At 42.5% G+C, this 59,341-nt stretch overlaps 5 protein-coding genes across 21 annotated transcripts; 3 read left to right on the forward strand and 2 right to left on the reverse strand.

Moving 5' to 3' along the window:
• The first annotated feature begins 1,264 nt into the window (after positions 1 to 1,264).
• LOC109635320 (leucine-rich repeat-containing G-protein coupled receptor 6) lies at positions 1,265 to 37,184 on the forward strand. The gene is made up of 18 exons (XM_020096455.2): positions 1,265 to 1,804; positions 15,885 to 15,956; positions 22,052 to 22,123; positions 24,070 to 24,141; positions 27,217 to 27,432; positions 27,602 to 27,673; positions 29,554 to 29,622; positions 30,095 to 30,166; positions 30,302 to 30,373; positions 30,760 to 30,828; positions 31,250 to 31,321; positions 31,627 to 31,692; positions 31,802 to 31,873; positions 32,153 to 32,224; positions 32,720 to 32,845; positions 33,950 to 34,104; positions 34,717 to 34,797; positions 34,883 to 37,184. The coding sequence occupies exons 1-18, from the start codon at positions 1,560 to 1,562 to the stop codon at positions 36,136 to 36,138; spliced, it is 2,931 nt and encodes a 976-aa protein (XP_019952014.2). The 5' UTR covers positions 1,265 to 1,559; the 3' UTR covers positions 36,139 to 37,184.
• Positions 37,185 to 37,288: 104 nt separating this feature from the next.
• On the reverse strand, positions 37,289 to 40,552 carry ube2t (ubiquitin-conjugating enzyme E2T (putative)). Its single transcript, XM_020096456.2, has 7 exons — positions 40,095 to 40,552; positions 39,276 to 39,385; positions 38,875 to 38,944; positions 38,684 to 38,789; positions 38,460 to 38,558; positions 37,968 to 38,051; positions 37,289 to 37,583 (listed from the first exon to the last, which is right to left on the reverse strand). The coding sequence occupies exons 2-7, from the start codon at positions 39,382 to 39,384 to the stop codon at positions 37,467 to 37,469; spliced, it is 585 nt and encodes a 194-aa protein (XP_019952015.2). The 5' UTR covers position 39,385; positions 40,095 to 40,552; the 3' UTR covers positions 37,289 to 37,466.
• A 221-nt stretch (positions 40,553 to 40,773) lies between these two features.
• On the reverse strand, positions 40,774 to 43,200 carry LOC109635097 (uncharacterized methyltransferase YdaC). Of its 3 annotated transcripts, none has more exons than XM_020096023.2 (4): positions 43,058 to 43,200; positions 41,858 to 42,114; positions 41,357 to 41,537; positions 40,774 to 41,245 (listed from the first exon to the last, which is right to left on the reverse strand). In XM_020096023.2, exons 2-4 carry the CDS (start codon positions 42,110 to 42,112, stop codon positions 41,049 to 41,051), a joined length of 633 nt encoding a protein of 210 aa, XP_019951582.2. In that variant the 5' UTR covers positions 42,113 to 42,114; positions 43,058 to 43,200; the 3' UTR covers positions 40,774 to 41,048. The 3 variants fall into 3 exon arrangements, with proteins under 3 accessions (XP_019951582.2, XP_069382659.1, XP_069382660.1); XM_069526558.1 differs by having other exon boundaries at positions 43,018 to 43,102; XM_069526559.1 differs by having other exon boundaries at positions 43,047 to 43,085.
• Positions 43,201 to 43,359: 159 nt separating this feature from the next.
• etv7 (ETS variant transcription factor 7) lies at positions 43,360 to 48,210 on the forward strand. 15 transcript variants are annotated; one of them, XM_069526552.1, is made up of 9 exons: positions 43,360 to 43,664; positions 43,853 to 44,030; positions 44,150 to 44,314; positions 44,411 to 44,593; positions 45,779 to 45,907; positions 45,997 to 46,122; positions 46,976 to 47,118; positions 47,214 to 47,314; positions 47,412 to 48,210. In XM_069526552.1, the coding sequence occupies exons 2-9, from the start codon at positions 43,937 to 43,939 to the stop codon at positions 47,599 to 47,601; spliced, it is 1,131 nt and encodes a 376-aa protein (XP_069382653.1). In that variant the 5' UTR covers positions 43,360 to 43,664; positions 43,853 to 43,936; the 3' UTR covers positions 47,602 to 48,210. The 15 variants fall into 15 exon arrangements, with proteins under 15 accessions (XP_069382653.1, XP_069382654.1, XP_069382650.1 ...); XM_069526553.1 differs by having other exon boundaries at positions 46,000 to 46,122; XM_020096028.2 differs by having other exon boundaries at positions 43,416 to 43,664; positions 43,904 to 44,030.
• A 1,887-nt stretch (positions 48,211 to 50,097) lies between these two features.
• pnpla1 (patatin-like phospholipase domain containing 1) lies at positions 50,098 to 53,538 on the forward strand. Its single transcript, XM_069527244.1, has 8 exons — positions 50,098 to 50,420; positions 50,502 to 50,734; positions 50,811 to 50,876; positions 50,968 to 51,180; positions 51,312 to 51,372; positions 51,487 to 51,661; positions 52,227 to 52,349; positions 52,438 to 53,538. The coding sequence occupies exons 1-8, from the start codon at positions 50,234 to 50,236 to the stop codon at positions 52,616 to 52,618; spliced, it is 1,239 nt and encodes a 412-aa protein (XP_069383345.1). The 5' UTR covers positions 50,098 to 50,233; the 3' UTR covers positions 52,619 to 53,538.
• Positions 53,539 to 59,341: the final 5,803 nt, after the last annotated feature.

Here is a 59,341-nt window from a genome sequence, read left to right on the forward strand (position 1 = left end):
TCAAATTCGTGGAGGACCATGTAATCCCTCTTATAAAACATGAAAGTCACCAAATCTGGATTTATTAGGTGTGATTGTTGCACTGTTGCTCAAATGCATTGGAATCATTGGTTGGGATCGCGTTTTATAATGTTTAGTGGAAAAAACACATTATCACTCCTTCCAACTGCAACATCCATGAATGCGTTATTGCTTTCTGAATGGAAATCCAGTTTGTCTTGCTTTGATTTGTTATAATTACAAAATGCATCATTAGTATCTTATGTAACATCCTGCACTTACAGGTGCACATGTAAAGTTTTTAAGTTGTGTAACACATGAATTGCATCCTGTCATTTATGGGCTACATATGGAAAAGCTCAGTTTTAATTTTTAATATTAGGTCTACGCCAGCATGACTTATGCACCGTCATTATGAAAAGGGCAGTTTGATGAAAACATATTAACTGTGAAATATAACGACTTTATCCCAGGCACGTTTTCACAAATCCACAATCTTCTCTCTGTATACTGGAGTGTGTGCATGTGAAATAGATATGAGGACTACTTTGCGCTGGTCACTCATAATCTTTTCTTTTCTATGGGTGTCCGTGCGTGTGTGTGTGTGCAATCGTGACATTCCAGCAGCAGAAACCTGAGAAGGTGGGACTCACAAGACACTGGATTCTGCTCTTTCTGGGGACCAAGGGGTGCTGAAGTGTCAGAATTCCAATTTCCTAAAAACACTCACTCCCAGTCACACACTCTGACCCTCTGCATCTCTCTCACACAGCCAAACACACTCTGCTGCTTTCATTCTTATCCTCTGGAGCTTGATTTTTTTTTCCTCTTTCCTCTCTTTCAGCTGTAAACACTGTCTCATTTTCTCTCAGTTCCATTCATAAGGTCCCACAAGGAGAAATCATGTCCCACACCACTGTACTGCATTGCCACCCCCTCCTCTCTCCTTCACCTCTTTCCCTTGCCTTCAAACTAAACACTCACTCGCTCCCTTCACAGAGAGGCAAAGTAAAACAGGCAAAGGGAAGAAAGGGAGAAAGAGAGGGAAGAGTTTGAGAATCATGGGCCCCTCCTCCTTTCCGGAGATGCTCCAGCCCATCCCTAAATTGTGGGCCAATGAGGGTGGCTCATTCACAACTCATGCAGTCCTTCTACAATAGGTAAGGAGAGAGAGACAGAGAGAGGAAGAGACATTTACAAGGAGAGAGTGAAAGAGAGAGAGAGAAAGGGAGGGAGAAAGAGTGACTGTGTTTAGGGGAGAAGGACAGTGAGAAAGGAGAGGGCAGGGTGAGAGGGAAGACAGGAAAGAAGGGAAGGAAGTTCCAGCAGAGTTAACCCCTGGGAATGAAGCGGTAAAGAGAATGAAGAGATGAAGAGGTAGAGTTGACAGGGATAGATTTTCAGTGAGGACAACCTGCACAGGAGGAAAATATAAGTGAGGGGCTTCCAAAGGGAGACAGCAGATTTAGGACAGAGAAGAATCAGTGGAACCTCCTCGTCTATCACATCTATCTCTTAGGACATTAGAGAGGACAAGACAGGAGACCCTGCTGGTGTAGATGCAGACAGGTGGACAGTCAGACATGTTGCCTGTGCTTCTGCTTCTCTGCGTGGCTGGAGGAGTTTGGGGTTCCTCCCCCGGAGTGTGGGGGTACGGACGGGTCCAGGACAGACAGGGGCCGCAGGCATCATTGTGCCCGTCTCCGTGTCAGTGTGAGGAAGATGGGATATTCGTCATGGCGGACTGCTCAGAGTTGGGACTATCATCTGTGCCAGCCAACCTCAGCCCCCTCACCACTTACCTGTGAGTAACACATGCTACTGTTGAGTTAAGGTGCTGGATCTCATCCTGTTTCATCTTCACCTTTCCACATGCAGGCCTCTGACTGTGTCCTGCATTTCCTTGACCTTTTGCCATTATTTTCTTGTGCTTCCACTTTGTGTGTCATGCTGAACCCTTCCCCTCGATCCCTACACCACCTATCATGCATTGTGGTGCCAACTCATCTAATCTGAAAAAAGGAAAACTTGACAGCCAATAGTGAGTCCCAATTAAAACATTAATTTGTAAATGAACATACTTTTACAAATAAGATTAAAACTACTATACATTGGAACTGGGATTTTAAAAATAGAGCAGTGGGCAACAGTCAGTTGGATGTGTTACCAGGAAACAGTGGCACAACCCGCATACATGATAAAAACGGACAGGGGCCAAGTGGGAACATGTGTGTGTGAGAATGTGTGTGTGCGGACCACTATAGCAAAATTACTTGACCACTTTCAGTGTCAGGTTTCCAAGTGCCAACTGGAGACCCAGCATGAGAGTGTGTATGTGAGCATGTGTGTGCCTTTGTGTACATCTATGTATGACTGCTTGTGAGTCTGTGTGTACGTCTTCTTCTAGATAATTTTCAACATACTGAATATACAGTAAACATACTTATATAAATATATAACAGACTGAATTTACATATTCAGTATATTTTATGAGTGTGCCTAAGTTGCAAGCACAAGACAAGCGTGCGTGCGTGAGGAAGAGTTTGTGCAAAGATGTCTAAATGACCCCCCCCCATCAGGATATATAGAGCAAATAACAAGACAAGGAAACAGTTGTCACAATTGCTGCTACAAGGTTAGCATGCACAGAGCACACAATATGTGACAGAGCATGACGATACAGATAGCACTACTCACAAATCTCCTGGTAACATAACATCATACCAACAACTTGGCAAAATAGAAATGCCCTTGGGCAAGTACATTAATGTTACCTGGTACACAAATTCGGCTCCTATGCCTGCTTGCTAGGTAACCAATTAATTAGCTAACCCATTGGTGAGTAAGCTATCGCATTAGCAAGTGGTAAACTACCTATTAAGCAGAAAGAGAGCAACCTCTGCATATGTCTTCATGCCTTTCTACTCACTGAGGTCTCTCCACCATAGTCAGACAATCCATTAAAGCCGTTTTTCTGACATGACCTGTGGATAAAATCCGGAGAATCGGCTGCTGACTTTAACTGTAGTTTGCCTTCATGCGCGAGGGTGGACCAGCCGGGTGCAGCAGAGAGAGGCAGGAAGTGATGAATTAACTCTGCGTAGATCATGTGATCACATTTAAAGGATCCAGACACTGTCGTCGACTCTTATCACCACAAACTATCTTGACATCTTCTTCTGTGTCTTCTACGTGTATGGCACGGGAGATATTTGTTATCTTTTTTTTAAATGTATTTTTGTCTGTTGCGTCACCAACCCCCCGCTCACTCGCAGTGAATCCAGCGGGGATCCCCTGATGTGTTAACCATATCGACTTCTCCAGGATATGTACAGACATTATACTGGGAGGGCAGGCAGATGAAGTCGGCTGAAATTGCGGAGCGTCTCACTTGGACATTTGTTTTCACACATGCACCTCCAGGAACTCAGAGCATGTCTGAGAGCAGCTTGAGACTCATGGGAGAAATATCTGTGGTCTTTCACATCAGCTGCCATATCTCCCATTTACAGAGCCAAGGTTGTGTAGGAACACCAGACTTTTATTAGAATACACACAATCAATATTGAATTACAATCATTTACTCCACCTTTAATGATTTGAGTCTAGATAAAAGTAACTCACTGTTTCGTAATAAAACAACTCAATAATTAAAAAGATGAGAATTGTTGGCATTTAACTTAGGAAACTATTAAGTCTTTATTTTGTTTGATCAATTGACAAAATGGTTCATTTGTGGGACTTAATTTGCAAAGGCTGACAGCATAATTTTTAAACATGATTGGTAAGGAATGCTTGAAAGCTCAATTGGAGCACCTTGCAGATTACTCAACATATGTAAATACCATTAAAAACATGATTATTAACATTATTCATCAATAGTATTTTTATTTTACAATAAAAAGTTGGGGAAATCAAGCCCACTTCACCACCAGGACAGAGTGCACCAGTGCAGCAAAAGAGCCGTTATTCTAATATGATGTGGGGTCTGAGGAGTTACTTACACTGCCCCGCTGTGGCTTACAGACAGACCTTTTAAATTGCTTCACTGCGTAAGCCTCTGAGGACAGTTTAGAGACACTTTGTGATAACTGATATTGAAGTGATAGAAGTGAAAACCAGGAAACAGGGTGTGATAGAGCAGTTGCTCACTAGGGGCTCTGCAAGTATTACAGGAGTGGAGGGATACAAGTCAGAGGGAGTAAGGGGAGATCAACAGTTTATGTTGCTAACGACTTTTAAAGAGGGACATAAAGGAAAGACAACTTGACTTGAGTGATGCCCAACTCTGCAGCTGTCATGTGAGCCTGCGACGCCAGATATCACTGTGTCCATTTGAACATTAAAACACATGTAGAGTTTATGGTGTTGCTAACCTCATCCAGGAATCAGTTACCTATGAGAACAGCAGGCTGTTGGGCCCACAAAGGGGCATGCCACACAGGCCAGCACATACACATGCACACACACACACACGAAGTGACTCAAAGAGGAAGAGTGTTGAGCCTCTTAGTCCTCCTCTAATATAAAAACAGGGATGACCTGAAACTCCCTCCCCCCTCCCACACACACAAACATACAGACACACACACACACACAAACACACACACACTTTCTCTCTTTCTTCCTCTCACACACACAAACACAAGAGTAATTGTTCATTTCCCGTCGTTACCTAACGGTGGAACTGGACCAATTAGTGAGTTTGAGGGCTGATTTAGAATAAGATAAATAAACTCAGCGACCAACCGCACATGCCCACACACATGCAAACACACATTACTGCAGAGGAGAGAAGGAGGGAATGTGGGGCAGCAGGAGAGATACCGCAACAAATTAAGATACCGCACACAAGAGTCACAGATTTCTCGTTTGCCTTGCTGATAGAAATCATCAAACGCAAACAAAACAACATCCCCTCCCTAACCCTGCCCACATGCGTGTGCGCACGCAAACAGGCACACACACACACACGCACACAACGCAGAACATTGCACAGTAGGCCAGTTTCTCATTTCATCCTTGAGTATAAAAGATTACAACAGCGGAGAGCTGGTCCAGTCCCCACCAGGATCTGTCAAACCTACCAGCACGCCCCAGTGTGCATTGGAGGCTGGATTAGCCTTCCGGCACATACTGTAGGCTGCCGAGGTCACAGAGATTTGCTTGGGAACAGTGCACATTACAAACCACATCCACATAACGCTGAGAAAGTATATGACATCATTCACCCATGTCATTGGAGAGCTCTTCAAAGTGAGCACAACTGTACGTGCTATAGAAACCAAGAGGGCAATCCAGGCTATGAATGCTTCATTCCATTTTCTTGGATGACTCCAATCCATAAAGGTAGAAACATAATTAAATTATCATCAGCGGAGAAAAAGCTATTATAACACAACAGTGAGGTGAATGCAGGTTTACTCTGCAAAGGAATTCAACTCTTCGAAGGCAAAGATGCTTCAAGCAACTCATAACAAAGTGGGTAGAGATTTATGGCAATAATCGTTTCCGTGGGCAACGCATAAAATGAGCTGTCATATGAAACGCTTTGAAACGGTTCTCTTTGATATCAGATTAGAGAGGAAAAACACTGCCCGAGGGTGTGTGTCTGTTCGGGGGGTGTTCGTGCATGTGTGTTGATGTGTGATGAGTTGGAGAACACTATGTGCATCAGGGTTACGGGCTGTTTTATGTGTAGCTGCAAGCAAAGTAACATGTCATAAGAGATGGCTCCACAGTGACACAATAAGTAGGCTGTCTATCACAAATGTGAGCTGAGAGCAAGAGAATTAGTCAGCTGTGTCCCTGATAGACTTACAACTATTCAAGGAAAACATTTAATCGTGTTGAAAGTAAGTAATAAGTTCATGATCTGGCTGCTGTGATATCCTGAATATAGACAGTCAGTTTTTGGAAGGCTGTCAGGTGCTTATGTTTACACATCTCACGTTTCTCTCAGCAGCGTTCACTGCGCGCACACAGGTGTGTGAGAGGGATGGGAGTGCATGTGCACTCGCATCTGAGGCTGGAGTTGAGCACCGATTAGGTGATGCTTTGTGGTAGTGGTGAGTGCAAAGAACGTCTAACGGGGTTTTAGCCAAGGCCAGGAAACCACAACGAACGCATTACCGGACAGAAGAAACCCATGGAGTGTGTGCAAGCGCATTAATATGTGTGTGTGTGAGGACCACCCAGAGTGCTGAGGTTTTTTTAGTCAGTGGAGGTGAAGCATGAAAAATTGAAGGAGGGATGATGAAGAAAAAGGGGTAGAAACTGACAAGGAGACAAGGATTCAAAATTTTGTGAAAAACATGAATTGGAAGATTTTGAATACTCAGGTCAAGTTTAAGCAGGAGAGCGTGCTCACACACACACAAGCATGCAAAAACACATGCACATACTGTACGTAGACATGCATGACACAACATCCTGCCTCTTTGTGGTGGCCGTGACTGTAACAGTCGTGTGCGTGTCATTTAGCCATTATGTTGATGGAATGATTCCTATCATGAGCAACCGGGGGTCATACTGTAAACAACATGTCTGAGAGAGTGAGACAGACACACACACACACACACACACACACACACACGAAAAGAGGAAGACGTTGTGAGGGATGGAGAGGGGAGGAAGAGTTGAAGGTACAGACTGAACAAAAATAAGAGAATGGCAGAAGAAAATAGAACTCTGTGTGTGTGTGTGTGTGTGTGTGTGTTTGTGTGTGTGTGTGGTCAGCAGAGGGTCCTCTGTACAGCAGCTATCAGCTCCAGCATCAGTGTCCTGGCTCCAGGCGTCTATGGTAGCCCCCCACCTCAACTACACTTCCCTCTCTCCCTCTCTCTGTCTATCCGTCTCCCCCACCTATTCTGCTTTCTTCACCTGTTTTCTCTGCCCCCCTCTTAGTTAGAAGAAGAATCCATACATTAAGTGCTTGTGTGTGTGTGTGTGTGTGTGTGTGTGTGTGTGTGTGTGTGTGTGTGTGTGTGAGTGTGTGTGTGTATTTCTTCAGAGCAGGTATTGAGGCTGCTCAGCACCAAGTGCAAATGTATGATCATTGATGTGCAATGTGCATATGGCTAAAGATAAAGATGCACAAATGTTTTCCTTTCTCATTTCCTTCAATCATTTCTTTTCAGCCCTTCATTCACTCTTTTGTTTCCTACTTCCTCCCTGCATGGTTGAAGTGTTTGCCTCAACGTGTCTCTCCTAAACTCCCTGGAGGCTTCGCTGTGAACAACAGAAGAAAAAGCCACTTCCACCTGCAACAAAAGTGATATTTATGCCAGAAGGGTGTTTGGGAGAAGGGATAGGCAGTTAGCGTCGGATAGTGCAGTGGTTTGTGGTTTCCCGAGACCAACCTGGGAGGCTTTAAATGTCGCTCAGGGACAGACGGCAGGTAGGCAGGTAGGCGACAACAATGGAAACAATGACATTCCCTTAGGAGCGGCAGGCAGAGGCCATAGTGTGCTCCACCGCTCCATATCCTGTCCTTTAGAAAAACGTAGAAAGCAATCAAGACATGAGATCTCGAAGGGAACCAGGGTGGAGGAGGCAGGGATCAGGGAAGTGAAGTGGAGTATGTCTTTGGACTGTGTGTGTGTGTGTGTGTGTGTGTGTGTGTGTGTGTGCACATGAGCCTGCATGGAGCCGACGTGGACTCCACAGATCAGTGGTTGGTATTTGTTGGGGTCAGAGCCGTCCTCGTTGACTGAATGTTTGAATCTGTATGTTTCGTGTGATCGCAGCATGACGACACAGGGGCTTTGGAATGTGCTCCCTCTGACGTGTGTTTGAAGGGTGAAGGGCTGTTCTGACTGAGAGGATTCAGAACGCCTGCATGGCCCAGATTCCTACTCAGCCCCTTTCCAACCCTGGAAATCCATGGGAATGGGAATGTGAGTGTGTGTGTGTGTGTGTGTGTGTGTGTGTGTGTGCATGATTTGCACTAGCCCTCTATTTTCCACTACAGAGAAGGCATTGTCCTATCCTGGACCAGGCCATGACAAATGTCCCTAACTGTCCTGGTGCATATACATGCATATGTGTGCATCTATACGCATGCGCACCCATGACCCGTTCAAGCTGTCATTTGTTTCCGTATGCTGGGATAACACATGGGTTAGATGAGCTGTTTCGTGTTTCTATTGATTTTCCACATACTACCCCATTGTCTTAATAGTAGAAGATTGATTTAAACCAAATTTATAATTTTATGTCCCCACATTAAAAAGTTACCTTGTCAGTCTCTTTGATTTCTTCTTCTCTTCTCTCCCTCGTGTAAAGCAAGTCAACAACATCTCAGCTACTGATTACATCCTTATTTTTTATTTTAAACATATTTTTATGATTCAAATTAACAAAACAGTTTTTACTTGTCAGACTTATTACAAAGCAAAAGTAATGTGCCACAGGAATACATGAGAATGCATGTACATGAGTGTTGATAGCAGTGTGTGTAAGACATAGCAAGTTCCCTCTGTACCTCAACATGAGTCTGTCTCTGCCTATCTGTGTGATCGCTGGCCAGGCCTGCCGACTAAAGTGGCTCATGTGGGGTTGGCAGTGTGCAGGTGATGACTAGCAAGAGCTAATGATACTTAATGCTGTTTCCAGCAGTGCACACACACACACACGCACTGCAAGACCTGCACAAGCATTGAATTATGAACACATATCCGTTCTTCCACACACACACATGCACATGCTAACGTAATGATGGGTAATGGCCTTTCCAATCCCTGTGTAGCATCAATGCATCCCATGGAGCAGGGCTGATACAGTGAAGCAGGGATTAGGTTGGGAGAATGGACCACTGGTCCGGGTGTTAGCTAAGGGGAACAAATAAGCTATTGCAGACACACTTAAATGTCACACACACCTCAGGGGACACGCACACAGCACATCGCCAAACGTGGGTATAACTGCTCAGGAATGTCCAGAGAGTGGAAGACGGGATGCAGAAAACAGAAGGTGAAGAGGTGAACGAGGAGGGAAAAGTAATGATTTTTTCAGAGGTCTTAATTATGGAGTTTTAGGTTAACTGACCTGAATGCAGAAACAGCAGTCAGGTCACTGTGATGATATAAGGCAATAATATTACTTGTTGCTACGACTGGACACAGGTGTATTTTCCATCTGTTTTAAAGGGAGGCTGGAGGCAGCTCTGCCACTGCAGCACTTCTGCAAATGAAACCAGGCTCACTCACGTCTCTATAACATGTCTGAGAAGGAGCAAAAGAGGAAATCTGGACTTTTTACATGCATGGCAAGGGGCCAAGCTAAATCTCTTTAAACCAACAGCAGCCACATGTCCTCATTGGTATGGTGTAAGATTTCATCGAGTGCTGATCTAAGTTCAGTTCTAGATGTTATCCGCGGATGCTGTTAAATATATGGAGCAGATGAGCTGATCATAGATCTGTGAGTGCAGCAGTTAAGGAGAGAGCGAGAGCCAGGAGCGGATTTGAGCAGTTTTCTAACTAGATCCAGTGTCCTCCTGTTTCTGCCATTCAACCAAATGAAGTCATAATAGAGCCTGACACTAATACTCATCGGGTTTCATTTACTGTTGTATCCAATGCTGAGAATCTGCCTTGAATCAGTGTGCAGGGAAAAAAAAACACCTCTGTAAGAGATACCTTTTCAGCATTTTTGGAAAAGTGAAATTTGTAACCCTGTTATGCACATCAGTGGCATGTGTTTGTCCTGTGTTCTCGAGGTTTACTTTGATTTAGAAAGAAGCAAAAACAATGTTCTTCGGTGTGTGTCATGTGACAAAAACATATGAAAGTCAGATAAAACATACATACCAGGCAACAGATTGGTGACAATGGGCAGGGCTAGGAATGCCTCGCTGCCTTCCAAAGCTATGCACTACCCTCAACAGCTGCCTGTCAGTCCTGTCCACATGTTGGAGTTAGTTGTATGTTGTGTAGGGCCGACTGTTCGAACACTTCCTGTTCCATTACTTAAGTGCTTGACCTTTCACCCCCCCCCCCCCCCCCATCTCATGACAGGGTGTGTGTGTGTGTGGGAGGACAAGGAACGGACAGAGTGCGTCCATGTATGTGTGGTTGTGTGTGTGCAGTATACCAGCGTATGAATAAGTCCCAGGGGGCATGAATATGTTTCCCATGACATGGCCTCAGACTAAACAGCCGCCTTCTCTACCCAGACATCCGCCTGTCATTCTCGGGCGAAAACCACAACGAGCGGGAAAGGACACAAAACATGGGAACACAAAAACATAAACGCATCTCCCTTTTTCTGCCTTGTTATCTCTTCTTTTCTCTTCCTCCCTCCCTCCCTCCCTCTCTGTGGCCCTGCTCTTTTGTGGCCCGGTGCTCTCCGTGGCCCTCCTTGTCCAGGTGAAAGACTTCTCCTCACCCTCTCCCTCGCTCTTTGTGCCCCGTGAATGAGAAAAAAAAGGGAGAATAAGAGAGGCAAAGATAAAGAGAGAGTGCCTTCGGACACAAAGGGCAGTGTACCCCTCCCAGGAAGTCTGAGAGAGAGGGAGGAAAAAAAAGCCCCACATCTTTAGAGGAAGGAGGAGGGCAGGACAGCATTGTACCCTCCTTCCTGACTCTTTGTGTGTGTATGTGTATGTGTGCGTGTCTGTGTGTGTGTATGTGTATGTGTGCGTGTCTGTGTGTATGTGCAAGCTCATGTGTGACTGCGAGAGAAACTGAAGTCAGTCTATTCAGATTGAAAAAAAGCAAACACACTTAGTCTTCACCCTCACTCACTGTACACACACGCTTTTTCTCTCTCTGTCGCTCTGACACACACAAACACACACAACCATTTAGGCCCTCTTTAAGGCGGCGCCCGAGCATTGACTACCAGTTGCATTGTGCGGCATAAAAGATCCCCTTTCATCGTGGCCTTAACTGTTTCAAAGAGCTAAGCGGAGAGGATCTATCTGGATCCAACTGAAGACATTACTGTCATAGTTACTGTAAAAGACAGCCAAGGTGTGGCTCAGCCGCTGCTAATGCAGAACTCCTGCCCTCTGGGCAAGACTCGAGTTGTTGATTTCCACTAAAGATCTATTACTCTAATGTTCCTTACAGATAAGCTGTCTTCAAAGGCTCAGAGCTTACTGCCATTATTGGCTGTTTGTTTGGTAAGAGACTCCACCTGAGTGAGGGAGAAAGGAATTGGCAGGAGGGAGCAGAAGAAAGAGAGAGAGCAGAGGAGGAAGTGAAAGGGAAGGCCTCGGGGTACATGGCTCTTGTGCAGTGATTTTGTGTGTGTGTGTGTGTGTTTTTGTGTGTGTGTACTGTATATGTAAGAGAGACAGTTATGAAAAACATTGCTCTCAAAGGCAACAATGTAAGCCTGTTTGTTTACATGCTTTCACCTGCATTGTTATGTACGGTACCTGCATGCAATTTCATGCTTGAACAACATGCCAGAAACTTTTCCATACTTTTTTTTTTTTTTTAACTTCAAGACAGCAGAATACTCCAAAGTGAAATGTATCAAACCATCTCTTCTCCTGCTGCTCCTGTCTCAGCTTTGTCTCGCTGACACATTTCCGTGCCGATGTTAGAAACACACCTGACTGATCATCACATCGGTCTGAGGGCATATTCACTCACCAGGGTGGTCTATATCATCCACCTCACAAAAGCCACCCGGAGGCCTGGAGCGTGTATGGGTGCCGGTGGATGTTGCGTAGGTGTGTGTGTCTGCGAAAATAAACAGGGGTGTTTTTCATATGATGTGGCCATTTGTTTTGCTGCGCTAAATCACCAGCTCTTGTCAGAAACGCTTCCAGTTTGAAATCGGCTACAATGGAGCTGAGGGCACATTCACACCCACCCACGCACACTGGCTTTGATCACAGGAGCGATAACATACTTCAGTAGTTCTGTACAAGGTGAAGAGGAAATATGATGAATCACATTATTGTAACTACCGAACTGTGTAACCGCACGCTCCAGTTGAAATTTGAAACACAGATGGAGAGAACGCGTGAGTGTCGGCGATAGAGTGGCATAAGCGAGAGGGAGAGGAAAGGGCCACGGCTGATGAATGGACTTGTACCTCTGCTTCTTCATGCTTCTGTTCCCCCCTTAAGACAACTCCTTTCCATACTTACTCTATTCACTACGGCATAAAGCAGTCAAATATCCAGTGTGTTACCTTTCTTCCCATGCCAAACCCTCCTCTCTTACATTCAAACGCACACAAGCGTGCACACACTTTGGGGAGGAAGGACGAAGATCTATCAGACCACGTTGTGTATCTGCAACAGAAATGGAAAAATGTCTCCTACTCTTTTTTTCCTCCTGCGTTTGCATAAATATTGGCATCAATTTCACCCAAGCTTCTGTGCTCAAATGCACAAATTGCATGCAAGCACATGAAAATCTAATTCCTCTCCAGGGAAACAGAGAGAGATCACTGGGGGCTTTGACAGTCATTGTGCAGAGTCAGAGCAAAGGGGGATAAAAAGATCAGTTGAGAGGCACATTTGTGAGTGTGTTTGTTGAGGGATGAACATGGGTCTCCGTGTCTGCATCTCATGCTCCTATTGCAGCTCAGGAGTCTTTAGTTCGTCATTCAACAGGAGATGGAGATCTGAGGGGAGGAGAAGGCCTGTGTGCCTCTGTCGGTTGAGAGACGTGTTGTTCTGCGAACAATATCAGGCTCCTTTCTTGATGCCACAATAGCCAAGATAGGGCAGGACAGTTCCCCTCCGAATACTCTCATGAAAAATAAAGAGAAGAAACCACGTGACCTTTGCTTCTGTCCCTCACACACACGTGCACGCACACTGGCACACACAGAACCACAGAGCAATCGGTTTCCATGCACCCGGCAGCGTCTGTGTGTGATGTGGTGAAAGCGCAACCAGGGACTGTGCCCACCACATCTGCAGGCTCACTGGAAAACAATAGGAGTGTGAAAATGAGCGACAGACATCTTACCACACACACCGCAGTAACCTATAAATGGAAAGAAATATTGCACTGCACACACGAACACAGATACTGACACACACACACACACACTTGCACTCAGTCTCCCTCTCGCTCACAGGACACACACTCAGACATTAGAGATGCCCATAAAACGGGTGATTGTGAAACTCCCATGCGCCGAGCAGCCTGCAAAACCTTTAAACGCTCCCTTTCTCATTTCTTTTGTGGCCGTTTATTTGCGTTGAAAATATCTGCACGTCACAGCGCCAGCCGACACAATGCACATGTGGTAGTCATCAATCATAATTATCATGGTTTAAAAAAGCCACAGCTGTTATTTGATTTTAAAAACAAGCCATAGTGCAGCGCCTTCCAACGATACGTCAAGTTGTCAGCGGAGGCCTTGGCCTGCACAGCAGATACGTCTCTCACTCTCCTCGGCTTCCCAACGAGCTGGTTGGAGAGCACAGCCGAGCTGAGCTGCATTCAACCTTTCCCCATGACTCACCACTGTGTGTCTTTATTTTTAAACATTTTCTCTCTCCATTGCTGCGTGTTTATTCTGTCTGAGTGAGGCCGCTGTTATGGACTTCACACAACGTTTGTTTATGGCTTCTTTAATCAGGACCAGATAATGGAGTGTTGTCTCCATCCATGGGCGCATCCCGACAAGATTTGGGTTTGTGTGTGTGTGTGTGTGTGTGTGTGTGTTCCCGCGCGTGTGTGGGAGTGCGTGCGTGCGTTACTATGCTTTAATGATCCAGTCTTGAATGTTCCAATAAATGTTTTTCTCAGTAGCAAACTCGCACAATGAGCAGGATTAAGGTTTGCATGTGTATTGTTCACAAGGACCCAGGAAATGGTCGTGTATTTCCTGTGCCATACGTGATGTCACCCAGTCTTGATTATGTCAACTTGTTTGCTGTTACTGCTCGCGATGTCATTTCCATGGCAACTCTGATATCACTTATATTTACCTCTGACTTTAATCAAGCAGTAGTGCATTACACTTGTATTTATTCCCAAATCACGGCCTGGAGCCTGAGCAGACTGTGCCAAAATTGGGACAGACATGAAGCGTATAATTTACATGACATCACCACAGTGCTTTAGTGGAGAGCTTGACATGAGGTCCCATGATAGCATCCTACATCAGCAAAAGTGTTTGGGTTCGTCTCAAAAGGAAAGTAATACATTCTATGTTATTTGTTGATTTGCTTAAATTTTCTGTAATATTTTATTCTGTAGTAGTTTTTAAGAAAAACAAGACATTGGTTATATAACTCAATGAGAAAAAGTTTATACTTAAGAACGACCATCTACCACCGCGATTGTTTACTTTGAGTGTGTGTAATGTCGGCCCTGTGCCCATGGTGCCCCAGCAGAACAAACAGTACAGGGACCAGTCAGTCAAAGTTTAGGTCAGTAATGGTGATTGGAGTAATGGAATTTGAAGATTAATTCCCCTCTCTTGCTCTGTTAAATAATTTTGCTTCATAACTGATTGAAACATCCGCCCTCCACGTATATATGTGTCCTTGAGTAACACCTTGAACCACTTCCTCCGAAGTCAGACCTCCCAGGAGGGGGGCATCCATAACAGGAAATTCCCATGCAAGGAAACTAACATGCCATTATTATGCTTTCATAAGGAAAATATTCAAAGTCAGCAGAGGCTGTAAAAAGACTGCATCATTATCTAAAACCTCATGGGAAAAGGGCACGGTGAAGACTGCAGGCTCATCACATGTGGAGAACACACCTCCTCTCACCACATCCCTGAGCCTGATGTCAAACGTCACCTCTGACAAGGCAGCACAGTGTTGCTGCACCAGTTTTGTCACAATTGCTAAACTCAATTACGAACATTTCTGAACAGAGTGTTGCTGCGGTTTTTTCCACATCCTCCCCTGAAGCTGAATATAGATCACGCCTGAAGATAGATCCATCCAGCCCCCCGTCAGTTTGGCTGCCTTGACAAACAAACAGCCAGTGTGTCAAAACTCCCAACTGAGAAGGGCTTCTGAGAGCACAGTTTACACTTGCTAGCCCGGTGGTCTGGCTTTATGAGCAATGGTTAGTGTCATACACACACACACGCACACACACACACACACACACACACACACACGCAGACACTCATGCACATACAAGCCTCACTCCTGAAAACTCCTGCGAGACCCCAAGGGCCGTGAAAGCAAAGAAGGGGTGACGTAACACCTCCTTGCTTTCATTGTGTTTATCAAAGCAATGACCTTACATGACTGGGGCCATAAGGTTATATATGTTTTCTACCAGAGGCTGACACATAAGATGTCCTTGTAGTTTATGCGTGTGTTGAATGTGTGCATGTGTGCATGTGTGCGTGCGTGTGCATGCACGCATGTATGCGAGCATCCTGCACCTCACCCTCTTTGACCGCAACACAGCTGCGTCAACACTCACCCCCAACACACCCTCTCACGTCAAGAGTGTGTGTCAGAGAAATGGAGAGAAATGGAGTGTGTCTACGTTACAGCTCGGAACAAAGGGGAAAGGAGGTGGTCTCCTGAGGAACCTGGGGGAGAAAAAAACGAAGGAGAGAGAGACACGGAGAGGGAGAGAGATATGGAGGGAGACTGAGGGGTCAGATCTAAGAGTAGGTAGAATGAGACATCTGGAAAAGAGAAAGAGTCACTGGGATGAGGAGGAAATTACAGCTGCCCAACAATGATTCATTGGGGAAAATTCTCCTCTACATCTCCTTCTCCTCCCTTTTCGTACTCCAACCTCTCTACCTAACCCTCTAACCTCTCTCTGTGTACTACTCCCACTCTCGATGATTGATCGCCACGTGAAAAGCATTTAAACATCTGCAATTTTACATGTTCGGAGCACCCTAAAGGAACATTGATAAGTAACACACTGATTGATACGTTGACACTGATGCTCCCTGATTTCTCTCTCCAGGGATCTGAGCATGAATAACATCAGCGAGATCCAGCCCAGAGCCTTCCACCGACTGCACCTGTTATCAGAACTGTAAGTACAAAATCAATCTGCTTGCATTCGGTAAATAAACCTCCATCACTACAACTCACTAATGACAAGAAAAAGTGGTTCCCGGAGCCGCTGACATGTGCAGACGTCAGTGATGGAATTGAGGCGCCGGCCTGGTTCTGATCTCTCCTAACAAGAAGCTGCCTGCAGCAATGTGATAGTATATCTTGGGATGTCTGCATACAAGAGGGAGGCAAAGGGAACCTGATATTCTCCCAGAGAGTAAATATATATGGTCCTTAAAGTTTTTAGAGAGCGGAATCTGTGCAAAGCATCCAAGCTGCTGATTTCTTGCCCTCCTCGACTTGTTTCTGCTGGACAGCTCCGCGGGAGCAATATACACACGTAGACACAAGTGCTTGCCAAGACAAACACACTATAGGAGAACTTCAGGACAAGGTTGGGGAAAATGAAAAAAGCAAAGATATATGTTTTCCTTGCTTATAACATTAACACAAATCACATATATAGCCCATATATGTGATCATTATTAATGTTTTGATTCAAAGGCCAAGACACTAAATGCTAAAACAGTCACAATTCTTTTCTTTTAATTAAACAAAATAATCAATATGTTGCCAGAAGACTGTAAAAATATGATATGAATTCGAACATATTTGATCTCAAAATAAGCAAACAAGACATTTTGATTCTGCCACATGTGCCAAATCTCTTGACATATTCTCTGTGCTACAGAACGCAGTTTGGTCAGCACTTGACCAAGCACGAGGTATTGGTTTCATGCTCGTAGCTCTGATGAAAGAAAACACGAGGTAGAAAAATAACAAAAAAAGTTTTAGTACACGTTTTTTGGTCAACCTCACCGATATCTGATCCGACCACTCAGCAGAATTCGGCTAAGTCTCGGTTTGACAAAGGCTGCCCACAGATTTACCCTAAGGGTGTGAATGTGTGTGTAAGTGTGTGGAAATTCACGGGGGCTTACAGATTGTGTGTGTCAGCCTTCACCTGATTCTTTTAAGTCTGAGCCCTGCAGTGTGTGTGAGAGAGTCTGCATGGGGTGTTTGAACAGTCCAGTTTTCTCTGCTAATTCTCGCAGCTGCAGCCTGTGAGGCATGAGCTGATGATGAATGTAAAAGGTTTGCTGTTTAACCATTCAGCTGTCTCTGAATCCCAGTAAAAAACTGGATCTAGTAGAGCAAAGCTGAATGAAGTTTTGTGACTCATCGAAGTTACAGAAATATTGATCATTATCACCAATTGAATTGCTGATCTGAAACGGTAAATATTAAATAAAGTTGATGGCATATTTATCAAATCCACTGTGCAGAGCGATGCCAAACATCAAGGTTGATATTTGCATTCGTTTGGGGAAAAGGGAATTGGCCGTCTTGGATGCAGCTTCACCTGCAGTGTTTGACCGGACACAAAAACTCTCAGGGTTTTACAACCCTGTCAATCTCGCTTCCTCTGCATCTCTCTCATGTTCGGATATTTTATGGATATGCTCTGTTGCTTTGTACCTCTTCCAAGGAGGATGTTCCTGCCCCACAGCCAATTTTTATAGCCCTGCTGACCATTTCTGGAGACATGCTGGGATGGCGATGATGATGTTCCAAGAACAGGGAGAAGCACATTTCTTGACGTTCACCCCTGTCTAGAATGTTGAGAAAGATCATGCATGGCGAGTTATGATAAACAAAATATAATTACAGCAACTTATGGCTTTTAAAAAAATGGGCTCTCAACGCAAACACAGTTGGTTTGAGATGGAGCGTTTGATGTGGGTCTGCAGCACTTGTTGGTAGCACAGAGAGGCAAAGGGCTGAGCATGTTGTGACTGGTTGAGTGATAAATTGTTTGATGTTGGGATCTACCTCCCTGCCTGCCCTCCCTCACACTATCTCTCTCCTTTCAAATTCATTTCTATATCCCACCATCTCCATTTTACTGCAGGCTATTCCAGGCTTCAGTCGCTGCCTTTGAAAGTTTTCAACTTTTTTTTGCCCTTTTTTAGATAATCTCCGCTTTTTTACAAACCAAAAGAAATGTGCTTATGGCAAGACGTCCAGCTTTTATCCAGTTTTACAAAATATGAGACGAAATAAAATCTTACGAGCAACATACATGAGCACATTTCTGGAGCGCGATGTAAATTGTAGCATATGTCTCTCATATCTTCACTCCGTTCTCACCTCTTTAGTATCAAAGTGCAAACACAATAATCCTTTTGAAACTCAAATGAGGTGATTAAATTTATTCACAAAGCTGTTCGCAAATCTCGCCGGGCTAAACCTCCCTTTGATTCACTGCGGCATTAATATTGATAAATTTGATGCAAGTTTAATCGTCCCACCCTCAAGCCCTTTCTAACTCTGAGTAAATCTTATTCTATTGATATCAGATCCTTCTCATTAAGCCTTCACTCAGCACTTTGATTAGTGAATCGGCTCTTAATTCAAATACACAAAGCAGCACGCAAGTTTCAGTCAAGCGGAGCACAGACTGACTGCGTGCCCATGGATTAATGAGAAGGCAGCAGGCGCAGAGACTGGTTACTCATCTACCTGATGTATCAAAGGCAACGCTCTCGTCAAATGTTCAGCTCTAATATCAAAGATGTGCTATCTATTTCTGATCTGATTGTATTTTGGAGCGACCAAGCCCGCCCACCCAGAAGTCCTTCCTGATAAATACTTAAGAAGTTGACTGTTTTCCGCCCATCATCAGTATCAAAGTCTGTGCTGTTTGAACCTCTGGAGGTCACATTTCACTCTGCCTTTTCCCTCTAACTCTCCTCATAATCAAACGTATAGGATGAATCTGTCATGTGCAACTTATCATTATCTGCAGCCACTACTCACATCCTCAATTCGGACCATTCAAAGTGGCCTCACAGGAAAATAATCCCTAGTGTGTGCAGAATACGGTGCTAGCTCCTTTTATCAGTTCAAGTCTGAAATTGTGATAAATCCTTCTCGTTCGCCACCTCTGGAATAATCATACTGCCTGGCCTTTTCCAGCCATGTGCGAGTGCACTTAGGTGCTATCCAACTATCACACAAATGAAATCCAAATGTAAGAGGAGAGAAGTGGTGAGTGGAGGCCAGTGCTGCCCTGCTTGCCTTCCCCTTGGTGATAAGATTGTCTGCTGATAGGCCAGGAGAATGACGTAGGTGAGGGTTAAGGGCTTACAATATTGGCTGTTTTGATACTCCAGGTGCACAACACATCTGGGACTATCTAGGCCAATTAAAACTTTCCCTTTTAGTGTTGCCAACATTGGGTTTTGTCTGCTTGTCTCTTACTCTCCCACAAACATGCACCCACACCCACCCACACACACACACACACGTGCTGTTTCAACAAGTCTATATTTTACTCCAGTAATTTCGGAGGTTAACGCCAGGTTAAGTGGTTGACCTGCTGGCTGGACCTCAGAACAGAAGGAGGGATACAATTTCTATTGATGGACTGAGGGTGCAAAGGTCAAACACGCATATGTACTTATAGATGCACCGACGCATGAACTGCCACCGCTCTGATAAAACCTGTTTATTCTCTTCATCTTCTTTGATTCATCATCAACTGCTATCAACCATCCTGGTCCTGCTGCCACTATGATGTCCTATCACTACCTGAGATAGCATGACAAGCATGTTTATTATTTTGAGGCAATAGGACATGGCGATACATAAGATAATCAACAGTCGGTATGCTTCAGTAAAACCCTGACTGATCAGCTCTGGATAGCAGGGTGGTCTGCACCTTCATTACCAGCGGCACCCGTCCCACTGTTCTGCCATATACGTTTGAATTGCACTGGCTTCTATTATTTTATCTGTGAATCACTTCAATAAAGCTGAATATTGCTGAGGAGGAATTTTTATCTGCGAAGTCCAGGGGCCAAGATAAATTCTATCCATCTCCAAATCAATTCAAAAGAAAAACCAGTCGGAGCCACGGTTTGACAAGAGCAAGGCGCCTTTCATTAGAATGAGATTGATGTGGAACAACTAGGAGGCTAAGTGTGGAACATTCACTCATACATACGATCATTTACACACAAGTACACACATAAATACACACACTGATATCATGGAAACACTTAGTCAATGGCAACTGCCGGTGTTCTGTTGATGTCTATCAAGAACGTCTGAACATTTCTTTCCTTTTTCAATATCCATCTTCACTTTCGACATAATTATCCATTTGACAAATGAAGTCTGCAAAAGGAGCATGATTCCACTCTAATGCTCTTTTGGCTCCAATGGTGCAGCTAATAGAGAAAGGCTGGGCTGGCAGTACGACGTGCACATCAAACCATGGCCTTAACTACAATGTTTGTTTTCTAAAACTCTAAATTACTGGCGCTCCTTGTCCCCCCATAGAAAAAGACATTTATTTTTCTTTGGTGCTACCTATATCTTTTTTCCGTGTGTCTGAAAGCAATCACTGCATTTGAGCAGGGACCAAAAGAAGGCACTTATGGTCTCTGCAGAAAGAGGCTTAGATACATTTTACTGGTGTCAGGACCTCAGCAAGACCTTTTGAAACTGTTACCTCTGGAAAAGTAGCTATTGAAATGCTCCCTGGGATCCTTGTGCAATAGCGGAAACAGAAATGGTATTGAAGTAGCAGACCTATTGTTCTCAGTGGGACAACGGATGGAAAATATACAGGTTTCTTTACGAGTAAAAAGTCTGATCTAAGAGCAAAATGAACTGCTTTATATTGAACCATGAATGACTATTAGAATTTGTGAGGTCAACGTGCTGCAGTAATGACAAATCAACTCTCTGTCAACTGCATCTTTTATTTCCAAGGATATATTGAGACATCATGTGGAGCAGTCGAAGTCTGTTTGACTGTGGTTCAAGCAGCATAACTAAAAGCCACTATAATAGCTTGGATAACAATCAGTCCATTTGTATTCTAGCATGCCGATGTGGGTCTACATCCATGTGTATGTGTGTGTGTTTTTATGTTTTGTGTTATGAGCTCTATAAGAGTTCTAAACTGGGCTGAGTGTGAGATTTGGCAGGCGCAGGTGGGGTTATGTGGTCTGCCACTGCACAGTAATAAGGCTGAGACATGTTGACATGAGTATCACATGTCAGAGGGAGTTTGCTGGGAGCCCTCGTCTATTACCATCTGGATGATAGTGGTTTGGAAAAGGCAGACCGCGCTCTCAATCAATATTTCAGTATCCTGGCTCTAATGGAAAAACTCAGCCGGAGGCAGGCTGCTTAGCATAAGGCTGAAATGTCAGGCAAATGTCACCTGTACAGCAACGGCGCAAGGAGGAGGATTCCAGTGAGCACAATTAACTGTGTGTGTGTGTGTGTGTGTGTGTGTGTGTGTGTGTGTGTGTGTGTGTGTGTGTGTGTGTGTGTTTAATAAAAGTGGGTGGTCTCGAGCTGTGAAGACCAAATCTGTGTTTAAACTGCACTTCCAGCTCGTGACCTTGAGAGTTACTCCACTGGACTGCATGTTATTTATTTGGACATCTTATACACACTCACAAATGACCATTAGGTGCTGTGTTTGATAAACAGACTGATTGGATTGCTTGTGTGAACGTGTGTGGTTTTTCTCCCTCGCTGTCCTCAAGGCCCCTTCAGAACGAGCCCAATTTACCTCAAGGACATGGAAAATAGCACACGCGTTTTGCAACTGCGCACACATGAGCCCGTGCGCACATACACAGCGAACACCTTACTCCACACGCACACATAAACACGGTCACGTACGCACAAGCAAACATACTTTCATTGCTGCACTTGTTGACCCAGTCTCGGTCTCATTCAATTGAGTCTTTACTCACTCATCAGAGCTCCCAGCATTGGTTAATGTTTCAGGGTGTGCTCTGGGCCAATAGCAACCACACTGAATGGAATAGAATATTGTTATTTGCATACTGCCCCTACAGTAACCCCGCAGCAAGAACTGAAGGATGAAGTCATATCACAGCTCAATCCAAAAACAGAATAAAGCAAAAGGCAAAAGTTCTCTTGTGAGACTTGTAAATTTTTTCTGTGTGCATGTGCTTATATTTCATTTTTCACTTTTATATTTCGCTCTCTCTCATTTTGATCTACGTGTTTCTCTCCTAGGCGTATCTCAGGGAACCAGCTGAGGTATATCTCAGGCCACGCTCTCCAGGGTCTCCACAACCTCAAAGTTCTGTAAGTAACCTCTTCCTCCTCTCTCTCTCTCCCTCTCCCACTCTGGTGGTTCAATCCTCATCATCCCAGGTGGGTTGTTCCACTCCAGCATTTTAGGGGAGGAGAGGGGGGTAAAGCTGTGCTCCTGCCTTGAATAAAACACACAGGCCACGCATCATTAACTGCAGTTAAAGTTTATGGGCTGGGAGAGACCTGCCCTGCTTGCAGCTCCTTCATTCCCAAACAAGCCCTGTTTCAGTTGCAATTATACACACTCACAGGTGTAATGCAGGGACCCCCCAGTCACACCACCCACTGAGATTACAGTAAGTGACACAGAAATTAACCAAAAAAAAAAGAAGCCACACAAGCCTGTTCGCTTAACACCCCATTTCTCATATTGTGTTCATGGCCTTATAATCCACAACCACCAGCTGTTAGCGCCGCTGTGAAGTATTAAATCACAAAGAAATGCGAGGCAACCATAAAAACCGTCGCACCTTCTGACCTGTGAGTGCAGCATCTAATGACTTGTGGCCGTACTTCCAGTTGGTGCACGACAAGAGCATTAAGGAGGTTTTCACGAGCCTTGGCAGTTCACGTCAATCCCTTTTGGAGCATGGCTGAGAACAGTTTGAGGAGCCCTGCCGCAGAATATAAGCCCAGTTAGAGAACTGCGGTTTGTAATTTGAGGGAATCAGCGGGGATTACCAGGCACACAAGTCGATCCTCTTTCACCTCGTGTTGTGAAACTCACCGCAGCAGAATGAGCGAAGCAGCCGTGAATCCAGGGCTATTAAGTCATTATTGCGGATGGACACACATATTCCTGAAATCATAATACATGTCTGCGGTCATTCGTGCTTCACACAGAAACACCCAGGAAAGCTTTGGACAGTCCATTTGTCTTTAGAGCAGCTGAGCTATTGGTTTCCTTTCTCAATATATTTCTAAAGTCAGAACAAATGGACTGCTGACCTTGTGTAGGGTAACCGCAAGGTCCCCGCCCATACACACACACACACACACAAACGCACAGAGTAAAAGGTTATGAACCCAGAGTGCATTACAGCGAAGCTCCCCATGGGCAATTTCTTTAGAACAGGAAAAGCCTCAATTTGGTGTATTTATCATGGCATCATGATCCCACTGGAAACATTCCCCTGATCCTCTCGAACCTGAGCAGCATTTTTTTTCTACACTGAAGCAATCATCGTATCTTACGCAGAGGGCTGTTGTGAAACACACTATGTGACACAGTGAGTTATGTGAATAAATATTAAAAAGATATGGTCTTTATACCTCGAGACATCCAGACTGCACTGTATTGCCAACTTTTCAACCATCTCTTCTTGCCAAATAAATAAACGCATAATAGAAATCGTAGAAATTAAAAATCTGACTTGTTCATGGCAGAGGAGGGCTCAAGATTGTGTCACAAAGAAAAAAGATGCAGAGCTCTTTTTGTTTATATTGTAATCACAGCTGTTTAACTGTTGCTGTGACAAAAGGTTTTACAATGTAAGACTGACTGTGACATCACGATGCCACAATAAAGATGATCTGGGCGCCGCTGACAGTGACACACTGGAACACTATACGCGCTTATGTCAGATGACTGGTTGCCATAAATACATAAAAGAAAAGAAAGAGAAAGACAGAGAAAGAGAGGGAGGGAGGGGAAAGAGAGGGCTATTGTTTGCACCCCACTTCCTCCTTGCTTTTTGCTCCATTCTTCTAAGAATGACATCAGCAGCCCACCCAAGGAGCGTCTCTCTTTCTTTTCCTCTATCCTTCATTCTCTGCTTCTCTTCAAGCTATCACTGGCCCTTTCCTTCTTGTGTCAGATTACCCTCACTATGGAATTATTTGCTCTGCCTGACGAGCCCTCGTGCACACATGTACACTCTATCGCCTACAGACATGCAGTTTTACCTGCAACTCAATTATCTGCATGTGCCTTTCAGAATGCTGCAAAACAACCAGCTGGAGAGACTTCCAGATGATGCTCCATGGGACCTGCCCAACCTACTGTCCTTGTAAGTCTCTTTCTCTCTCTCACACACAAATACACACACATACACACTATAATCATGCTACTCTACCGCATCCAGCAGGGAAGGAAATATCCCCTGGCCACCCACCCACACACATCTGAGTTCTAACCGCAGTGCAGGTATAGAGTACCACTGACATATTACAGAACGTTTCCCGACGCTGGCTGCAACAGCTCTGCATTCAGCGCAGTGCTGCCTGGCAGTGGGAGTCACAGCCTGAGTGTGTCAGCACAGTTCATGGTAGCATCTGGAAGCCATGAGGGAAACAGCAGACACTACAGGCCGGGGAGAGCATCTCCAATGAGCTGTGAAACAACCCCATTTTCCATCAATTCCCCCTCTCTTCCTCCTCCGCTCCTCTCCTCCGTTCTTCTCCCACCACCCACACTGCTATCCCCCTGGCTAATGAGAATGTTTGGTGGCTTAATTGTTTCATCTGCGGGGTCAGTGTACATTTGTGTGTGTGTGTGTCAGTGTGCATGTGGACTACCTCATCTGTAAATCCTCACCCCCCCACCCGTCTCTTCACAACTATGTACCGCACACGTACTCCAAATCCCCACTTTCCAAATTAATAATTGTCTGTAAATGTCCATCAAGCCATTTCCTTAATCACACAGACACACTCAAATTGTCGGCGGTGCAACATGAAGTGTGCGCATGTAACTTCACTACCACCTACAACGTTTCTTTGTCTGGTATTAAGCAGGCCGGCTCTCCCTCAACACACACACACACACACACACACACACACACACACACACACACACACACACACACACACACAGGCATTGTATTTCCAGCTGTACTTATCTGTGTGTCTGAATTAAAAAAATTCTGTTATGATTATGTGTCTGTCTGTCTTTAGGCTGTGTGTATGTGTATGTGCGCCATCATGTGTGTGGTCTTGTCTTAATTTCTTCAGCTAGAGATGCTCTCAAGTAATGAAACACACAAACACACACACACACAGCCTGTGAACAGAGACGCACCTTGTCATTACAGTAATGATAAGCCCAGCACAGAAAGATTACTGGAAAGGCTTTGGAGAGTGAAGCTTGTCGGCGCCTCTCAGTGACATAAAACACACCAGGTAAAAAGAAGGAGAGACAGCATCTGAGTCAGCACAGGGGTTTTAGATTGGTATAAATGTATAAAGAAGGCTTTCATCCCTAATAAATAATGACTTAATCTTGGACAAGAATCTTTCTGTCGGCAGAGAACTGAAACCGAGTCAAGACATTTGTCTCATATTTGGAACAGGCTAATTACAACAACGATGCAGAGCGAGTACTGTTGTTTAGTTCTGTGCCATCATAAGCAGACAGATGTGTTTTGGGTCCCAACCCACAAGTTAAGTAGTATAATAACGACTGATGAGTTCCACAAGCCACATTAAATCAACATAACCCGGTGTTTTTTATAGATTTGAATCAATGTTGTGAAACACTTCTCCAAGTTCCCCCCGTTGTGTAAAACTTTAGCCATCTGGAGAATTAAATCAGTGGAAGCGGGTCCACAGATCTCCTGGATCGTTCAAGAGAACTTTCTCTTTCAGCCTCTATTTCTCTCTCCTGTAATTGTACCTCAGACTTTGATGTGATGGACAGGAAATAGTTGCTGCTTTATTGGCTTCTGTGGAACATTCCTTGTTCTGTCTGGACCTTCTACAGACCTGGCAGGTCCACCCAAAGGAGCAATTATTATTTTGCCCTGGAGAACAAACCAGAAAGTTGAAGGGTCTTCCGTAGCTTTCATCCTGTGATTTGGGTCAGGGACAAACAATGTCCACAGTTGCAGCGCACAGGATGCACAAGGATGAAATCTGTGCTCAGGAAGTGGAGAAAATGAAAATTTCTTGAAGCTATTTGTGCGTGCGCATACAAACGCTCATGTGAATCTATACGTATGCGGGAGGGTGTTTCTCTGTGTGCTTGTGTGTGAGCATCTGCCAGTGTATACAGTTGCCTCCTCTGATGGAAAATTTCCCTGGGGAGAAAAGCCCAGAGTTCAGAGTTCAAGTTCAGATTTCACTTTGATGATGCTGTTTGTTTGGCGAAGCCTCCGAGGGGTGAGGAGGCTGAGGAGGAGCTGTACGCTGTAGTGCGGGAATCAAAGAACCACAAGGGAAGATTGATAAGGGGGGGGGTGTTTGAAAAACGAACAAGAGTTAAGGAGTGAGACGCAGAGGGGTTTGTAGCGCCAGGGAGTGCATCAATGAAGATGTAAGAAACAAAATGTGAGTGTGAGAGGGGGCCGGAGGGAGGAAAGGGAGATTAATGAATAAGTGTGAAGGGCCAAAGAAAGAAGAATAGCAGGAGGAAGTGGTCTCAGCTTGTCAACTCTGCCCTGAGGGGATCATTCATCACTTTGGACCATGTGTTTGCATGTGTGCATTTACGTGTGGTGTGTGTGTCACACACACGCATTGCCTGTGGGGTGAAGACACAGTGAGACGGGGGGGGGGGGGGGGGGGGGGGGACAAAGGTTTGTTAGGTTTTCTATGGTTGAAGAGATAAAAGTGCATGTGTGTCATCAGCTATGTGTCTCTGTGTGAGACATGGAGACATCAGGGACTGACAGCGACAGTGAAAGAAAGAGCAAAAGAGGGAGGAACAGCTGAAGACGCATCTTTAACTGTTCCTCCCTTCTTCTGTCTTCTCTTTTTCCCAGACGCTGAGGGAAGACGGCTTTGCACAAGATAAATAAGGCAAAGCAGAATAAAACAGCCCAACCCAAATGTTTCTACACGTTTGTGTCTGTGTTTTTCTCATCTTACATTTCATACATGTCTGTGCTAGTGACGCTAGACATGGCTTAATTAGCATGGGAATAAATCATAATGAGATGCTTCTAAGAAGCTGCAGCGGGGATGAAAGCAGGAGTATAAAGGATGTGTAATTCTCATAATAACCTTCCTGTAAGCCAAAGTGTTTCAATGCCACAACACACAACCACTAACGCACGCACAAGCACAGATACACACACACATAAGCAAACATACTGTACTTAGGCTTGGTTATTACCTCGCTAATCTCAGTTCCTCTCGCCCCGCAGGCGTCTCGATGCTAACCTGTTGTCTGAGGTTCCGGCCGGGACCTTTCGAGGGGTTCGCTCCCTGAGACATCTGTGGTTAGACGACAACTCCCTCACAGAGATCCCCGTCACGGCCCTGGACTCCCTGCCCGCCCTGCAGGCCATGACGCTGGCCCTCAACCAGATCACACATATCCCAGATTATGCATTCACCAATCTCTCTGCCCTTGTTGTGCTGTAAGTGGCATCTTGAGTTGTTTACATGAAACTCTCCTGAGCGTTGGTTTCTCAGCTTACCAGATAAATTATTTGTTTTGTGGACTTTGAAAAACGGGGCGGTGATGATTGCAGTGTGGGAATGTACTGTGATTTCATAAAAATAAATAAAATTGTATGCGTTTTCTAGGCATCTCCATAACAACCAGATCCAGAGCATGGGCGCAAGGTGTTTTGAAGGTCTACACAGTCTAGAGACACTGTGAGTATCTCACACACAAAGACACACAAGATACACATGATACACAAATGTGTGCTTTTAGAAACTGTGGTTCCTATTACACATAGAAACACACAATCCAACAAACACACACATACACCTATATGCATGCACCTCGAAATTTCATTTCATAAGCCTAAATGAGTACCACTGTTTCCCCAAAACAGCAACGCAGGCTTTGAAATGACAAAGTATCAACATTCATTATGTTCAGTAGTGTTTGCAATAATCACATAACCTCAGTCTAACCCCATGGATATAAAGAACTCCCTGAATAAAGGCTCACAAAGATAACCAAGTCACCCTGATTCTTAGTGTGTGTTAAAGTGTTTGTTGTGTGAGTGTAATGAATAATGAAGTGTAGTGCTAATTTCAGCAGGTGCTTGAATGTTTCTCCAAAACACAGCCATCAAATCAACAGGAATGTGAAAATGAAAAGTTCCTCTTAGATTACCTCGAACAAAGATAAATAGATTCCTCTGTGTTTCTGCGAAAAATAATTTTTAAGTGGCTCTGAGGTCAAACATGGCTCAGTGTGGCTACGAGAGAGTTGTTTGAGCGTATGTGCCGCAGCTTCGATAACTAGATCCTAACCACACACCGAAGTGGAAACCACAGAAAACCGACACGGCTTTATGAAGGAGGTGGCGAAAAGAAAGCCAGAGAAATTCAGGCAGTGCAACTGTGTCTTCGTGGTGGTCCGATGGAAACACCGTAACTGGCATGCCGCTTAACAACCTGTTGAAGTGCAAGAAAAACTGTGTTCCTTTTCATAAGCATTAGTGTGGGCACATGCCTGTGTGTGCAGATAAGAAAGTAAGAAAGTACTTCTGCCTGTGCGCTCAGAAGCATATGGCCAGATTAACACTTAACTTTAAGCAATTATTCTTGCAGGGCACTGTGAGGGACTGGGGTGTAAGTCAGAGGGAGCCATGGTAAAGGGATGAAGGGAAACTGGAGAATGAGAAAAAGAGGGATGGAGACCAAAATAGTGTGTGTTAAAGTGTTTGGGTCGTCAGCGGTGGGGAGAGACAGATGATTCAGCGGGATAAGATGACAGGTGTCATTGACGTGGGGATTGTGCTGGTATGAGGGGTTAATCTCTCACAGCGGCCTCGCTTATGAGAAATACGAGAGACCATCTGCATCACCAGCACTCTCCCCCAACCCCTAGTGTGTATTATAAAATCATTACTACGAAAAGCCATCCAGAGGACTGCTGGAAAACGCAGCAGCATACGCAAACAGGACGGAGAAGCAGAACCAGACAGACTAACATTTCACAACATCCACAGAAAAACACATGAACCTATTGTCAAAGGAATTTTTGCTCTTTTAAAAGAATAAAAACAAATCCAGTTGAGTATAACTTTGTCCGTTTAGGTATCCTTTGTTCTGGATGGCTGAGGATCTTAAAAGACAGCACACATGCCTGCTGGGCATATGTTTCAAAAACTTAAATACAACTAAAAGGTAATTAAGCACAAATGTGCACACGAGCAGATTAACAGTTAAATACAGGCAAGAAAAACAGTAAAGAAAGTCATTCATTCTGCCACCTGAACACGAGCAGTCAGTTTATAGCAATGGTTGTTTTGATACAGTGTTTCCTGAGCGACTAATCAGAGACAGACCTAAATAATCGGGTCAGAGCAGCAGAGGTCAAGGGTCACATCCAAACTTCACACTCTACAGCTGCCTCTCACAGTGCAGAGGAAATGGCATACATGTGCAATCACACACACTTTCTCACACACTGACTATCACATATTGATGCGTTATGATTGGTGCTGCAGTGATAGCAATCCTTCATCATGCTTTGGATGATCATCATGGTTTGTTTATCTCTGTTTCTTTCTCAGAGATTTAAACTACAACGATCTGCAGGAGTTCCCTGTGGCCATCAGGACACTCAGTAAGCTTCAGGAACTGTGAGTGTACACACACGCGCACGCACACATTCACAAAAACACACCTGCCCGGCATGACTATCATGGTTTGCGTTATCCCAAGTAATCCCGTTAAGTGATTTTAATGTGGCACTCGGATACAATCTCTCTCGCCCTGAGCAGGTGCTGGCTACACACCCACGCTCCGGCTGGCCTGCACATACACACAGACGCACACGCACGCACACACACACGAACCATGTTTTCCCTCGGCTTCAGCAGATGTTCAGCAGTGTGCATATGTGTCACAGATACAGGCGTATGTGTGCGTGTTTACATCTCATATGTCCAAAAATGTTTTTCAGCTGTGCAATGGCAGGTGCAACACGAGGAGATATGACTATGCCTCTCGCTCACAAACACACTGTTGCTGCAACCAACACAAAAACACACACATGTTATCAGAAACATATTGATAGACTGTCTGACGAATGATATGTTCTTATGTTTGCAGGGGCTTCCATAACAACAATATCAAAGCCATCCCTGAGAGGGCCTTCGTGGGAAACCCTCAGCTCCAAACCATGTGAGCTCAATGCTTATTCTCAATGCTACAGTGTGCACATGCTAGATAAACTCAAATTTGACATTCAGTGACATTATTCACAACATGTCTCATTCACAAAAGCAAATTAATCTAAGGAATGTCCTTTTCTTGCAGTCACTTCTACGAAAACCCCATCCAGTTTGTAGGAAAATCCGCTTTCCAGTTCTTACCCAAGCTGCACACACTGTGAGTATGCGGTCAGTAGGAACCATTGCAGCGAGTTAGCCCAGACACTGTTTAAATCATCCTCTGTCCCTTGCAGAGAGAGTTGAGTGGACATGTGTAATGCCCTACTGAATGATGTTGTGTTAGCGTATCGCTGTGCTCAGTGCTGATGTGGTAAGAGAGAGTGTGTTGTAAGGACATGTTGAATGGTGTGACTTATGATGTCTGGTGAGACAGCCAAAACAGCCTGTGTTGATATTGGAGCAAAAGTCAGATGGCTAAAATGAGCTGTTAGACAAGGTCTGTGTGCACGAGTATGTGTCTGCGTGGGTGATTGAGTGAGGGAGAGAGAGAGAAAGGAAAGAAAAAGTGTTTCTCTGACAGGTTTTCTCCTTGTTTGACTGCAGTTCACTTAACGGAGCAACGCAGATTCGTGAGTTTCCCGATCTGAAAGGAACCACCAGCCTGGAAATTTTGTGAGTTTCTCCTTTATCCCCCTGCACACACCACCCAGCAACAACACACATGCATGGTATTATTTCATCGACTGAACCTTCTCCGCATGCAACAACAAAGAATGTGAGATGACACAGAGGTCGAGGGTTGAGGGCAGGGATGCAATCCCCAGTGTCTACATATATGAGAGAAAACGCCTGGAGAGAGATAAGAAGATGGGGAAAAAAAGAAAATTACAGTGTTTTAGAATCCTGGGAAACAGGGAAATAGCAGAAGTCTCAGAGAAGAGATAGGGAGGGGCAGGCTAGTTATGCCAGCCAGTGACAGGTTTGGCGAACCTTTACAGCTCCCTGTCTGACCAAGTTAGACTCACAGAACTGGGGAATCCTTTCGCTTGCTTGCACTTCAACAATGATCAGAGGATTCTCTCTTTCTCTATAGGACGCTGACCCGGGCTGGTCTCTCAGCTCTCCCTCTGGATCTATGTGAGCAGCTGCCTCGCCTCAGAGTGCTGTGAGTACATATGCACACAATCAGGAGGGGGGGAGTGTGGGAGAGGGTGAGAGGTGCAAAACTGATACACAAAACCCCACTGTGGAGGGCCGTGCCCCCAAGCAATCACTCGTACAGTCACTTCACTATGAAATCCAATCACCACCCCCCACAAAATCATTGTCCTGCTATATCGCCTTGCTCGTAGGGCCGAGTGTTCACCCAAATAATCCTGTCACCCCCATAATTTCCCACGCTATAAATCCACAGCTGGTCACTGTGTTTATGTGTGTGTGTGTGTGTGTGTGCTTTGTGTGTTGTTGTAGGGAGCTGTCTTACAACCAGATAGAGGATCTGCCCAGTTTTTACCACTGCTCTGCCCTGCAAGAGATGTGAGCAATTCAACTCCAATACGTACACATATGCATCACTATCAATGTTGGTGTGTGTCTCCCCCTCACATTTTATATTTCATTCATGTTTGTCTGTACATTTCAACAGAGGGCTACAATATAACCTCATCAGGAGGATTGAGTCGAACACCTTCCAGCAGCTCACCTCTCTCAGAGCACTGTAAGTCAACTTTTCAACATGGCATGAATCATTTTCACGAAAATGCATCGTCCATACCAGTGGTTCCCAACATGGGGGTCAAAACCTCAAGTGAGAGGGTCAGACGATTTTTGCGTATTCGTATGAAATGCTACAATTACCTCTTTCAGTCATTATTGTGTGATCAGGGGTCTCAAGTAGATGTTGATTGCTTTAACTGTCATCTGGTAATAATCCAGAAACAACATTTTAAGTGTAATTTCACCTCCTTTCAGTTCACTTTATGATTTGTTTTGTCAGTGATCTGAGCTGGAACATGATTGAGTGGATTCACCCAGATGCCTTTGCCTCTCTTCACTCTTTGATCAAACTGTGAGTAAACACAGACACATCAAAGTCACTTCTGGTCTTTCAGCGGAGACACTTCCAGATTTATTGTATTTTTAATTAAAGATAGAAAATGTGTCAGAACCTCGATCTTACATAAACACTCCATATTCTGTGTACCACAAAAAAATAAAAACAGTTGTCTTTGGCTCAGTCTACAGAGAACACTCATGTGAATTTATTGTTTGGAAAACTGCTCAGCGTGGCCAGGAGACGCATCCCGGGTCATGCCAAAAAAAACTGCTTTACTATGTGAGGACTGATTGAAGTATGTCTTGCTAAACAAACACATATACTACATCTGACAGGAAGTGTTATTTGAAGGGAAACTGATGAAGCCTTGTCTGTTTTTTTATTGCTTCTTTGTTACCCAGGATGACCCTTGCTATAGCTGAAACTAAAACAGGATCGTAAACACCACCTTTCAGCCTGATCTGACGCTTCTGTTTCTTTCTCAATTTCTTTCTATATTTATCTCAGGGACTTGACTGAGAACCGTCTGAGTTCAGTCCCCGTTGCAGGATTGGCGGGGCTCACCCATCTCAAGCTGAGGGGCAACCCAGATTTATATGACGCTTTCAGCCCTGATCATTTTCCCCGTATGAGGTAACACAAACACACGCCATCATGCATGCCTTATTCTTTCTTACTGGGTGTATTACTCGACATGAACTTGAAATGTTGTACAGAAAGTTTATTAACCTGCCCAGGTGTGTATCCTGTGGCTGTAAGGAAAAATGCGTCCTGTCCCATCACCTCAATTATGTTTCCCCTCACACGTTTCTATTAATATCTAAAAAATTCAACAATTAAATAATCACAATGTTTCCCTGCAAGCCATTGCTGGTGTGAACTTTTACAATGAGGAAGTGTGCATGGGTCGCAAGTTAATTCTTGTTACAATGATCCCTGAAGGCCTGGAGAGGTGCAGTGAAGTGAAACGGGAGATTGAGTTTCAAAGAAGATGGCAGGTGATCAAGTGGCAATGTCAGCATTACTGTTCAACATGGTCCAAAACAGAACTCCTGGCAGAGAGCTATTCGAAAAAAAACTGCACATGCACAGCAAACGTTTGTGTACAAGCATCCACACCAAAGACAGTCGAGCCAGACCTCAGAAAAATAGATGTTTTTCCAACAAATGATGGGTAATTTAGTTTGATTTGCGATATGTACTCAAAAAGACGTCCACATTTTCTGAGTCCGTCTTAAAACAATATTCCCAGGCACATGAGTATATGTCTTGCTGTAATGATAACTTCTGTTTGCAAGGTCCATTGGAAATAAATCTATTTCTAATGTGTTTCCAATGCAAGGGATGGGGGGGTTAAATCAGTGTTTACTCTGTACAGTTTATCTGAGGCTATTGAGGTTTCAGCAATATGTTGTAATCAAATCAAGAGGGTAGTTTACCATTGTAAAGTACAAAGTCCCCTCATTACACACAGAACAGGGGCTGTGGAGTTTGTCCACTATCACTTTCGTGTTGAGATATTATATATATTAATGAACGGCATGAACAAGAGGAATGATTACAGGAGGGAAAAGCTGTTTCAATATTGGCACCAACTGTTTTAGCTCCAGTCTGTTTTAGTGCTACAGAAACAGATTTATTAACTGGGTCTAAAACCTGCACAAGCTCACAATAATAGGAATAAAAAGTGTGTTTCATACATCTGGTCTAAATACTGTGTTCACCTGTTTGTTCCAGGGTGATAGAGATGCCTTACGCCTACCAGTGCTGTTTATATGGTTCCTGTGACACCTACAAGCCAGTCAGTCAGTGGGACACAGAGCAAAGCAGCACAGATGAGGACCTACACAAGAGGACTGTGGCCATGTACCCTATCCACGCTGACACACACTGTAAGAAAGCACATCCTTACAACATCTCCGTGGACGCATATACAGAATAAAACACACATGGAGCACACCGAGGGGTAAAGTCGTACATGGAAATCTGAGCCCCATATGTCTGGGCGTGCCGCCGAATTATTGACACAAGCCGTCTTGAAACATGTCAGAGCCCTGCAGAAACCACAGCTACCTGGCAGCCGACACACTCTTACACTCGAGTGTTGACCCTTCAAACGCGTTCCTGTGGCAGCCGTAAAATATAAACACTAATAAACCGAAATTAAGTTGAAATTAAAACTATTAAACCCTACACCATTAAAAGCTGAAAATAAACTATTTCTTGGTGAACCAAAAAGTAACAATAACAAAAGATGATTAAACCATAGCATGCCACTGATTTAAATTTATTCACCTTTAATTGTTAGAAAAACAGACACGATAATCAAATTTCATGCAAGTGCTAATTATCTTTGAGATGTTTTCTTTTGGTCAGCGCAAAAGAATGTTGAACATCCCCCCATATAACAACCACCAACAGCCAGTGCCACACACAACTCATATACATATACATACATATGCTGTGTACGTGCAGATTTTCATTTTTACAATACTTTCTTCCAGATGACCCTGACCTGGAGGAGTTCCAACTGGAAATAGAAGAATCAAAACTACAGACCAGCGTCCAATGCACACCCACGCCAGGTACCTACATTTTACACCTTCAGTGATCAATTAGCTTGCAGACTGTTTTGTAAAAGGAACACTTCAGTGATTTGTTTGTTTGCAGGTCCTTTCCGTCCTTGTGACTCTCTGTTGGGCAGCTGGCTGGTCCGTGTGGGCTTGTGGTCCATCTCCCTGGTGTCTTTGCTGGGGAACTCCATCCTGCTCCTGTCCCTCTTTGGCTCACCTGGCTACCTGTCGCCACTCCGCTTCACTGTAGCCTGCATGGGCGCCTCCAATCTTCTGACGGGTGTGTGTACGTGCACCCTGACCCTTGTGGATGCTCTTACCCTGGGAGAGTTTGGTCACCACGGTGCCCGCTGGGAGGGGGGTCCCGGCTGTCAGGCAACAGGATGGGTCTGGGTGTTTGCATCTGAGGCGAGCGTACTGCTGCTGACTCTTGCAGCTGTGCAGTGTGGCGTGAGTGTGACATGCGCCCGGGCCTATGGGAAGTCGCCATCTCTTGGAAGTGTACGCACATGTGCACTGTTCTGCCTTACTCTTTCCCTCACCCTGGCCTCTCTCCCACTTGTAGGAGTTGGGGAATATGGGTCCTCACCTTTTTGCCTTCCCTCACCTCTACCACCCCCATCCTCTCGGCTGCCCTCCTCCCTGGGGTTCCCCTTGGCCCTCATTATGATGAACACCCTGTGCTTGCTAATAGTCACAGGTTCGTACATCCGCCTTTACTGGGAGTTACTTAGGGGAGAGTGTGAGGGCTTGTGGGACTGCGCCATGATCAAACATGTTGCCTGGCTGATATTCACCAATGGCCTCCTCTATGTACCGGTAGCTTTCCTCTCCCTCTGCTCCCTCTTGGGTCTTCTCTCTCTTGGGGAGGAGGTGCTAAAATCAACCCTCCTGCTTCTCCAGCCCCTGCCTGCCTGCCTCAACCCCCTCCTCTTCCTACTCTTCACACGGGACCACTCGCAGATCTTCTTCTGGTCTCGCCCCAAAGCCCGTCCGCAGCTACGCAGGGACCACACCCTGGATTCACTGGTTTCTGTGGAGACAGAGAAGAGCTCCTGCTCCGACTCATCGACACAGACGTCACTCGCCGATTCTGATGCTCTGTATAGTGAGGGGTCCCCTCTCCAGCCCCGACTAGATCCAATACGTTTTTCCCACTGCTCCTCTACTTCCTCTGTCCCCCTCATCCCTTGCCAGATTCCCACTCCTGCTGCCAGAGATAGAGACAGAGCGACAGAATGGGGAGGCCTGAGCGAGGATGGATGTGTGAGGAGTTTGGATCAAGATGGGATTCATAACGCTCACCCTCTGTATTACTCCGCCATGACCCCCTCTCTCAGCTCTCATCCATGAGCCTCCAAGCTAGCTGTTTGAATAGCTGGGACGCTATGGACACACAAGGACCATGATCGAACAGCAGCATTAATATCAGCTCTGGGTTATTAATCCTCAAGCACCTAAGAGTGAGTCCACAGAGAGACAATAGTACTTTATAGACGTCTATGAGAACACAACAAAGTGCCTCTGAAATAAGAGAGTACAACTTAAAGTTCCCTTCAGAATAAAGACTATTAAAATGAAACACCACAATACAGGGTGAGTGTCAAAATAAAGGACTATTTCAGACACTGCTCAGTGGACTGTGACAGTCATGTACTCAGACGACTGAGAAATAGAAGCTGTTAACCACATGGAAAATCTCACCGCCAGACAAATCAATGTTTTAGTGGTTGGAAGGGGATTTAGGTAGATCCAGTAGAATTTTATGTGTAAATGTTTATATTGAAATGTGATCGTGAGACATGCAACTTAGAGGTTACAGACTGTTCGGTTATATTTTAAGTGGACTTATCTTATTTGTCTTTGTTAAAATATAAGTTCTTTACTATTGCTAAGGTCTGTTTCAAATAAAAGGGATTCATCATCAATGCACCGGGACATTTTACCAGAGTAAGCTAACATTTTTTTGCTCACAGAGATGTTACTGTCGGATATATATTTCTAACCAACTGTGTAGTATCGGTTATAAAAATGCAACAGGAGACGGATCGCTTATACAGTTTTACATGGTTTACAGGATTTTATCTCAAATATGCAACTCTGCCCAACAGGAGGCAGGCAGTCATACAGACTGAATGGGATGTAGCTATCTTTCTACAGACATTAGAGCAGGCTAGCAATATGTACATACAATGTAACTACCTCTGAACTAGCATGCTATTGACTCAATACAGCCTTATGATGTTTGTCTTTCTTTTTATACGATAAACAGCAAATATATGATTTCATATGTTAAGAAATAAATCCTTAGTTTGTAAAGAAAAATGTCTTGCTATTTAGGATGTACATACTTTGTATACAATTGGTAATCATATGTTTGAATAAAATTATTATCTTCATACTGTATATACTTCTTACTGAACCACTCTGCTTATGCATGAAGCACCTTCACAATAGGAGACATGGTGGTGTCTAATATATTCAAGAAGTTCAATCTATTCAGTTCATTTTGAATAAACTTTAATAACACAACAAAACATAAAAAATAAACATATTTCTGATTTAAAAAGAGGAATACACAGATAATAGGTGGAAGTAGTAATTAACTTTTTAAGTGCAGGCAGGATTAAAATGCATGGTGGCTCTGGAACTGTGGCTCCAACAAGCGAGGTGGAAACTACCTACACGCAGGTTTTCTTTGCTGACTCCTCTCCCTCCTGTTGTGCACCGAGCGGATGTCTCTTGCGGGATGAAGCTTTCTGATCTGGAGTATTTTCTTTGTTTCCCTCCACAACTTCCTGAAAAAAGAAAGAAGCAAGCTACTTCAAATAAAAACAGCTCAATCATCCCCACAGCAAAACTGAGAAGTATAAAATATTAACTTAAGAACTGAATATAAAGCTGCATATCAAGCTGCATCAGTTTGTTGCAGGTGAATTTAAGCCAGTAGACAGCGCTTTATCTAGAGCACAGCACCACCTTCTGGGTAAAATAAGCCACTACAAACAGCACATACAATAACTGAACATTTCTTTGAAATGAGGATAATAAATTATGAAACCCACTTAAAAAATGCAGTCTACCTGAGTTCAGTACAAATTCAACTAGAATGACTCACAGTAGAGTCCATAACTCTTTCAAGGCCCAACAGTTTTTTTTGAAACACATTTAAATTCACTTACCGTGTTTTTCTGAACGGCATGTTCCTGTGTCCACTTCCTGGCCGTCTCCATGAACAGCTGTTTGTTGTATTTGAACTCTGATGACTGCATTCACAAAATGTAAGTGTCTTTTTAGAGGTAACACATTCTATATGTATTACTGAAATGCATTGTACTGCAATTTTGAAATTGGCCGGTGTATTTTATTTAGTTGTAGACTAATTAGTTAGTCTATCATTTAGAAAACCACTGGCTGGAATACTAAACGAGTATTCATTTATTTCAGTGTTCAATCATTTTTCAAAGTATACATTTTAAGTACAGTATAGTTTAGTTCTCATTGTAGATATTGTAATGTCCAGAAAATATTTTTGAGAAAGCTCTTATGTCACATATCTATAATGATCACACTATTCAAAAAAGCAAACAAACCTCACAGTGTGATCATGTATCAGTTATTCTCCTCGAAGAGACACTAAGATAGATGTTGATACAAGATTAAATGTGACTCACTATATCGGCCATGAGCGGGTCATCTGGATTGGGCTCAGCCATGAGCAGCTGAATGGAGGAGAGAACTGTGGAGATGTTTAAGGACGGCTTCCAGGCACCCTGGGTAAAAACAAAAGGATACATTAAATCTATACATATGCAGGTGACACGGTCATTCATCTAACAGCATATAAACAAACAGATAATGTGAAAATGATTATTTAGCGCTTGAAATCTTTAACTACCTTTGGCGGGAGTTTGAGAGCATCGTGGCAAATACGTCCCGAATTATCAATATTTGGATGGTAGATGGGGGTCAGGAATCGTATTTTGGGGGGCTCAAATGGGTACCTAAGAGAGGAAAACAACAAGTTAATAATGTTACTGGTATCGCAACAGAGAACTCCATTTATGTTAAACCTCTGTGAAAATGTACCTCTCTGGGACCTTGATCTCCAAAGAGAAGAGTCCACCTTCATAAGGAGTTTCTGTTCCACCAACTATCTCTGCAAATGAGAGACAGATATTAAGCTTGACATATACATGGTATGATCTTGAAAAAAATACATTTAGAAGATAGTAAATATTATATAACGCTTAAAATGACCAATTAATATCCATGTAAAACAGTTGCAAGACAAACTGAACATCATGAATTAGACTGCATAAGTTTTAGCTAGGTGTAGCCAATAAACTGGTTGAGTGTATGATATAAATGTACAGGTCACTGAGTGTACTATATATCAGGTATCACATTATTTAACATCATTTAATTGGCAGGAAATATTTATCATACTTAAGTCATTTTACATCCAGAGACAGAGAGTATATACATACGTGCCCGGAGGTCATCCATCCGGTCCTCCGCCTGCCAGCATGTTATTCCGGGAGGTGGCTCAGTGCTCAGCATCTGAAGTTCACGCTTCAAACGGGACGTCCTCTGCATTCTGCAAAATAAAGAATCTATGAATCTGCTTTCATGCATAACAAAGAGAAGACAATGAGGACAAAAGGGGGGATTCTGACTCCTTTCTGGAATTCTTTTAACTTTATTGCTCACAATAGATTATAACAACATCGAGGTACAAAAATGTGTCAGAAATGAATATATACAAGTAAAATAAAACATATATCATTTACATATTTTGGGATATTTCTTTTAGTTTTGTAGAATGACAAATTGAATTGTACTGTGAATGCAACAAGTCAGTTTCCTAGCAGACAATTTGCATTATGAACATGGAACGTGTCCTTTATAATAACAATTAGAATCATAACAACAATGTAAGTGTCTGTGTCTGAGTCCAGTCTTCAAAACAAAGGAACAACACAATGCTGACAGGAGCTTCCGTTTATACAGAAGTCTCTGTTGGACATGTGGACATGTCCTGACATGAACTCAACATGTGACAGGTCATACCTGGACTTTAACGATAATTAAAGTCTAATTATTCTGATAGGTTCATTTGAACTCATTCTCTGTGGCCGGTCCAACAAGCTGACTTGTTTTAAAATGACCAGTTAGTGAACCTGCTCTAATGTTAACCAGCTGCTTCCTGTCGCCACGAGCCTCCTGACAGCGCCTCCTGGAGTCTAACGACCTCACCGGGGTTTCTATGAAACGTGAATATTTCATATTAAATCCCACTCGCTTACTTTCACACCGTCCTCAGAGTCTGCTGTCCACTTCTTCAGCTTCTGTCTTCACCTTTCTAACGACCTGACTTGTGTTTTCAGATTTGCCTCGCTCTGTCTTCTCTTCGTCACTTCCGCGCTCCGCTTCCTCTTCCGCTTCTTCTTCTTCTGTTATACGGCGGCGCATTGTCGCCCCCTACCGCTGAGTACATGTGTAGCAACCAGGTCCAATTACAAGAACTGGGATTAAACTGAATCAATATCAATGATCAGTTACTAAATGAACCCGTTTCCACTTTATCCACCTGATAACATTCTATTGTTATTCACAGTTATCACTTGGGAAAACTAATCTGATGTTTCTCTTCCATGTTGTTCCATGTTGTTAATACTGTGAATACTAGTCCATTTGCACAAATTGTGATTTGTGCAAATGGACTATGCAAAGAAAATTTGATTGAATGATTGTGATTGCTAGCCATGTTTTTAATCCAGTTTTCCACATTCAGTACGATCACCTTCAGACTCAGTTCACCTGCATATTTTATTTTGACTTTTTTTCCCTGTTTATTCTTGTGTTTGCAATTTGCATCTTTGCACCAGATTACCTCACATTCACAACTGTGTATGTTTATCTACATTGTTTTACACATATGCAGTTTGGTTTTGTGTAATGGACACAACAGAAGCACAGTCATCATTACATTTAACATTGTTTTAATTATTGGCTTTGCATAAATTTGCTTCAATAGGGTTTATATAAACATTCTTAACAACATAGTTATCTTTCAAAGATATCATGTGTGCATGCATAGTGTATTTCTGAGTGTAATTAACAAAGTAGATAGATGATACAGTTCTTATTATAAATCTGTTTCATTATGATGAATCAGTTTTACTGTTTTGAAAATTCAGAATATGAAAACAAAAATGCAGACCAAAAAGAGGAATGTATAATCTCTATCTGTAGACATCTCACTTCAGGGCCGTGGCGAAGATAGCCTGAAAAGTGATGTTTTTGTACATTTTGTCTTCCATCCTGACATCAGTAAAGCCAGAGTCTCTCAGAGCCACCATGTAAGTGTCTGGGTGCCAGTTCTTATCGGGAATCATATTCTTTCCTGCTACCACCGTCACAGCGGACAGCCTCAGCGTGGTAACCATCAGGCCTCCTGGGTGGATTCAAGAGAGAGAAACCTGGTTTCATATATGCTCAGAGGCATCACTTAGAGGCAGTGATTGGTCAGATTGGTCTGTCTCACCGTTACAGTGTCATATCCTACCTGCTTTCATTACCCGGTGTATCTCAGTGGCTCCCTTCCTGAGGTCAGGCCAAAAGTAATAGCAGTTACAGTGAAACACTTTATCCACTGTGCTGTCTGCAAGAGGCATTGCTTCTACATTACAGTGATGCAGTGTCACTTTCCCACTCGCCACAAGTTCCTTCACTCTCTCACTTGCCATCTGTGAGTGAAGAGCAAAAGAAATATATTAATATTGTTCCTTTATGTAAAATATTGTTATTATAACCAGGGCTCCTTCGGCTTTCAAAAAGTTGAAATCAAGACTTTTAAGTACCATAATAAATTGATATTAAGATCTCTTTCCCAGCAGAAACCTTGTACAGACAGCAGCTTGTTCAAAATTCTACAGCTAGAATCTGAACCAAAACCAGGAAAAGAAAACATATCACTTCACTGCTGGTAAAGCTGATGATAGATTTTAAAATTCTCTTTTTAATTGTTTTTAAAGATTAAAATGGGCTGTGAGAATTTATACATCACCTTATGCATGTACTCAGAGTAATCCACCCCGATAAGACGGCCTGTGGGCTCTGTTAGCAGTTCTGCTGCTGCTTCTAGACCCAGACCCGGGCCATGGCCCACTTCCAGCACAGTGTCGCCAGGTTGGATCCCGCACAGCTTCACGGCGTTCTTCTCAAGGAAATGGTTGTACACTTTAAAGAACTTACTGGCCAGCCACCCTGCTACTGAACGTGTTGGGCGACGCAGCTGTTGCCCCACTTTTTCAGGCCACATCACTTGAGAAACAGAAAATACAAGTTGGTTGTACAACTGAACAACTTCAGAGATTTATATCAAACAAACTGCACAAACAATGTTTTTAGCATTACAGCTTGACCAATATGGATTTTTGGGGACCGATGGCGATGTTGATACCAATATCAGGGAGTCAAAAAAAGTTTGATGCCGACATATCAGCTCACTTTTTTATTTATTCCAAAGATGTGTGAGCCCTTATGACAAATAAATAAATGGGGCTCAATATTTTACAGTTTAAATATAAACTTTACTATGAATAACTTTTTTAATGTAAACTCTAAACATAAACGCAAGTCTTTACTGGATTTGTTATTCTGTAAACTAAACTGGTGTGGTTCTAATTGGCACAGCCAGCAACCCCATATTTTACAACAAATAAAAATGACATTACTCTACATTTATATTTGAATGTTTTGGACAAAATGCATTTTGGTTGATGACTGTACAACAAATAAGAAATCCAAATATACAGCACATTTATCTAATCGCAGGTTTTCCAAACCAAAGTCCAACCTTCCTTTTATGGACTTAACCTTAAGGGATGCGGCATTATGCTATAATATTATACATGTTTGTTGAAGTGGGTTGGTTAAACTTTACTCGGCTTTAGACTTTGCTCAGTTCAAGACCTTAAACTTCCCGAGCTGTGTTAAATCTGCTGTACATCAGCATAACTATTACCATTACAGCCAAACTGCTATGATCACGTACATAATATTTATTTCTTTAACACTTGTTTGACATGATTCTGCAAGATAGTAAACGAGTCACTTATACACGTATAAGGCATTTGCGTAAGTTATCTGGCGTACAACTGTATAGTGGATACGATAGTTGGTTAGAAAGCGCAAACTAAATCATTTTATAATTAAGTTTCTCACAGACGCTTCTTTCACGCGTTAACACGCACGAGCATCTCACCTTGGTCCTTGTGCGTGTTTTCGCTTCACGCGCTCCTGACGCGGATGTGTTTGTTTTGCTGGAGCTCAGAGGAGAAGTACGGAAAGCCTGAAGTGCCCAAAAGCCTCGAAGGCTATTTCTGTTTTTAGTGCGCATGCTTCTGAACGCTGCAGTCGCCTATTACTCCCTGTCATTTCTAACCACTCACTTTCCTGCAGTTTCATGTTTCAGTCATTTCATTCTTGTATTTGTCTGTCTTGTGTTTATTATCACTGTGGCTTGACCTGGTTGTTTATATACTAAAACTTCCCCACCATGATAAACTTATATTTGGAGATGATCTGTCCTCGCTTCCTCCAATCCGCCTGTCTGGCGCACGCCCCTCAGCAGGGATCTGGTTCTCTTTCGTTTTCATTTCCCGGAAGGGTCGAATGTGAAAATAGGAGAGTTTTATTTCATCGAGAGTTATTTTTTTTATTCCTCGTTTGTAATGAAGTTCTGAGAGAATTAACCAGAAGTTTTAGTTCGTGTTTGGACGAGTTTTATGTCTGATTACAAGAAAATAATCCTATTTCCTTCAAAGGTTTTTTTTCAAGTGGAGAACTTTTCCCTGTCACCTTTGGACAAGGTAAGTGAAGGTCTCAGGAACAAGCTGTTTAATAATGTGTTGTATTTAAAAATTAAATTTTTACAACAACAACAACAATAATATGAATAATAACAGTAGTATTATTATGTAAATATTTTAGATTATTTTAATAATGTTCAAAACGGTTTAAAAGCCTAACGCTCTGCTTTTCTACTGCTCTTAATAAGTAAATGAATGCGCACTGAAGACTGAAGGGCATGTGTGTGCATGTTTCGTAGCAGGAAAACACAGCCAACACTTTGTCATCATCAATGAATGGAGAGCAGGCCAACAAATGTCCCAGTGTGCATCACTCCCCTGCCCACCATCCTCAGGAGGACCTGTGGCATCTACCTGGACGTCTACGTGAGTCAATAACTCTCCTCTCTGTTTGACAGCTCTGAATAATGTGCAACGACTGCAGCAGCATCAACCAGCACAAACTCAACCAGTCACTGTGTGGTTTGTTTGAATCTATTTTCCAGGAATCAACCCATCTCTGTGGGATAAAGAGGACGTCGCCCACTGGCTCCACTGGGCTCAGAGGGAGTACTCACTGCGGCGATCAGAGAAGGGACCATTCGAGATGAACGGTCGAGCCCTGTGCCTGCTCACAAAGGAGGACTTCAGACGCCGCTGCCCCAGCTCAGGTTGAAATGAGTATGAGTGTGCAAAAACAAGAGCCTGCTGACTCCCCCCTGATTTTGTTCCTGTGTTTTCATGTGCACTTGTGTGGTTCTCTCCAGGTGATGTTCTGTACGAGATCCTTCAGTGTGTGAAACAACAGAGGAGGGGTGCTGTCTGCGATCCGCAAAATAAGCCTCCCGCCCTGACCCTGGGAAACATACACAGCCAGGGCCCAGTCATCTGCCAGGTCCCAGCCGTCAGTGTCCAAGAACCTCAGCCTCCCACAGTCAATGACACCCAAGGTCAGAAGGTCAAGAAGTGTATTCCTGAACATATTCAGAATCACTCTCATTTCATGACATACAGACAAACACATATACAAAGATATCAATCTGAACAAATGTAGCATAAACAAATCATATAGGAATCAAATACAACAAACTATAAACTGTAAATGTCAGATTGTCCACATGTACAGGCTATGCAGAGTGTGAGGCAGTGAAGAGCACACAAACATAAATACACAAACAAATGTGTGTCTTGTCAAATCAAACTTGTTAGATTGTTGTTGTAAATACTTCCTGATCAACCACATGAACATGTGCAAACACATCATGCTGCTCTTTCCTGCATTGCTTTTACTCTACTTGTGAGGACACCCACTGACTTCTTATCCCCAAACTCACTTTTGCAGTGATTTAAATGGCCCCTGAACCTGTCCTGTCAGTATTCTTTGGAAAGAAAACTTGAAAAATGGTTAAGAATTTTTACATCTAAGCTTTTTTGAAATACACATTTTTGAACAAGAAACAATTTGCAAAATATATTCAATGATTTTTGTGAATTTTGTTCAAAGCTATAGCACTAACATTAAAAAAAGGGAAAGACTTAAATGTGCATCTTACTGAATCAAAATGTTATAACTGGTCTTTGTGACCCCTTTGCTAATTGTGACCCCTTTTGCAGATCCACCACTGGACCAGGGGCCTGCTGGGTAGTTTACAGGATCAGAGTGCATCATAGTTTTAATGTTATGTTTTATATGTGAAAAGTAGAGGAACAAAAACTGCAACATTTTCCCTATAAAGCAATAAATGAATGAATTAAGTGCTGGTCACTCAAATCGGTGCAGACTTTGCACTTTGTTACTCTCCACTGGTGAGAATATTTTACCACACACATACAAACACACACGTTCCCTACCATCGCAAGTTGCAAGGTACTTTCCATAGAGGAAGTACAGTGTGTGACAGTGGGTGTGTCGGGTTTACCTGTAAAACCAGTGTTTTATTAACTCCACAGTTCAGAACAAGGATTTTACAGTTCTGTGCTCTGTATCTAAGTAATAAAATGACTTCCTCAGGTCAAACTTTGCACTATAGCCTTCACCACACACATTGATGTGAAATGACAAAGTAGCTGTAAAAATCACTTTTGCTTTCACTTTAGCTCTTTGTCACAGTTCCTCATGTTTCTCTCTCACACAGCTTCCCTCGCTTTCACCAGCGCAGTGTCAACAGCTGTGGTGAGCACTGTGAGCCAATCAGAGCCCACGTCACCTCTCAGAGATCGTCCGTCGACCTTTCACGCTCATGTTGTTCCACTCATACATATTAGTGGGTATATCAAACTGTTATAGCACAGTTGAAATGATTTACTGTAATGTCTGATCTGCTGTAATTCCCTCCTCTCTCTCTTGGATCAGCAGCTGTCCCCACATCTCCCCACAGCAAAGCTCAGTGTCCTCCAACAAAGAGCATCAGCCAGGAGCCCCTCAACCTGTCGAGTCGAGAGAGGAGCCCAGTGCACAAAGTCAATGGTCGCATCCCAGGTACTGCTACGTTATTTTATAAATAGTTCTACAACAGTGTTCTCTTGGAAGGTTTAACACATAAATGAGCTACTTCAGATTTTTCATCATCTGCTCATAAAGAAGAGGTTAAAACCATAACCATCACTCAGGGGCAAAAATCTTGAAACTATAATTGAAATAATAGCAAGACATTTATTGTGATAATTATCGATATCGACTGATATGAATATTTAGATCTTGATAGGATTTTTGGGCAGAGTAAACAGCACTACTAACTGGAAAACTTTAAATATTGAATGAAATTGGCTTTAAGAACACAGAAATACACAAGACTGGGTGTTAAGTTGAAATTAGTACATTTATGCACTTTTAACTTTTACGAAAATAGTCTTTAAATGATCTTTGGAAGATTGACATGTTTACAGCACACATGCTTGGGTATGACCAAGTCTTCGAGTTTGTGTTGTATTTAAAAAGAAAAAAGTGTGTATTCCCTGTGGGGTTGGACGATATGGCCAAAAAAATTTTCATATCAGTTTATATTGATAAATGTTTAGATTTAAAGACTGATTTTTGCTCCTGAGTGAAGGTTGTGGTGTCAAACTCTTCTTAATGGGCACATAATGATGAAGCATTAACAAATCTGATGTGGATTAAGTATATCTTACATATCTCTACATTGTGCTTGTACTGTGAATGAGCATTATATCAATATATACTGAACCTTTGTTATATTGCCATTGATCAAAAGTATATTGCAATAATTATTGAAATAACTGTATTGCCCAACCCTAATCCACTGCATATTAGATCCCTTATTGAGATTTAAACGTCTGTCTTGCTGTTGTTTTCATGATTTAATCACTGCCAGAGTGCAGACTGCTATGGGACTATGTGTATCAGCTACTGTGTGACGAACGTTACCAACAATACATTCGATGGGAAGACAGGGACAGCCTGGTGTTCAGGGTGGTCGACCCAAATGGACTGGCGTGTCTCTGGGGAAACCACAAGGTGAGCACTTAGTTCTGTGTGGTTCATCTGACAGGGGACATTGTTGTAAGAGGCGTTACGCAGCCCTCTTTATAACGTGCAATCTGTTTTTACAGAACCGAGACAATATGACCTATGAGAAAATGTCCCGTGCTCTGCGGCACTACTACAAGCTCAACATCATCAAAAAGGAGCGAGGTCAAAAACTTCTCTTCAGGTCTCTGTCTTTTTCTCTTTCTCAGTCACTGTCGGTATTTTCCCCAATGACAGCACTGGCAAGTAGTAGTTATTGCTTCCTGTCTATCTCCCCTCAGGTTTTTGAAACTCCCACAGGACATCAGGAAACAGCAGGCCGACCCCGCCGAGTCCCCAGAACACACATCACCTCCGGACGGGAACTTTTCAGACAGCAGTCCCGTGTACGAGATCAATGAAGACCATTTTGAGATTTCCCCTGATCGTATGTCTCCACAGCCTCCTCTAACTGATGCTCCTGTAAGATAGAGAAAAGTCTTTAAATGTAACTAAGTATAACAACAAACTGAAGTGCCCATCAGAGAGGAGACTGGTGTCTTTATCTTTCAGTTTTAGCTTTAGAAAAAAATAACCCAGGCATTAACGGTTAAACAAAATGCATTGTTAGATGGATTGTCAGAAATTGCACTGTGAGAGCTTTTTATTTTGCTGTTTTTTTTCTGCGATCAGAATGAACACTAAGGGATAAGGAAAACTGTGAGAGAAATTAAAACAATAATGCCCAGAATTTAAATTTCTCAGGCTCACTCAAAATAATGGCATTACAGTAAATAGACTTATTTTCATGCACTAAATACTGCAAGTCCTGTAGGTAATGGGTTTGAATGGATGATTTATTTTCAGCTTTCTCAGATTGGATGAAAAAGCAGAGATTATTCATGTTCACACAAAAAAACTGTTCAGTACAAAAGCCAGGTTTAACATGAAAATTGTTATTTTACTATAGTTTGTGATGACTCAACCTGCAGATGGAGTTTGTTTGTGTTGTAAAGTTAATATTTGCTAAGTGCTAACATGTGTCCTGCATTGTAAATGTAATATTTTGTATTTCATTAAAATGGATTGTGGATAATTGCACATTCTTTCTAACTATTTTATGTAATAATAATACATTTATGTCATCCATTTAATATTTCAATGCACAGTACATGATACTTTGGCAGCTTGATGTTGCGGAGATGTTGCGGATTGGATCTTTGAGCACAGTGAAGCACAAAGACAAAAGAGACAGATCAAAACAAGGTGGTCCATTTACATTTTCATTAGCTGTTTCACTTAAGAGCAAACACAACCTCATGTAATACAGGAAACCTCTGAGCTAAACCCACTCAATCACAGTAGCCTACTTCTTACTTACTCCCCAAGTCAAAGATGGCACTTGTACCTGCAGAGGGTGCTGTGGTAGCTTAGTAAACAGCAGCTGAGATGATGAGAGTACTTCACCACCTAAAGAGCAGGGATTCATTTTTATTACAATTATTTGTTTATTACAATTATTTGATTGCATGAAACCAATGACTACTTTCATGTTTGTTTCCTTGATTAAGTAATAGACAAACAAATAAAAAAGAAAGATTTCAATAACTTCAAATTACATTGAACACTCAATACTCGTGTATTTTCAGTGTAACTCAATTTTTGACTAAAATGCTTTAGCTATCCTTTTGAAAACTTTGAAATCCTAGAAAATGTCTTTCTGCAAATCTGTACTAAATGTACTGAAGTGGGCGGTTTGTTTAAGTCTGATTTTGTTGTTGATTTGAATTTTTGTTCATTCGTTCAGGATTTCCAAACATCTGGAGAGTTTTGTTTACAGGCATCACATGGAAGTCTGTAATGACTACACACAGAACTGAACCCAGGTGCATGACAACAGACAGGCTTAGTGCAGTCAATGTGGTTTATCTACAAAGAGAGCAGAAAAAAAAGACAGGCAGGGGTCAAAACCAGGATAACAGTCCGTTTAGCAAACAAATCCGAAGGGGCAGTAGATGGGAATCCAAAACCCAAACGGGGGTCTTAATCAGGTCAGGAACAGGCAGGCACGAACTCAGAATATAAACATTGGATAGCTAGGAATGAAAATGAGCGGTAAAAATACAAAGATGAACTAATGAGGGAATGGGGAGCTTGTGAATGTGTGTTTAGGATTTTGCTTGAGAGGGTGACTGGATCTAAAATGACAGAGAGAGATGATTAGAAACAAGGCATTGGTAGATCGTTGTGACAAAGTCAGTTTGAGATAAGCAAACCAAAATCAGCTTTTAGGAGTAGAAAGAGAAAAAAGTGATTGACAGTGTTGCATGCCGGACAAGCAGTTCCTGAATTGGACCAAAAAAGGTGCCAGTACCCGATAATCCAACAGTTCACAATATGATCATCGCATGTATCTTGGGTACATTTATATGCATATTTTGGTAATATATACCTCTTCAAATGTATTTTTTATGCATTTCATTGCACATACATTATTCTAATGAAATTTAACACGAATATAAAACCTTCTGAAAAAATGATATCTGTTTTAGTCCTAATACAAGTGTCCCAGATTACCAAGGGATTTGTCCCAGATTATCACATTTTTCAGACATAATTTGTTTTTTGGTACAAAGAACACTAAAAGCTGTGCCGTGTCTCCTCTGAGTATGATATCTCCATTCTTTCTTCTGGTATGGTTAGGAAATATCTTAAGTATTACAAAAAGGTATAATATATTGATCTAATGGAAGGGCAGTAACGGTTGTCAAGGATAAATATCTTGGCAGGACACAGTGAGTACTCATGTGTACATGTGCATGCCAAGACTCCCCAGGAGGTGGCGGTAAACAATAAGAAGTAACAGTACTCATGAGAACAAAGCTCAGAAGTACTAATTGTATGGCACATTACTGGTACTGGTACCACGTGGGTATGACCAATATGGTATGTCTAATTGAGATGTGCTTATTAACACTATCAGCCATTTTCCACTGAACAACTCATCTCAGTCTACTTGAACTGGCTCCTCTTTATAGCAGAACTTGTGCCACAGCACAAATGTTTTTTACCATCTACAATTAAAACAGAACTTCAAACATTCATCATTGAAAAGCTTCAGAAAATGGCTTCAGGAGTTGCTCCTCAGTCCATCTCCTTCTCTGGATCTGGATTCATGGCCACCTACCAGTTAGGGGTCGCCCAGTGTTTCCTCAACTATGTTCCCTGGATTCTGAGCACAGCTCCGTATGTTCTCGGTGCGTCTGCTGGATCTCTGGTGGCAGCTGCTGTGGTCTGTGAAATGAGCCCAAGTAAGTGACTTGATTAATTCTTCAAAACTGTTTCACGATGATTATCTTTTCTTCTGACTCACAGCTCTCTGTGTATTATAGTCACCATTCGGGATGAGATAATACACTTCGCCAAACAGATGAAGGCTTTTACACTCGGGCCATTCAACCCCTCAATCAATGTGTTCCACTGGTTGGAGAGTGTTTTAAACAAGTATCTTTCCCCTGATGCACACAACTTGGCCAGCGGTCGTCTCGCTGTGGCTATGACCCGCCTGAGTGATGGCAAGCACATAGTGATGACTGAGTTTCAGTCCAAAGAGGATGTAGTACAGGTGAGTTTGCACTACAGGTCCCTGAGTATAGGAAACAAACACATGGACATGTGTAATTCTTGCATGTTGTCTTTAGGCCCTGCTTTGTAGCTGCTTTGTGCCTTGGTACTGTGGTATTCTGCCTCCATCCTTCAAAGGAGAAGTGAGTATATTTGATGCTTTTCTCACAGACTCACTTGCAGCCCGGTTTTTGGTCTGTGTCGTCATACTGTATATGTGATCATGTCTTGCAGTATTATGTAGATGGAGGTTTCAGTGGCATGCAGCCTGTACTGCCTGTGTCCTGCAGCAACACGTTGACAGTGTCCCCGTTCTCCGGAGAGACCGACATCTGCCCCTCGGACACGCCATGCATTTGGGACATGGTGGTGAGCGGATCCACGCTGAAGGGCAACATGGCCAACAGCTTCAGGGTCATCAATGCTCTTTACCCCATGGCTTTAGAGGTAAGTCTCATGGTGTATCTCACTGGATGCTACACTCTCAATGGGTAATGCTGATGATCATTGTGGATCAAGGCAACAACAACACTGAGAAAAAGACATTTAGCTATATTTGTATGTCTCTGTCTCTGCAGACGCTGGATCAAGCATTCTACAGCGGCTACAAAGACACCATTGATTTTCTTCAGCGCAATGGTTGGTTCAAATACTGTGGAAAATTGTAAACCCGAAGACACAACATTTGTAATACAGGCGCTCAACCTTAACCTAATTTCTTTCAATGAAATGTTTTTTTCTCCCCATGTGCAGATCTTGCCCCCTGTTCAATGATTAAAACAATATCAATATCCAATATCTGCAACCAAACTAAAGTGGGGAGGCATCTGGAGACCACCATAGAGGAAGAGGTGGAGCAGGATAAAGCCACACTGACATCTTTTACAGACAACAGACATATACAGACGGGCAATGTCAAAATCCAGAGGTAAGCAGAGGTAATACATTCACTGAAATATACTGTACACAACTGTCTGCTCTGAAACTTTTCATAGGGAGGCAGGGGGGGGGGGATTATTCACTTTTTATCTTTCATTGAACGGAACAGTATTTGGGGGGATGGGGAAAACCACTCACATACATGTTTGTGTCTTTGCGTCAAGATATATGTAATACACATATGTATGTTGAGTTTACTACATTTTATTATGTCAAGTGGTTGAACAAAATGTATCTAAATCAAAAAATATATTTTAAATTCAATGCGCATTTTTAAAGGTAACAGTGCTGACTTCATTTAAAAACATGTGAAGGGTTTGTTGTATGTTTGGGTAAGCAAGATGACCAAAAACAATTGAACAGATTTCCACAAAACTTATTGGAAGGATGCGGTTTGGGTCAGGGAAGAACAAATTCAATTTTGGTTGTGGATCCGAATCAGGGGGCAGATCCAGGAATTGGTTTTCAGTTTCTTTAACATTATCACTGTTTCCCATGGAATCATTCATAGCTTTTGACTATGTTTTCAGTATGTCTTTTCTGTCTCCATGCAGATTTCAGACGCTGCAAAGCTTCACTCCAGAGTTTTTTTTCTGGGCCTGGCATTGCCTGAGACATTTTTTGTTCTTCTTTTTCAACATGGTTGTCGGTAGCCTCAAGAAGAACATGAAGGACAGGTAAAACAATTTAACACATTTTTGCTGTTTGTCAATCTGACTCAGTTGGACCCAGGTTGACTGGACTTGATTTGTTTCTTTGTTTTAGGGTCTTGCCCATCATCATGTTGTTGAAGTGGCTGAAAATGCAGTCCCTGTATGAGGCTGTACGGGGAAAGGTGCACTCATCGACTGGCAATAACTCTTCTGACCAATCAGATAATATCAAGCGTGGGTATTCACGTACGCGGCTCGTCACTCCATCACAGGATTACAAGAAAACAAAATAAAAAACGTATCAATCGATCACATGGACTCAAAAAAGACTCAAGGCTGAGTTTGGTTTTAACTCAAAAATGTCTTTGTTTTGTCTAAGTTGGTGAAAATGCTTGTGATGTTTCACTTTGTTATAGTATCAGTGGGGTGCTGGCCTCCTAAGCCCTTGATTTCTTTTATTTTCCAGTCAACACTGTACTGGTAATATTATTACAGCACATGAATCTAACCAAACAGTTCAAATTAACAAGCAACACAAGACTCATACCAGTAAACCAGTGTTTAGTCTGAAAGTGAAGGGCTAACCAGACTCATATTGTGTGGCCAATGTTGTGATGATTGGCCTGAGGAGACAGTGGATGACGTTTTCTCCGAAATCAATGTTTCTGATGACCAGTCTTCCATGTTAGGCCTAATGAATGATATCTACAAATCAAATGTTTTACAGCCTGCAGTGATGTTTGTTTTAAAAAGCAATGATGTGCGGATGTCTCTTAATCAGCTGATGATTGATGAAAAAGTTTTATTTGTTATGTATGCTATAGTGGAACATCCCAAAAACCAATTTTTCAGTCAAGTTAGCTTAAGTGTCACTGCAGGGAACATTTTTACTGTTCCTAATTTAATTCGCACATGAGAGATAACACTGTCTTGTGACTTGCTATTTGAACACTGCACCCTTTCATTCTGCGTCCTGTTGAGTGGTTAGCATTCGCTTTTCACTCATTTTTCATAAGCATTCACTTTCCACTCACACAGATCCACTGTTAAGCTTCTTGCATGAGCTAATTTCCTAAATGGTTGGAAATTGTAACTGTGTGCTGTGACTCAAAAATCATTGACTTCATTTGGCTCCTGTACTCAAGATAAAATCACTCTTGGAATCCTGTTTGCGATAAATGTTTAATAAATGATGCTTGCTTAACTTGTACAATGTCTTTTTTTATTTTTTACTAAATTGTACACCACAATACAAAAATGAAAGGAAAAATAAACAGGATGAATTAAAAACAAAACAAACAAGCTGCCAGGTCACAAGAAATACAAAAGACAATCTTGGATGTCAGTCTGTACTGTCCAAAAAGTCCAGAAGTGAGTTGAGGGCCAGAAACACAGTCCATGAGGTCAAAACCAGGTGAGGTCGAGGAAGGCCCATAGTGAGTCCAGACGGATCAGGCACAATGCATTACCATTCAGTGATAAACTGTAAGCAGAATAATAAAAATATAATCTATACATTTCATTCTGAGACTGACACCTCTCTCTGCAAATATGCTCTTGAGGATGCGGATCTTGAGAAACCTAAAGTGGGATCCTGACAGAGTGCTGCAAATTTCTTCGAGGTATAAACATGAAACCACATCGTTACACCGTTTATTTATTCATGATTGCTGCTTTGATCTGTCATTATGAATCACAGGTCAGGTATCACATCTCTATTATGATGCAGCCATGTTTAGTTCTTGCAGATTTTCTCTAATTCATATTTACTTTTAACATTTGGAAATGAATAGGTCATTAATTCAAAGGAGACTTCTCTTGTTCTTGTTTCTTACTACTCACCGTATGGATGGATGAACTGATTTCAGAGTGGAAACAAACAAATTTGCCAATAACTGTTTAGACTGAGGAGTGAAACAGTGGTGTAATGCTTATCACTAGAAAACATAAAGGTCCACACACAATTTGAGATTCCAACACACTTTTATTCTCCCTGCTAAGGCCCGTTTTCAGACAAAGTACAAAGCAGATACACTAGGACACTAGAGTATAATAGAATTCGGATGTGCATGCTTGTGGATACTTTCTACAGTGGTTATCACTGCAAGAAGGTTCTGGGCTCAAACCCCTCTTTGTTCAGGGCCTTACTATGTGAAGCAATTTTGCCCTGTGCCTGCAAGCACTTTCTGTGGGTCCTTTGGCTTCCTCCCACGGTTCAAAGGCTGAGGCTTTAATTTGCCTGGAGGTGTGAATGCGGGCATATTCATGCATATTCAGTTGTTCCCACATGTCAGTGCTGTGATAGACTGGCCTCATGTCAGGAGTGTTCCCTGTGGCTCGCCCAATGTGACCTCTATAGGACCCTTATGCTGTTAATATCCCCACAAGATGACGCTTTGAGCAGCATGGAGCGCAGTGCAGCTGAAAATTAAACATGTCTGCCAGATCGCTCTCCCTCTGTAGAACACACATCAAACAAACTTGAAAACAGTTCTGATGTAAACTCAAAATGTGATCTCACAGATTTGTATTCAACTTTGTGCATGTACCAACTTTCAAATCTCTAAGATTAGATAATCGTTTATTAGTCCCACAATGGGAAAGTCTGCAATATTACAGCAGCCCGAGTCAAACATAAACATCAGTAAGTAATAAAAAGTAATATGCAATACTCAAGTGTAAGGATAATAATTTCTAGGTGTAAAGAAATATAAAAAATACAGAAAATGTGTATGGAATAAAAACTAATAACTAGTGTAAATCCAAGAAAAATATGTGCAAAGTGTGAATATGCACAGTGAATGGATTGAACATGAACCATTGTATTGCACAAACAAAATGAATATTGCAAAGTTAAACCAGAGTTAAAGTGCAGTTCATATTGGGATGCGAAATACTGAGATTTTCAAGCATTAAAATAAATATCATGCTGCATTTGTGCTGCATCAGTTGTTTGCCAAGAGAATAGGTGACCACAATATAACTGCAGGCACACTTTAAAATATAATAGACACACGTATTTATCACAGAGAGTAGAAATACTTCTGGATGGTAAGATGTGTTGGCACAGATCAGGGACAGATCATTTGATATCCATGTCCTTTTTATACAGATGGTCTGTTACCTGTGGGGAGATCCTCTTATGTAACGGGTGTGGATGCATCACACGGATAACACACACATCTGCTGCTGTCCCACACCAGCCACTGATCCAGCCAGTCAGCTGGCAACCAGCTGTCTTTGTTGAGACAGAGCGGAAACACCCAAAAAACTGAGCCATGTAGGATTCATACATTCAGGATATGATGTGTCAGATTGTGTTGATCAAGAAAATATCACAAGGCAGTTTGAGTGTCTCTACTCTAGAAAATGGTTGATATTACAGCACTGTCTGCTGTCGTCATTTTGGTGATGATGATACCTCTAGAGGCACATGACCTTTTCACTAATCCACCTAACAACCGGGTGAACAGAGAGTATTTACGTGAGCAGCTTGACATTTGTTGGGTGTTTTTCGTGAAATGTTTTTCGATTTTCAGAAAAAAAGTGCGGACTGCTCTTTGTGAGAGGAGAGACACACAGGGGTGTGACTGGTTTTATGTTGATTACAGAGTCAATGCTCCTGATCAATGGAGATAAAAAAACTAAAACAAAGAGAGGATGACATTTGACATTATATTTATCATTAAAATTTCAGTGTGTAGAATTTAGTGATATCTAGTGGTGAAGTTACATGCTGCAGTTGAATACCCCTCATCTCACCCTGCCCTTCCCAACATGAAAAATAACCCGTGGTAGCCTTCAGTTGTCATAAAAACTCAAAAGGTGTTTAGTTTGTCCAGTCTGGACTAATGTAAAAAACATGGCAGCCTCCGTAGAGAGGACCCCCTTGATGTAAATATAAAGTATTTGAATATGAAGGGACTTTTCTGGGGTAAAGAAAACTACAATTCATACAATTTAGATGAAACAAACTAGTGAAAACTTCATGAGGATTATTCAACATTAAATTTCTGCCAATAGATCCCTTTCACCAAAATCTTACACACTGGACCTTTAAATAAAGTAGTTTAACTACAACTTTACACAAATGGGTCAAAATGTAGTGGTTCCAGGCTACAGCTTTAAAATAGTCACAGAGATGTTGTTTGAGAAACAGAGCAGAGAATATGAGGAAATTCTTCATCCTGATTATGAAATCTCTGATGCTTCTGACCATGAGACTACGCCACAGGGTTAATTGGGAGTTGTTGACGTGTTGAGTCTCTGCCTTTGCAACAATTTTAGCCGTGAATCTGGAATGACTGTGCTAACACTCTGAATCAAGAAAATCAATAGCACATAAACTTAAGTGTTTAGTGCAAATGGAATCCACTTTTGTGTGTCTGCTGTGAAAGGTGACTATGCCAGATGCAGGTTTCAAAATGGTTGTGCTTAGTCTCTTAACCAATTGGCACAGGATGGGAAAGAAAACCATATTTGTGTTGGCACCTTTTGCAGCTTTGCATTGGATGTAAGATAAGACAATGTCAAAATAAGTTCGAGATAATACATCGTCTCAACCAGACGCCTTATGTGACCAAATTGTCTGTCTTGAAGATGTGTAATCTGTGGGATCTGGAGGGGATGATTAATTCTGTCCACTCAATCAACAGACCTGAACAGATGTTGGCAGGGTTCACTAGGCATAACAACTTAACATGTTTTAATGAATGAGCCTCTCTCTCACCGTGTGTGTGTGAGAGCTGTCTCAGACAAACTCAGACAGACCTGGTGACACAAGTGACGAGTAAACAGCAACAGATTGACAGGTCTCTGTTTCTAATCTTTTCCTTCTCCTCCTCCGTCGTCTTCCAAATTTAGAACCGACTTGATTAGATGAAGAAACGTTCTCACGATGATGAAGATGAAGATGAAGATGTGTACCACTAAGGAAAGTGAAACACACTAACACTTTCTTTCTTTACCTCTTCATCTCATCATATTATCCTTTCAGTTTAGAAGGTATTTTCGTTGTGGGTTATGTGCAGCAGTGTAATGCCCGTTGGTTCAGGATTAAAGCAGGACTTTGGAGGCTACAACCGAGACACTGCTCATTTACTTTGAATGGGGTGACCTGATGCGTTGCAGAGCTGCATTGTAGTTCTGTCACATTTTATTTGCAGATTTTATTTCCTGTGCACTTCTCTTTATCATTGTATTGATAGCTAGCATAGCACGTTAGCAGGAAAGCTGGCCATTGTGTATGTGATCAATGTCATGACGATGATCACGCTGGCACTAAATATTGAGCACGCCCAACGTAACGTGTTAACGCAACACATAAGTGTGAGTACTTCAACCTTTTAATTATCATGTTTTAATTGATTCGATTATTATTTGACACTGAACAATGTGGCAGTTGACAAAAAAGAAAAGTATAAACAATTACAACTTTGTAAAACTATTTTTGTATATCAGGAGAATTTCTTTTTCCGTGTTTGCTATTTCAAAGACGACAACAACACGAGGAAAACTTGAAGGACTCACTATCAGCCTGTTACACAATTATGTTTGGAATATATATAACAGGAATCGGAGGTGACCACTGTATTGAATCCCATGACTGCCTGCAATGAATCCCAGTTTTGTTCTGAGTTTAGCTGTAAATATGAATCGCCACCCTGCGTTAATTTTAGCTGTCCCTGTTCCACTTACACAGTTAAAAACATTCATAGCCATTACAACCACAGCCACGGGTATTCATTTCCCTCAGATGCTCCTGTGGGGAGTATTTCAAAGTTAAAGCAAGAAATGGTAGATGCTGCTAAACACTGGCAACAGTGGCCTCTGCAGCCACAAGTGGTAATTACAGGATGCTGTTGAGCTTCAGCAATCAAACTCAAACACTCATGCAACAAACACAGCATCATCATCTCAGTCCAAACCAGAACATGAGCTGTCCACTCATTGCAAGATAGCAATCAATTCTTTAGATTGACTGAAATCATGTGAACCCACAGCAATCCTGCACTAATGAGTGGACACTACAGGAGCTATAGTCTCTCCACCTCTGCCTAGTGCTGTAAAGAATTACATGTCTTGTCCGAGCTAATGCTCAAGATATGGTGCAAGAACAAGTGTAAGCAGCACAGAGTGGGAATGAAAAAGTACAATTTAGAGAGAGAAAATTAGCTAAATGTGACCCAAATCCAACAATGATTCTATATTTTGCCTCCGAACCGAACCAGAGCTGGATGTCTCTTCTAATAAGAGGCATGTGCAGCGTGAATAAAAATCAAGTAGATAGCTCAGCCAACATGGCTGAACCCAACCCAAACCCGAATATCATTTGAAAATGTATATTTATGTTGTATTTATTATTACATATACTTTCTGTACATTATATACAATATAAAGCACATGTAAACAACATATATGGATGTATAGGAAGTTGGTTAAGTCTAAGATAATTATTAATTAATGACTTATGGAGGAGGGGTGATTAAATCAATTAGAAGATGTAGAATAAATCATTAAGTGTTTGATTAATGGTTGTAAATATTCCTTTTTTCAGTAATTTTTTTTTCACTTGTTTGTATAATGTCTTTTTTTATTTACATACAAAAACAAATAAAAAGAAATGAATAAATGAAAAAGGAAAAAAAAGAAAATGTTTCCACAACTTTTTCCTTTTCCTTACTACAAGTCGTTATTTTAATGTAAAAATAGACACATAATGTTGAGTGAAGGGCCTTGGTAAAGGATACAGGATGCATAAAGGATGGGTAGTGATGGACTGGATGGTGTTTGCTGCAATTGCTCCTCCACACAGATGTTTCCTGCTGCTCAGTCATGAGGCCTGGCCTTTAAAAGTTTTGATAACGGTCTCTTGTTTTTAATTATAACAGTTGCTAAGTCACATTGACCAAATCTGTGAAAGTTATCACAATTATAACACTGTAAGAAAGGCCAAGTTGTTGTCATGGTAACACTGACAAGTTGTTGTTTGTTTGATGAAGTTATAAAATGTGCAT

This window comes from Paralichthys olivaceus, chromosome 6 (assembly GCF_024713975.1).
Source record: "Paralichthys olivaceus isolate ysfri-2021 chromosome 6, ASM2471397v2, whole genome shotgun sequence".
NCBI lineage: Eukaryota > Metazoa > Chordata > Actinopteri > Pleuronectiformes > Paralichthyidae > Paralichthys > Paralichthys olivaceus.

What these genes read in the sequence shown, in the direction of transcription:
- pnpla1 (XM_069527244.1), top strand. Translation starts at nt 50,234, where the DNA reads ATGGCTTCAGGAGTTGCTCCTCAGTCCATCTCCTTCTCTGGATCTGGA. An exon ending in CTCCATCCTTCAAAGGAGAA is followed by an intron (nt 50,877 to 50,967) that starts GTGAGTATATTT and finishes CATGTCTTGCAG; the next exon opens with TATTATGTAGATGGAGGTTT. An exon ending in AAGAAGAACATGAAGGACAG is followed by an intron (nt 52,350 to 52,437) that starts GTAAAACAATTT and finishes TCTTTGTTTTAG; the next exon opens with GGTCTTGCCCATCATCATGT.
- LOC109635097 (XM_020096023.2), bottom strand. Translation starts at nt 42,112, where the DNA reads ATGTGGCCTGAAAAAGTGGGGCAACAGCTGCGTCGCCCAACACGTTCA. An exon ending in ACTCTGAGTACATGCATAAG is followed by an intron (nt 41,538 to 41,857) that starts GTGATGTATAAA and finishes CTTCACTCACAG; the next exon opens with ATGGCAAGTGAGAGAGTGAA. An exon ending in ACACCGGGTAATGAAAGCAG is followed by an intron (nt 41,246 to 41,356) that starts GTAGGATATGAC and finishes GAATCCACCCAG; the next exon opens with GAGGCCTGATGGTTACCACG.
- ube2t (XM_020096456.2), bottom strand. Translation starts at nt 39,384, where the DNA reads ATGCAGAGGACGTCCCGTTTGAAGCGTGAACTTCAGATGCTGAGCACT. An exon ending in ACCCGCTCATGGCCGATATA is followed by an intron (nt 38,052 to 38,459) that starts GTGAGTCACATT and finishes TTGTGAATGCAG; the next exon opens with TCATCAGAGTTCAAATACAA. An exon ending in ATGCCGTTCAGAAAAACACG is followed by an intron (nt 37,584 to 37,967) that starts GTAAGTGAATTT and finishes TTCTTTTTTCAG; the next exon opens with GAAGTTGTGGAGGGAAACAA.
- LOC109635320 (XM_020096455.2), top strand. Translation starts at nt 1,560, where the DNA reads ATGCAGACAGGTGGACAGTCAGACATGTTGCCTGTGCTTCTGCTTCTC. An exon ending in TTACCCAAGCTGCACACACT is followed by an intron (nt 30,374 to 30,759) that starts GTGAGTATGCGG and finishes GTTTGACTGCAG; the next exon opens with TTCACTTAACGGAGCAACGC. An exon ending in CTTCACTCTTTGATCAAACT is followed by an intron (nt 32,225 to 32,719) that starts GTGAGTAAACAC and finishes TATTTATCTCAG; the next exon opens with GGACTTGACTGAGAACCGTC.
- etv7 (XM_020096026.2), top strand. Translation starts at nt 43,581, where the DNA reads ATGTCTGATTACAAGAAAATAATCCTATTTCCTTCAAAGGTTTTTTTT. An exon ending in TGTTCCACTCATACATATTA is followed by an intron (nt 45,908 to 45,996) that starts GTGGGTATATCA and finishes CTCTTGGATCAG; the next exon opens with CAGCTGTCCCCACATCTCCC. An exon ending in AGTCAATGGTCGCATCCCAG is followed by an intron (nt 46,123 to 46,975) that starts GTACTGCTACGT and finishes AATCACTGCCAG; the next exon opens with AGTGCAGACTGCTATGGGAC.